The sequence below is a fragment of the Vicugna pacos genome, chromosome 16 (assembly GCF_048564905.1).
Source record: "Vicugna pacos chromosome 16, VicPac4, whole genome shotgun sequence".
Taxonomy (NCBI): domain Eukaryota; kingdom Metazoa; phylum Chordata; class Mammalia; order Artiodactyla; family Camelidae; genus Vicugna; species Vicugna pacos.
Window position 1 is genome coordinate 40,821,291 of NC_133002.1, and position 58,770 is coordinate 40,880,060.

The window sequence follows — 58,770 nt, forward strand, 5'->3', positions numbered from 1 at the left end:
TGTATGACCCTGATACTAAATTCAGACATTACGAGAAAAACAGCAACAACAAAAACAAAAAACTAGATACCCACATCCCTCGTGGCAAATATCCCTCTCAACAAAATTTTAGCAGCATGGTCATGGGTATGATGACAGCAATTCTAAGAGGTAAGTTCTCTCCCAAATTAATCTAAAAATGTTTGTAATTCCATTAAAAATTCCAGAAGGATTTTTTTAAGTAAAATTAATTGAAGTGTAACATATATACAGAAAACCGCACCGATCATAAGTATATAACACAATGAATTTTTGCAAAGGGAATAACTATATATAACCATGACATAGATTTAAAAAGAATATGAAAAGGAATATGTGTGTGTGTGTGTGTGTGTATACATATATATATATATACATATATATATACTATTTTAAAAATAATATATATGCATAACTGAATCACTATGCTATATACCAAAAATTAACACAACTTTGTAAACCAACTATACTTCAATTAAAAAAAATTAAAAAATAAAAAACCAAAGCTTTACCAGCATCTCAGGAACACTGCTGCCCAACACCCTCCTCTCCCCGTAACTAGAGACTAGCCTAGCCTGTTTTGAACTCAATATAAAAGGACTAAGGATGGGGTATAAAAGGAAAAATATAATTGAATAAAATAAGAGCAGTTCCTTGATGATGATGTTATGCCATGAACTAAGGGATATGATTAACTCAATTCTCTCCACCTAAGGTGTCCAGAACCTACACAACAAGCTTCCAGAAAACAAAAACTTCTGTTGAGTCCAGCTTACAAAGTCCAGACATGTCTGAATTCCAGTGGAAGACACAATTCAGGGTCTGCTTCCATCTCCCCACCCCACCAGCTCCAAATAGAACCAAGTCCCTTTTGGAATTAAAAATACTCATGGCTGGGTGTTAGATCCCCAGTTTTTAGAGCTGGATTCTTCTCCTCATCTCTCAAGTTCCCTCACCTACTAAGTGGGTTTCCTTAGTTGTCCCACGGAATTCACAGGGATCTGAGGAGGAAGCTCAAAATACAGTAAGGTATGTGAAAACAACTTGTAAAGTATTATTGAACCAAAGGCCATCACAATGGTTATTTTTTTTTAATTTTTTGTTTTATTGTTTGTTTTGAGGGGACGTAATTAGGTTTGTTTGTTTGTTTGTTTTAATGGAGGTACTGGGGATTGAACCTAGGACCTCCTGCATGCTAAATATGCACTCTACCACTGAGCTCTCCCCCTCCCTCCCACAATGGGTGTTTTAAAGGAAAACATTTCCAAAAGATTCCAGCTTAGATTTAAAAAAAAAAACCTTTAAATTATTTTATTATTTTTTAATGTGGAATATTTAATAAGATGTAAGAAGTATTTTGATTTGTGGGAAAAGATGAGCCCCAAAGTGTACTGTTAAGTGCCATGGTTTGTGTCTATTACTTATTTATTTAAGTGTTAAACTTCAGATTACGTGTGATAAACCATGTGTGGTGCAGCACTATTGATTTTTCCACATTAGCTGCTGAATTAAATGTGCATTACTCCAGGGTTGGTCACCACGAGGGAAGCTTAAAAAGTTTTGAGGGGGAGTAAGGAAAGACCATTAAGACTCTGGAGGCCCCATCTCCAGTTGATCTCTATCACCCTAGGGGAGGTTTACTGCATTCGGTCGTCGCCTGTACATCCTTGTCTTAATGCTTCCTCTAATGGTACCTAATGGCAGCTTGGCTACATCATTTGCTTTATAAAGAAACAGCTGCCTTCTCCAATCGTGTGTCAGCTGTGTGTATCCCATATAAAATACAAAATTCCTTGGTGAGCCTTTTTTTGTTTGTTTCATGTTTTTATTAGCTCACTCATTTGTCTATTTAATCAGTGAATATTTATGGGGTTCTAGATATTTAGCTAGTTATAGTCTTTATCACCAAATTGTAATACTTGTCTCTGTGATCAGTACCGGGAAGTGAATTATTACCCACTTGTCCTTGGAGACTATTAAGATATTGGGAGCTCTAGTTTGAATTCCCACCTCCATTACCTTCCAGCGGGATAACCTTGGTCAAGTCATTTTTCAGAAATAATTGAGCTTTTTCAGGATTTGCAGATACTAACTACTTTATGTAAAATAGATAAAAAGCAAGGTCCCACTGTATAGCACAGGGAACTATATTCAATACCTTGCAATAGCCTATAATGAAAAATAATATGTAAAGGAATATATATGTAACTGAATCACTATGCTATACACCAGAAACTAACACAACATGGTAAACCAACTATACTTCAATTAAAAAAATTTTTAATTAATTATATGCTGATGACATGTTACTATATATAGAAAACCCTAAAAGGTCCACACAAAAGCTACTAGAGCTGATTGAAGAATTCAGCAAGGTAGCAGGTTACAAAATTAATGTTCAAAAATCAGTTGCATTTCTTTACACTAACAATAAATCAACAGAAAAAGAAAGTAAAGAAACAATCCCCTTTAAAATAGCACCCAAAGTAATAAAATATCTGGGAATAAATCTAATCAAGGAGGTGAAAGAATTATACACAGAAAACTATAAACCATTGATGAAGGAAATTAAAGAAGACTTTAAAAAATGGAAAGATATTCCATGCTCTTGGATTGGAAGAATCAATATTGTTAAAATGGTCACACTGCCCAAGGCAATCTACAGATTTAATGCAATCCCTATCCAATTACCCAGGACATATTTCACAGAACTAGAACAAATCATAATAAAATTTATATGGAACCATCAAAGACCTAGAATTGCTAAAGCATTACTGAAGAGAAAGAAAGAGGCTGGAGGAATAACTCTCCCAAACTTCAGACAATACTATAGAGCTACAGTCATCAAGACAGCATGGTATTGGTACCAAAACAGACATAGGGACCAATGGAACAGAATAGAGAGCCCAGAAATGAACCCACAAACCTTTGGTCAACTCATCTTCGACAAAGGAGGCAAGAATATACAATGGAATAAAGACAGTCTCTTCAGCAAATGGTGTTGGGAAAACTGGACAGCAGCATGTAAAACAATGAAGCTAGAACACACCCTTACACCATATACAAAAATCAACTCAAAATGGATTAAAGACTTAAACATAAGACAAGATACAATAAACCTCTTAGAGGAAAACATAGGCAAAACATTATCTGACATACATTTCAAAAATTTTCTCCTAGAAGAAATAAAAGCAAGAATAAACAAATGGGACCTAATGAAACTTACAAGCTTCTGCACAGCAAAGGAAACCAGAAATAAAACAAGAAGAAAACCTACGGAATGGGAGAAAATTTTTGCAAGTGAAACCGACAAAGGCTTGATCTCCAAAATATATAAGCAGCTCATACGACTCAATAAGAAAAAAATAAACAACCCAACCCAAAAATGGGCAGAAGACCTAAACAAGCAATTCTCCAAGGAAGACATACAAATGATCAAAAAGCACATGAAAAAATGCTCAATATCACTAATTATCAGAGAAATGCAAATCAAAACTACAATGAGGTATCACCTCACACCAGTCAGAATGGCCGTCATTCAAAAATCCAAAAATGACAAATGCTGGAGAGGCTGTGGAGAAAGGGGAACCCTCCTACACTGCTGGTGGGAATGCAGTTTGGTGCAGCCACTATGGAAAACAGTGTGAAGATTCCTCAAAAGACTAGGAATAGAATTACCATATGACCCAGGAATCCCACTCCTGGGCTTGTATCCAGAAGGAAATCTACTTCAGGATGACACCTGCACTCCAATGTTCATAGCAGCACTATTTACAGTAGCCAAAACATGGAAACAGCCTAAATGTCCATCAACAGGTGACTGGATAAAGAAGATGTGGTATATTTATACAATGGAATACTACTCAGCCATAAAAACCGACAACATAATGCCATTTGCAGCAACATGGATGCTCCTAGAGAATGTCATTCTAAGTGAAGTAAGCCAGAAAGAGAAAGAAAAATACCATATGAGATCGCTCATATGTGGAATCTAAAGACTCATGGACAGAGAATACAGACTTGTGGTTACCAGGGGGGTAGAGGGTGGGAAGGGATAGACTGGGATTTCAAAATTGTAGAATAGATAAACAAGATTACACTGTATAGCACAGGGAAATATACACAAAATGTTATGATAAATCACAGAGAAAAAATGTGACAATGAGTGTGTATATGTCCATGAATGACTGAAAAATTGTGCTGAACACTGGAATTTGACACAACATTGTAAAATGATTATAAATCAATAAAAAATGTTAAAAAAAATTTTTTAATTAAAAAAAGAAATAACTGAACTTTTGTTATAGCCCAGTAGATGATCAATATGTATAAACATAATATGAAGCAAATGATATTTAATGTGTAGAGAGTTAAAAATTTGGTATGGAGAATTATTAAATCAATGCAACAAATTATTTATTAGAATTTTCTATATATTCTCATAGATTTTTTCCTTTGTCTTTCAAATTCAAAATATGACCCAGAGTGCATTTAGGTCTTGTTTAAATTAATTTTACCTCACACTCTGTGATCTTTTGAGCTTCAAAGTTTCACTATCATCAGCTCTTGAATGTTTTCCACCCTTGATTCTTTGACTGTTTCTCCTATTTTATCAGTTCTTTGCTCTCCTTTTGGGATTCCTATTACAGGTCCCTTGAGCCACAATTCCAAAATCCTGAAAGAAAAAACTCTTTGAGAACCAAACATTTTTTCATGAGCTACAAGGCTTCTTTGGCAGTAAACCCTGACCTGACATGAGACTGTTCGTCGCCCTTACTTCCTCAGTGTTTTACTGCAGAGATGTATTATTTCTGATTACTGAGTGCTGATCTAGACCCCTCGAGTGGTGTATGCAATATCGGTATATGCACCACGTCCTCTCTTTAAAATCCCCCAAATGCTGAATCCAGAAGCAGATCTGACTCCAAGGGTTTTAAATAAAGGACTGTTGGCCTGTGTGTCTATCTGGAACCTCCTGAATCGGTCCTCCATGCCACTATTGATTTTGTAATTTTCATGTCAATCCTCTGAGTTCTAGGTGAATTTCTTCAGTTTGTCTTCACTAAATTTTTGGCCAGCTCTGCCTCCATGAGGTTTTTCATTTGGCGTTTGTAGTTCCTTCTCCGTGAAAATATTTCCTGATCTCAAAGGGATCCCTCCTTAGGATTTCTTGCTCTGTGTTGGCCAATGTTCCCTTCAGTTTGGCTGGAAAAGGACGTGAAGCAGAAACTCTGTGAGCCAGAGCCTTTTCACATGCTGGAAACAGAAACCCAGCTGGAAGTGTCTTCAGGGAAAGGGGGACTTTTTGGAAAGGCACTGGGGAAGCTGACAGACTGAAGGCAGAGTCTCACAAACCAGGAAGTCTCTGGGGACCTGGGAGAGAGACTGGAACCAGGGGCTTCATGCTGCCAGGTCATTCTCAATCTCTCTCCTTCCTTAACCTCACTGGTTTCATTTTCTCCTACTGCAGTTGGATTTTTGCCCCATGGTTACAAACATGAACACTAGTAACACCAAATTCATACCCTTTCATCTCTGTAACCCAAGAGGCAATACAATTCCTCTTTTCTGGCTACAGGAAACATTTTAGGGATAGGCTTATTGGTCTAGCCTGGGTCTCATTCCCAGACCTGTGTCTATCGGATGAGGCTAATTATTAAGAGAGGTGGGGGAGGGATGCTGAACAGATTAAACAATAACACCCACTTCATAGGTTAAATTTACTTCAAATTGGAGAATTTCCCCAGATTCTCCAGGGTGGTCCTCTTCTTTGAATTTGCAGCATCTTTTCATAGATACAGTGATGTCTCTCCCTTTCGTCGTTTGAGAAAGCCCCACTGCCCTGCCGGGTGCAGCTGTCTGCTCAGAGAGAAGCCCTGCTGTGCAGGCTTCCTGCCTGTCATGTCTGCCTGTCCTCACCCTCCGTGGCAGGAGAGGAGAGGGATTCTGTCAGAGTTAGCCTAGCCCCAATTCCAGAGGCATTTCAACGGCACCTTTCATGAAGTGTCTGTTAGGTTTCTGTTTGTTACAAGCAACCCAAACCCTACTCAAACTGGCTTACAAAATAAAAAGGATTTATTGAGCTCCATAACTGGGAAAGTCCACCACTAGGGGGTGGCTGGATGTGATACCACCAGGGCTTCAGCTTTGGTTCTCGGGATTTTCCTGAGTTGGATTCATCTTACTCCCGTAGCAAGAAGGCTGCACAATTCTAAGCCTCACCTGACCCCATCCAGAGACAGACAGGTGGTCTCTTCTGGTAGGTACCTCTCAAGCAGGAGGATACAGCTTCCAGCAAACTTCTCTTTACATCTAATTGGCTCCAGTTGGTTACCAACTCCTTTGTGAGCCGATCTCCATGTCCAGGGAATTGGTGTGTGTTAATTGACAGGGGAATACAAATCCCCTTAGGCCAGACAGGTTAATGCCTGGCACTGGGCATGAGATCAGTTCTTCTCGAAGCACATGGCTACGTAAGGGAAGATGGGAAATTGAATAAAAGCAGGGCTGCTGCTAGGAAGGAGGAAATGGGTGCTGGGTAGGAAACACATAAAAAGCACACTACCTGGTTTCCATGTCCCGGATGCATGTCCTCGCCATTTTAAACTGTTGGAAATTCCCCGTGAGAATCTGGGAAGGGATAAATTCAACATACCAAATGGTTAATGTTTCTGATTGCAGGGGCTTAGGAGAGCCGGGTTAATTCTGATTTCTTACAAAAGCATGTATTACTTTTGTAATTAAAAATTCCAATAAAAGTGCAAAACAAACAAACAAAACCCCCAAATACCTGCAGCAGAAGCAGACTGTCTACACACGTTCCTATTTTATCCCCAAACACTTAGAGACCACCCAACTCAAAACTCTAATCTTACAGATAAAGAAACTGAAACCCAAAGGGGAACGTGGCTGCCCAAGGTCACACCGTGGCTACAGCTGGTTGTAAAGTCATTTAAACCTTCCCAGCTCTTTTTTTGAGATCCATGTGGGATGGTCTATTTCGTGTGTCAACTTGGCTAGGTCGTGGTACCCAGATATTGCTCAAACATTATTCCAGATGTTTCTGTGAAGGTATTTTTTAGATGAGATTAACATTTACAGTAGTAGACTTTGAGTAGAGCAGATTACCATGACGTGGGTGGGTCTCATCCAATCAGCAAAAGCGCTTGATTGAAAAAAGACCAACTTCCCCAGAAGAGGAGGGACCACACTGGGCTCAAGCTGCAACCCTTTCCTGGGTCTCTAGCCTCCTATCCTGCAGATTTTGGACTCACCAGCCTCCACAATCTTGTGTGTCAATTCCTTAAAATAAATCCCTCTCTCGATGTACAATCATACCTCATTTTATTGCATTTTGCTTTACGGTGCCTTGTAGATATTATTATTATTATTATTATTATTATTATTATTATTATTACTACTACTACTACTACTACTACTACTTTACAAATTGAAGGTTTGTAGCAATATGTTTCATGAGGAATAATGAGTGTGCTGTTCTGCAGCTGAGTGTGAGAAAAGTGGTTTCTTGCAACGGAGTCAACTTCTGGTGAAGACACTGTGAAGGTTGTTGAAATGACAACAAAGAATTTAGAATATTACATAAACTTCATTAACAAAGCAACAGCAGGGTTGAAGAGGATTGACTCCAATTTTGAAAGAAGTTCTATGGAGGTAAAATGCTGTCAAACAGCGTAGCATGTTACAGAGAAATTGTTCATGAAAGGAAGAGTCAATCGATAAAGCAAACTTCATCGTTGTCTGATTTCAAATTACTACCGACACCCTAACACTCAACAACCACCATGCTGATCAGTCAGCAGCCAAGAACATCAAGGCAAGACCCTCCACCAGCAAAAATATTACTGAAGTCTCAGATGATGGTTAGCATTTTTTAGCAATAAAGTATTTTTTCAGTTTTTTTAAATTGATGTATAGTTGATTTACAATGTTGTATTACTTTCTGGTGTACAGCATAGTGATTCAGTCATATATATATACACACATATAAATATTCTTTTTCTTCACAGGTTACTACAAGTCACTGAATACAATTCTTTGTGCTATACAGTAGGACCTTGTTGTTTATCTATTCTGTACATAGGAATAGCAATAAAGCATTTTTAAATTAAGGTATCTACATTGCTTTTTGAAGACATAATGCTATTGCACACTTAAAAGACTACAGTACAGTGCAAACATAACTTGTATACGCACTGGGAAACCAAAAAATCCATATGACATGCTTCATCACGATATTCACTTTATTGCGGTGGTCTGGAACCAAATCTGAAATATCTCTGAGGTCTGCCTGTATATACACATCCTATTGGCTTTGTTTAGCTGGAGAATCTGACAGATATACCATCCTAACTTCCCCAAAGTCCCAACCAGCTCTTTATCCTAAACTTGAACCCAAATTTTTAAGAACTTTAAGAAATAATATTCTAAGAGAGCCATTGCTCGGCAATGGGTATCGAATCAATAATAACCAGTTTCAAGTTGGTGATGAGTTGGTGGAGTGCACAGAGGTAATGCTGTTAGGGGTTTTCCCAACTGTATCGAGGATGTAACACCAGGAAACAGACTTACCCTGAGAAGGTCAGGGTCAGGTTAACCGTCAACAAGGACACTTTCCTCCCTGCTGTGTCCCATCCAGCTTGGGATAATTTACCCATGTGGTCAGGATATGTATCTGCCTGTGCCACCAGGCTCCCTGTTGTTACCCCATGGGCTGCCTAGATCCATTCCCCCTAAGCAGTCACCAAATTTCCTTTGGGGGGCATTATCCCTTCCTGATTGTGGCTGGGTAATTGTGGTGACGCTCTCACATGGGAGCTCAAGGGGCCGGATCTGCCTCTCCCGACTCCAATTCAGCCGCAGCAAGAGCATGTGACTTTAGCTCAGCCAACTGGGGACTCTGAATCTTGAGCAAATGACACAAGACTAAGAAAGGAAGGTTGTTGTCCTCCATCGTAGCCAAGGCGGAAGAGGCATCACTATTTTGAACCAGCTCCTCTGGTTATGAGACAGTTTCTGGACTTTCTGTGAACCCCGTCCAGCTTCTTGGCCCTCCAGAGGGCTCTTGGTCCCTGATATTTCCGAGTCCGACTCTCAGACTCCCATGAATTCTGACAGCCCCTGTGAGCCTTTACTTGAGTTATCCTAAACTGGCTTCTATGATGGACAACCAAGACCCCTGACCAGTATAGATACTTGGGTACTGTTTTTGGCTCTTCATCTAACTTAGTGATAAGTCATTTCACTCCTGGGAGCCTGTTTTCTCATGCATAAAATTAGGGAGGAAGACTAGATCTGTGTTCGGCAAATATTTTTCAGCCACAGAAAACTTTGTGCAAACAAACTTGTCCTGATAGGAGCAAATAAATCATAAAACTGATCAAAGCAGCACTGCTCTGGCTAAAGAGTTTCAAAACTCCAGAACTCTGTCCTCTTGGCTCTTTCTCAAAAGCACCCTACTGTGACTTCTGCTCTAATATCGTAATGGGAAAGGATTACACTTCCCTTCTCTCACTGCAACAAAACACAGCCTGGGTTGACTTCATTAACCCAGGGAGGGGTCGTACCCTCAGCTTCTCATTGACAAAGATTTGTTTCCTCTTGAAGAAATGTGCTAAGCACATGCTCGTGAAATGTTTAAACACACACACACATGCACGCACACACAGAGTCAATCAATTCAGCTGCCAAGATTTAAGAGCACTATTGTGGAGAAGGCACAACAAAAACACAAAAGCAAACAACTAAAAGTATTGGAGCAGGGATGTCATGCCACTCTTTCGAAAGCATTTGTGAACATATGTCTTGTCCACTTTAGATGATCTTATTAGGTCTTTGAGGGATAGAATTGAGACGTCGTTTGTGATAAATACATAAATTAGTAGTTTTTGTGGGTAAAACAAAAGTAGTGTAACTTCCACCATTAAGATCTGGTATATCTAATATCATGTGAGAAACTCAGCACTCTCCCTCCCCTTGGTCTGTTGTACCAGGTACTATGCTAAGGATTTGCACACCCAGTCTTGTTTTATTCTCAAACAACTCTCTGAGGAGGTATCATTTATGAATCTTGTTTTACAGCTGAGGCCACTGGGGCTCAGAGAGGTTAAGTAACTTACCTAAGCTCACACAGCTAGTAAGTAGCCACTAACTGCATGGCTTCAACGCTCATGTTTTTTTAAATGATACTCTACTCATCTAGGTAATGCTACGCATCTGGGTCTTTTAACACGTGGAATAAGTTGACTCTGTGTTTGTGGTCATTCAGCTTTCTGATCTAGATATGCCTCAAAGGGGAGACCTGAAAGTCATTGCTGAAGAAGCACCAGAAACCTCCAGAAACGTCTCTTGGGTCCCAAATGCTTTTGCGGGGACACCAGCCAAGTCAGTTCTTAAAAGGAGCAATCTGTTTAACCCTGGGCTGTCTTCTTACCTACAGTCAGTTGAAATTTCCTCTGGTAATGCAAACTAATTTTAACAAGCCATAATCAGGAAATGCAATTTGCAGCTAAAAAAGAGCTTTTGTGAAAATGAATCTTCCGAATCTCTTTGTTACTTCACATATGTCATCAGTGACTGAAGGGAATCGTGGGAATCTGGAATATAGGACATGAAGATACTATGACCTTGTTCAAACACTTCTAATTTTTATTCTTTCTTATCGGCCACTTGGTCTGTGCTCACTGTTACTGTTTCTAATACTGACGGTTCTCTGTAGGTAATCCAAAGAGTATTCATCCCAGTGGAGCTCAGCAATGTTTGCATATCTGTGTTTTATCATTAAATAAGACACATCTAGGTGCTGGTCCTGAATATGCCATTATGTAACTGAATGACCTTGGATAAGTCACATAAACCCATTGGGCCTTACTTTCTGTATCTCAAAAATGAGGGCTTTAGATGAAACCCTGTGCACTTCAACTCTAATTCTAATTTTGCTGGTTGCTTAAAAGCACCCAAGGGCCATGCAATCCCAAACATATCCAGCAGAGGTCAGAAGAAGTCACTGAAAGCTCTGAGGTCTCCATTAATCCCAGTTACCGGTGTAAATACAGTTTTAAGGGAGTCGCTATTCTCTATGTTACTTGTCTAATTTTTAAGTTTGGGCCAGGGATAAAGGCACGTATTTTTTTTTGAAAGATTAAAGCAGAGCTATATTGTCTTCTTTGGGCGTCTTTGTCAAATGTAAACCACTTCCAAGCTAGGGAGCAAAGGTAAATTGCCTGACAGAAGGTGATAGAAAGTGACAGGGACAGGTGTAGACTTAGACTCCATGTAAACAGTAAACGTGCTACAGATAATTCCATTCCATTCGAAATCTTTCCTTATAACAAAAGATTCCCAATCTACTTAATGACCTGTTTACTTTGAAAAATATTTACTTTAGCAAGACTTTCTTTTCCCCTCCAGCTTTATTGAGATACAATTGACAGATAACATTGTGTAAGTTTAAGACGTACAACTTAATGAACTGATATATGCATATTGTGTGAAATGACTACCACAAAAAGGTTAGTTAACACATCCACCGCCTCTCATAGTTAGAATTTGAAAAACTCTTGCCACAATGGGGTTGGACCAATATTTCTCTCTCTCTTCTGACTCCATCAGAAAAATTATTTGGGAAATACACCGTTACAGAGATGGAGACTTCCCATAAATATTGAAATATGGTAAGCATTGTTTTTTAGGCAGAAACCGAAGACTGGTTTAAATGTGGATTGAAGTGAAGGAACTGGGAATTAAAGAAAGCCCCACGGCCAGGTCAAACCCATCCTAGGGTTTTAAAGAAAAGGTAGAATTTGGTGGTTAAAGATTTGAGCTCTGGGTAAAACAGTCCTACCTTTGAACCTTGGTAAAATTACTTAATCTCCCTAGAGATAAACTCCTCAGTTGACTCATCTGTAAAGTGAAGATAGTGAGAAAGGCTCCTAGGATTGTTGTGAAGATTAAATGAGATTAATACTTGTAAAGAGTTTTAGCAAAGCACCTGCCACATACCAAAGGCCGAGGTTTGAGGTTTGCAGTGGGCCTCCAGTTCCTAAGCTCAGCCATAAGCTGTTCCTCCCAGGGCTCTACCTTTGGCCTCTGGGCCTTTATTTTTTATCTGATACAGCACTTAATTTTTCTCTAATGCAGCACTCAATTTGCTGATTGTCATAGTTATTTTTCCCCTGCTAGGACAAGCTCTGCCAGATCAAGGCCTGTGCCCATCCCTTACCTGCACAGACCCACGGGCTAGCCAGGGAGGGTGAACTGCGTTATGAGAGCCAAGAGCACGTGGACCAAGAAGAGCAGGGAGACCGGGATCTGTCCTGCAGGAGGGAGAAGCTTGTCATGCGGTGCTTCTAGGATAAGGCGGCCTATGAGCAGGGCAGCCAGAGGTGGGCTCCTGAGGTCAGAGGGGGACGAGCACGGAGCGTGATGGATCAGAACACTCCAGATCAGATATGATGTGCATCGCCTGGCAGAGACAGGGGTCAAGCAGGGAAGGGCAGAGACAGGACCTGCTACAATCTGCCTGCCTTCCAGAGACCATTCCAAAGACCCAAGCCAGATGCTGAGGGACCTCCCAATCACTCATCTTCAAAACTGAAGATTAAAAGGAGGACACTTGTAAAGATAACCCCCACCCCCCGCAAAAAAAAAAATCAATTAAAAAAAGGAAAAAAATAGAAAAAAAATAGCAGGACGGTTGTTTTCTTATGCTGACCATAGCTCAGAACTCCCTGCAAAAGGTTTAAACTCTTAGGGTTTCTGTTACAATGAAACAAAAGTGGAAGGAAGTACTGATTCAAAGAGAAACTTTCTACTTCCGTCTGAAGATGACTGGATCCTGATTCTGACTCGATCTGGCCTAGACCCAGCCAAGCTCTGGGCTCCTCTGGCCTCAATTTTGGTGCCTGTGACAGAGCTCTGGGGTGATGGCAGCAAGCCCCCACCTCGCGTGAGTGTAGTTTGTGACTGCTGGTCTGTGATGCATAAGAGACACGCTGCTGTCAGTGTGATTTAAGATTTTATTTTTAACTTTTATTGGGGGTGGGTATTTGGTTTATTTATTTATTTTTAGAGGAAGTACTGGGGATTGAAACCAGGACCTTGTGCATGCTAAGCATGAACTCTACCACTTGAGCTATATACTCCCCCCCGGATGTTTTTATAAAACCAAAAAAAGACACCTCACACCTGGTAGGATGAAAAATATCCAAAAAAAAAAAAAAACCCAAAAAACAAGCCCAAAAAACAGAAAATAAAAAGTGTTGGTAAGGATGTGGAGAAAATGGAATTCTTGTGCACTGTTGGTGGGAATGTAAAACAGTGCAGACATTGTGGAAAACAGTATGGAGGGTCCTTAAAAAATTAAAAACAACTACCACATGATCCAGCAATTCCACTTGAGGGTGTATATCTGGAAGAACTGAAAGCAGGGTCTTGAAGAGATATTTGTGCACCCATGTTCATAGCAGCATTATTTACAGTAGCCAAAAGGTGTCCATCTATGGATGAATGGAAAAACAAAATATGGTAGATGCACACAATGAAGTATTATTCAGCCCTGAAAAGGCAGGAAATTCTGACATACAAGAGGGATGAAATTTGAGGACATTATGCTAAATGAAATAAGCCAGTTACAAAAGGACAAATATCATATAATTATATGAAGTACTTAGGATGGTTTAACTCATAGAAACTGAAAGTAGAATGGTGGTGGCCAGGGGCGGGGGGGCTGGAGTGATGAGGAGTTACTACTGAAAGGATGGAGTTTCAATCTTACAAGATAAAAGGAGTTGTGTGGATGGATGGTGGTGATGGTGGCCCAACAATACATGAATATACTTAACACCACTAAACTTAGAACTGAAAAGTGGTTAAGATGGTCAATTTTATGTTATGTATATTTTTTTACAATGAAAAAAAATTGGAAAAAATAATCAAAAAGAAAATACCTAGAATATATCATTGGAAAATCTTTTGGGGAAAGTGTTAATAGTAAACATTGAACATGTGCAGATTGTACTTATAATACCCCTAGTCATAGCTGCCACTTATTTAGGGAAAACATATGGAGTGAAACTGAGCAGGACCCTTCCTAGGGACAGACACACTCCCTCCATGTCCCCAACCTCTTGTTTGTAGAAAAGATTTAGCCTCCCAGGCCTTCACCAGAGTTCCAAATAGCAAATCTAATCAGGGAAGTGAGAAACCGCAGAAACAAAGGAAAACAGTCAAGCAAGACAAAATCATAATAGTTTAGCCATAAAAGGCCATGGACTTTTAGTTTCTCCTCAAGGGCTACAAATAATACCCTGAGCCGTATCCTTGGAGTCGTTTTGCGGATACTGAAACCCCCACCAGGTGGAGGAAGTTCACTGCATGCCGACCACCAGTACCCAGACCCCAGACTCATTTGGAACCAGAAAGATGATTGAGATTCCCCCAAACATTACCTTGTTACCACACCATCAACCAGTCAAAGAGCTGTCCTGCGAGCTGATCACATACTCTGTGACCCTTTCCCTCACACTGTCTTTAAAAACTCTCCCCTGAAAGTCATTGGGGACCTTGGGTCTTTTGAGCATCATTCTCCTTGCTTGGTACCCTGCAATAAACGCTGTACTTTCTTTCACCCCAACCCAGTGTCAGTAGATTGGCCTTTGCTACGCTTCAGGCAAGCAGACCCAAGTGTGGTTCTGTAACAGGAGCACCATAAGGGCAATAATTTTGTCCCTCCCATTTTACAGACAAGAAGAATGAGCCATTAGGAGAATGAAGCAATTTGCCTAAATACAGACCGCTAGTAAGTAATGGGTCCCACATGGGCCTGACTGCAAAGCTAGTGCTCTTAAACTCCTTCTGGGTCTCTTCTCTCAAAGGAATTCCTTGTTGCTCATCCTGTTCCAGCAGCCTCAGTTTCCTCCGGCAGTCTTGTCTCAGGACATTTGCAGGGGCTGCTCTTGTCACTGAATGCCATTCTGCCAATGCTCCTCACTCCATCACTTCCTTCAGGTCTCTGCTCACCTGTCACCTTATTACTGAGGCGTCCCCCAATGTAGGGAACTGGTACACCCCCTCTCCCTGCACCCTTCCCTCTCTCTTTCTTGTTCCTCTTTACCCCTTACTAGTTTGATTGTTTTTTGCTTGTCTCCCCTATGGGGACAGAAATCATGTGGTCAGAGGATTTTTTTGTCCATGGCTGTATCTCCTGCATCAATGAATGAACAAATGAATGAGTGACGGGCGGAGCAGAGCCAGGGTAATCTAGATGCCAAGACTGGAGGGAAAGCCACCTCCAAACCCGAATTCTTCTTAACCACTGATTTAACTGCACAGCAGAGCCTGCTTCTAGAAGCAGTTCAACAGTCCGGCATGATTCCACCCTCCCTCCCTCTTCCCCATTCCACTCTTTATCAGAAGGTTGACTTTCTCTCCTCCCTCCTTCCCCCTCCCACAGTAAACACCTCCCCGTTGGACCTTTTCTGTCATTGTCTGGATCCAAAGTACTAAAGATTAGTCTAACTGGGGATGGAAGTGAGGTTTTCTAGGGTTGTGGGGTTGAGTGGTAAGGAAAGAAATCTGCAAACACTCCCTGTTTTATCCCTGAAATCCTACCGCGATGTCTTCCCTCCGGCTAATTGATTCTAGCAAGAATAAACTTCCTTTTGGCTGGTTGACCAGAGTTGGCTTTTTAAGACTGGCTCAGCTCTCCTTGCCTGCACCCCCACCCTGCACCCCATCCTACTCCAGATGAGCGCTAGTGTGGTCAAAGCTCTTTGCTTACTTATCACACCTTTGATATCTCCTCTACTCCAGACTGGAGGGCTTGCCTTTCTTCTTGGTGGGACAGTTGGGAAGGGGACAGGGCACAGCCACTCAAGGAACGAGAGCAATTTAACACCAAAATGGTGGAAGATTCAACTCCTAGTTGGCCTTAAAAATTAAGAGGTTTGACTTCTAGTAAACCTTGAGCTTCATTATATGCTCATTGTAACAGCGTGATAAATAACATGCCTGCAGGCGCCATGACAGTCCCAAGGCTAACTGCAAAAGGCCAAAGAGTGGGCAGTGGCCCAATTCCTGGGAATCCCAGCCCCTTCCCCAGGGTAGCTGGAATGGTCCCACCTGTAGGCGTGTGAAGCTACTGAGCCCATAAAAACTGGCAACACCATGCCTAGCGGCCCTTTTCGCTCCCTCCCTCCTCTTCAAAGACTCTGTCTGCCCGCACTTTGTCTATGGAGTGTGTACCTACTTTTACTTTCACTTGAGCACCCAGTTCCCAAACCTTTTCCTTGCCTTTCTCTTGTCTTACACTCTATGCAGTATGTATCTCTCTAAATAAATCTACCTTTACTCAACTGTGGCTTGCACTTGATTTCTTTCCTGCGGGAAGCCAAGGACCCACACCTGGAGGGGCACGTCCCAGGGGCTCAACTGAGACCTGGGAAATGGCCCTCCTCACGCCCCACATCCATTTTCCTGCATCACTGGGACCCCAGAGCCATCACAGCTTCAGGCAGATGGCAGGTTCTCAAAGGAATGTTTGTAGCAGAAATAAAAGGGGAGATGGAAAGGTAACCAAAGTGAAAGGTGAGACCTCACATTTGGAGAGCCACATTGTAAATTAGCACTGTGGGTGTTTTCCTCTGTCTTCTATAGCTACCAAGGCCACTGCTGGCCCAGAGTCCCAGAGGTTACTGAGGTTTATTTAGGATAAATATCTGACGCAAGACAAATGGTGCTTTACCTGCGAAACCACTGTTGCTGATAGCAGGTGGCCCTGGTTAGTTCCAAACTAGCCCATGGGGCAAAGACACAGCATCCGGGGCCTCTCCCTTCTTCCTTCCTGCAGCCCAGTAGCTGACCATTTTCCCCAGGCTAACTAGGCAGTGGGCCAGTGGGGTGGGGAGTTAGAGTTAATAGAGGCAGGGATGGCAGGGAAGCCCCGAGGGTGGGTGAGCCCAAGCCCTGAGGGTGCATGAGCCCTGGAGGTCCCAATTGGAGATTGACGGCTCATCTTGCCCTCTGGCCCCCTGGGAGGGATAGGGCCCTGGCTGGGAATTTTCCGGAATGGCCAAAAGGCTGAGAATGTGCAGCCTCAGTCACTCCTGCAAAGAACTAGGGTAACTCTGTTGCTATTCTCCCACTTTTTGTTTTCACCCCACCTGCAGAACTGGTCCACCTTCATTCTGGGCCCCACCAAACTGAGCGGCTAGCAGTGACCCAGTGACCGTTCCCTCCTCGAGCAGCTCCCTCCGCGGGTGGACTTCTACTCTGATGCCTGGTCTGGGTGGGGCCCCTGGGGGCAGCTTTAGGCACTACCTACACTTTGAGAACCAACTTTCCCAAACTTGCCAGGCATCCCCAGAGGTTCTGGTGAGGTAGATCTGGGGACACCCTGAAACCTACTTCGGAAGCGCCCCAGAGGATTCATAAAATAGCCAATGAAAACCAAACTTGTTAGTGCCAGGTCCCTTTCTACCTGTTGGGCCCAATTTCCTGAGCCTGAGCCCTGTGAGCTCTGCCTACAGTGCCCTTTCTCACTCTCAGCATCCATTTGGGAGCTCTCCATCCACTGAGTCATCCAAGGTTGCGTTTCCAGCCCGGGAAGCCCTTTTTCACCACCCCCATCCCCCCTGCATAGTTAGGTGTGTCCTCTTCTGCAACCACAGCTCTGTGTGTTTCCCACTTGGAGCCTGGGGCAGATGCTCTGTAGGTTGCAACCAAAGCCCTTCGGACCCTCTCTTCCCTTTGTTTACTCCCTCATTGAAAAGGAGCCTTCTCACCTCTCTTGCGGCTGGGGGATATGGGACACAGTTCTGGTCAATGCTGAATGAACATAAGCCCACAGAGGATTTCTGGAAAGCCTCAGCTTTCCCCACCCCAGACCACACCTTTTCTTCTTGCCTGGCTGCAGTGTCTGGATCTGACATTTTAGCACTGGAGGGATAAGACCAAGGGAATTGGAACCTTCAACTCTTGCATACAGGGGCAGCTGGGCCACCAGCAACAACCCACTTCCAGACTGCTTATGGGGGGTAGGGCATGGTCAACCCTTGTTATGAATAAACCAACCTTTATTTATGGATAAACTAATAGTTGGTCTTTCTTTTATTCTAAGTAGAATTGCCCTAGAATCTTACCCCGGCCCCTCCCTTGAATGGAAAACAATTACTCTTATCTAAATTTCAGGAGGAAGCTGCAAAGAGAAAAAACAAAAACCAACTAAGCCTAAGAAGATGGAAAGCTCTGACATCCAGTAGACCCTGAACCTCATTATTTGCTCCTTATAATATATAGGTTAAATGACACTCCCACCAGCGCCATGAAAGTTGACAATCGCCATGACAACTGGAAAAGCCCATTCAAGGACTGAAAAGGACTGTTGCATCAGTTCTGGATCCAAACCACACCCCTGTTCTTGGATAGGTCATGAATATTCCTCCTCCTCTTTCCAACTCCCTCCCTTTTCCCTCAACCCTTCTATAGATTTGGTGTCTCCATCCTAATTGGGTTGGGAAGTTGATTTGAGAACTAGGTTCCTGCTTCTCTATTCTTTCTGCCATTGAATAAAGCTGATGCTGTTCCGGTCTCAGCATTGGTTTCTTTATTGGCTGTGTGAATCCGATCAGAAAAAGAACCTCCCTGGTGGAGACAAGGGGTCCTGGCACAGGCTAGGATGCTGGCGCGAGTCCAGTCAACCAATATGGTAACAGAATGAGTTCCCTGCATGATACACAGCTTAAGGTGCTGGTTAAGCCCTGCTTTCCCTGGGACAGCCTTAGCTCATACCTGTTTTCTGGGTGAAATTACTAAATTGAACCCCTTTGACTCTCATAAGGGTTCTGGTTTGAGTAAATTACCTTTGCGTTTTTCTTTTAATTTAGTTTTTTTATTTTAGTATAGTCAGTTACAATGGGCCCATTTCTAGTGTACAGCATAAGGTCCCAGTTATACACACATATATACCTACATTCATTTTCGTATTGCACTTTTCTTTTTGTATTAGATGTATTTTATTCCAACTTTTATTGAACTTTAATGCGAAGCTTTATAAGTTTTAATTAATCTACCCTACATCCCTCAAATGAAAATAAGAACCTGGTCATTGTATGGCAGCTAAATCTTGGGAAAATGATATTCGACTGAGAGCTCATGAAATGTTGACCACTGGTAAGATCAGTGTCCCAGAGAAAAAAGGTGAACTACCTGATAGATATTTAAAACTCTTGGCTTGAACTTGAAGATTCACAAATGTTTTCTTATCTGATCTCACTTTAATATCAGAGTTCAACAGTAAAACTTCCTGTTTTAAATGATCACTCTTATCTCATATCCTCCTGTATTTTGCTAGACTGACCTCATAGAGGGCAGGGACCTTTGCATGTCAAGTGTCATGCTGCCACAGACTCAGTGCTCAGAGAACCTTGGTAGGACGAACCGAATTCCTCTGATGATTTCTTAGGGATTCTGAGCCTCTAAGATTACATCGATGTCTTCAATCTATTGCAAGGCACTTAGGATCAGAAAAAGGTTTTCTTGGTAAGCATGTCTGCAGAAGCCCAAGTGCTCCCCACAAATACTTGGATTTGTAACTGAACTGGATTCCCAAGTTTTCCCCATCACCAAAAATCTGATTCCGTGAAACCCCCATGAACATCACCCCAAATACCACCAAGGGCAGTAGCACTGATCTTCTAAAGACCACCTGCTTTTAAGTAGCAGAGACACTGACTGTCCCACAAAAAGTAGAATAACCTGATGGTCTGGTAGGGGGTCTCACGATCACACCACAGTAGGGGGGTTCTAGGAGATGACAATCCAGTTATCTTATCAACAAGTCATGAGAAGCTATTCATTGTCTGGGAGTTGCTGATTGGTACAGTTAATCAGTATTACTCACCAACCTAAATTCCTTTCAATGGCTTCCTGTTGTGTCTAGGATAAAGTCCCAGGATTCAAGTTTCTAGCATGCTGCAGGAGCCCTTAATGACCTATCCCATCCCTTCAGGCTGATCCTCACCAAGTCCACCCTCCTTGTGTTTTCTCGTAAGGCCCACACTCTCATACCTTCACGATGGTCTCTCTGCTTGGATACCTTTCCTTCACCTAATTCCTACTCACCCATCAGAAGCCACCTCCTCTGGGAGGCCATCCCAGGTTGAAGAGAGGTGAGCAACAACCCCTAACCAGATAGAGAAATCAGAATGCCCCCAAATAAGAGGTTGGACAAACACACTATTGTACTATCATAAAATGAAAAAAAAAATGAAGATGTGAGTTTTCTTATTTCTCTATTAAGTAGTTTAAAATAATCACATTACATTCATGGCCAAATATTCAGGAGTGTACAGTAAGGAAAAGCCTTCCTCTTCCTCCTGGCTCCAGTCCTCCCTGGGTGGTCTTCCAGAGATGTTCCATGTATACATGGGTATATAAAAGTCGAAGGAAGAGGGGTAGGAGGGTGGACATGAAATCTATTTAAGACACGGATCCTGCTCCTGAGAAACTCACATCTTCCTTGGGAAGATAAGCCAGCCCCAACTCGTTAGCTAGTAGCATGAAGCGGCGTGTGGGAACCTGATGGTCCTCGCTCAAGGCCACTTAGAGTCAGGATTCAAGCCCCAATCCTGGGCTGATTTGATAAGCCCTCCCCTGTCCATAGGTAAAGAAGATTGCACCCATAAGTAGAAGACATACTTCCTAGATCCAGTCCTTGTGAATAGCTTGAATACACATGTATCAAGCCTTGTTTTGTGGAGTTCCAGCTCTTGGGTTTTTAAAGCTGGGATATATCTGAGCCTGGGGTTGGAAACCAGGAGTGGCATGGAGCGATAAAACTAACCATACATTAAGCTTTCTTGCTTGAGCTATAGTTACAAGTTACTACAGGAAAAACAAACAAAAATACTCCACTAAACTGAAGCACTGTGATGAAACTCAGGCTCAGAGAACAGGAATGATGTAGAAATGAGGCGTCTTCTGATCGGCATCTCCATCTAGACCACCTGACAGATGAGGAAACCCAGGGAGGTGAAGTGACTTGCCTAAGGTCACTGGGTTAGTTTTGATAAAATGAAGATTAAAGCATGTGGTTCTCAGTCTGAGTTAAGGGCACTTTCCACAGCTCAGTCTCCCTGACACAGAAGAACAATGTGACTAGGTTAATATCCTTCCCTGAGATGGAATGTGGGTCCCCTTCTCTTACATCAAGTGGGAACTGATAAGAAAGTCAGACTTGGAAGGACAGGTCAGGGACTCAATTACTGTGTGACTGTCATAGTTCCCAGCTAGAAATCATAGGCACAGAATGACTGAATTAAGCAGCAAGTGTCTCAGAAGGTTAATGGGCAGCTCACACAACCAGCCCAAGAACTAGGCTCAAAACTACACAGGTAGGGACATGTCCCCAGATGGAACTTCCACGTGTGCCAGGGTAAGTTCTGTCACCCCACAGTGCCAGGAATCCAGACCAGCCTCATTCTCTATCACTAAAGGTGGACGTTCTCTGGGGTCCCTGCTTGCCCAGGCCACACCAGCTCCCCATCAAAGTCCAGCACAGGCCCTCTGATTTGTGAGCCTGGACCATATGCCCAGGCTCTATTTGCAAAGGGGACGCTGGAAAAGAGAAAATCTAGCATTTTCCATTTCTGTAGCCAGAGGTGGGTGATTCCTCTTAATAAAACCATAAAGAAGAGAGTCCTCCAAACATAAGAAATGCTGCTGGGTGTCAGAGAGAGAGAAATGTCTTCTAGCTACTGGAACTAGAGCCCAAGGAAGACAGGATGGGGTCTGGAGCTGGCTGGGGAGAGCAGAGCCCTCAGCAGGGAGAGGGGACAGGCGGGTCTAGGCAATATGTACAGTTTGACTTCATGGTGCAGGAACGTGGTATTCGAGGCATAACTTCACTGTCCCCACTGCCCCAGGACAAGGGTTGCCAAATGCAAGTCACATGCCTGGGGAAATTGCAAACACAGGAAGGGAAATTGAGCAATCCCAAGGAGAAATGAAGTTGAAATATGTTCCACGAGGAAGGGAAGGTTCATTTCTCCCCACCTTGCTTGAGAGATCATCCGAGGTGGGAGGAGGAGGAAAAGAGGCTGAAGCGTGTTAAACGCGTACTGTCTTTGAATGCCAGGCAGGCACTGGACTGTAGTTGACATAATCTCCTGTAATAATGCAGAAAAGAATCAACCTGGAGGAAGAAAGGGAAAAGGTACAATCTTGATAAATTGGGGTGGGGGTCAGGGAAAGACCCCTTTCCACTTGTCACACCCTCCTGGCCACTCTCCCTGCTGGAAAGTCTCTCTTGGGAGGAGGAGGTGGGTTTGCGGGCTGAGGAGGGCTGCCTAAACCCTGCCTCCTGCTCTCCTTCGGGTGGGGTATCCCACCAGCTGGCCAGCTGCAAGCACAGCTGGAAAGGAGCCAGCCCTGCAGCAAGGCTCAGGGCTTTCAGAACTTCTTATGGCAAGGCGGTGGGGGGGGGTTGTAATTAGGACATTGGTCATTGTCCAGCTCACCTAAATCTGTAGCCTCCATCCTGGCTTCTTCAGCAATGAAGGTGACATTGCAATCAACACCTGCTTGACTCCTTCACGTCTCAGTAGTTCAGAACTCAGCCCTAGACAAGGGATGCTCTTTACTAGCCTGCCTCCCTAAAGCCCACCAGTAATTTCTGATAGCATTAATACACATTTTTGTCAACTATTAAAGGATTCACTTTTGAATCATCCTAGGAAGCAGGGTTCTTCACTTGAGGTCTGGAGATGGGCTTCAGAGCATTTATCATTTACATATTCATTCAATAAATGTTTATTAAGCATCCTCTAGGCATCGAGGTACAGTGAGAAAGTGAAAGTCCCTGCCCTTGTGGAGTTCATATTTTAGTAGGCACAGACAGACAATAAACAAATAAACAAGATACATCAATTTCAGACTTGGTCAGTTCTCTGGAATTCAATTTATACACAGAGTCACAGAAATTCACTGATAGTATTGAAAGAAGTCTTTCAACTTGGTTCTCATTACTAGACCAAACTGCCAGCAGAAGGCGCTTCAAATTAAAATTCTGAACTATATATTTCTAATTGCCTTTCAAGTGGCACAACTATAGCTCATTTTCTGTATATCAGTGTCAGTATAGAGTGTTAAAATAATTTGGTAGATGGTAACATTAAGTATAGGCTGCCATTTTTGTAAGCCAGGGCACCAGACCCTGCAGATTGACTAATCTAATACCAATTCCCAACTCCCTTCTCCTTGGCCTCCTCCACTATAGAGTCAGGGAAGGGGGAGGGAATACTCACTCTCCCAGACTTTCCTGCAGCTAAGAGTACCACGTGACATAGTTCTGGCCAATACAGAAGCTGAAGGATTCTGGGAGCTTCTGGGAAAACTGCTTCCTTGAGAAATGGAACCACAGCTGCTGGCCCTACTCCCATTCATCCTCATTCCTGCCTTGAATGAGGCCACAATGCTTAGAATGGTGGTGGCCATCTTGGGGGTAGGAGGCAGTACATAGGTCCCAAAGCTAGTTTGTCAAAGAGGGTGGAGGAAAATGACAGAAATTCGCCTGGGGTCTGGTTGACGAATACCAGCAACATCTCCAGTTCTTATTTTGCCAGGAAACACATTCATTTCTTTAACAATAAATCAGGTTTTAAGTGACTGGTAGCCTGAAGCATTTCTGCCTGATGCTCTCCATTTTGGAACTTCTGTATTCTTGAACGTAGAAGAGCTGTCAAAAAGTGGAAAGGGCTTAGGTCTCTCTCAAGCCCTGAGAGTCCCTGGGGTAGGTGTCTTGGTTACACAGGATTTTTCCATTGCCCGGGATGCTTCCTGTTTCTAAGCAGTAGGAGGAATCCTGATTACACCTCAAATGACCATGTGCACCTGTTTTTCAGCCTCACTCTGGGCGGCTCCGTTTCCTACTTCTGAGCACTCTTCCTGATACTTTTGAATGACTTAAAGCACTTGGTGTTCCATGGGTAGGACCCCACATCACTCATTTCATTGAAAACACTTTTGCTGGAGACCAGTATTACTAGATGGTACTAAAATGATTTCAACTAGGACCACTCAGGATGCCTTGTGAATACTCTAATATTCCTAGGTATTTTCATCTTTCCTGCTTAACATCAAGGAAGGTGCTTATCTACAAAGAATTCGTATTACTGTACTTACCAATTTCCCACTCAAGAAATATTCTTAATGATAAGAGAAAGAACATTGATATACCCAGTTAAATATTTGCCTAATTAGACAAGAAGCTAAAAAAACCTGACAGTCCAGGTCAGTATCACACACCAGATAATCCTAATTAGATTGCAGTTGCCAAATAAACTTATCTGAATTAAATGTTCAATTGCTGATCCATTTAGTGTGGTTTTGCTCTATCTCAGTATCTCCCCAAATTCTTGGGCTCTGCCTCCCGATCAGGCAAACTCTTTGGTTGGCAGCTAGCTTTGACCCAAGATACCACACTGGTAGTATCTTGGTTGAAACTGGTGATCCATGGCCTGAATCTCACACACAGGTGTGTTTTGTTGAGGCTGTGCTGTGTTTTAGGAAAGCTAGCACACAATTCTGGTTAAACAGAGCAGATGGATTACAAGAGATTTTATCTTCCTCCAGAGATACAACTAAAACATTAGTAAAGGAATAAAAACAAAAACAAAACAGAAACCTTTAGGACAAAGAGGAGAGAAGACAGATAAGAAATTTCAAGATGTTTTGGAGAAGCAAGTTGAGTGAAGAAGGGTCTAACAGGGCAGAGGAAACTAGAAACCAAAGGGGATATTGCAGAGGGGACATTGGTGAAAATCAGGTGATTTCTCCCACTACCACAAATTATGCAGTCCAGTTTCCCACATTTGGGGAAATCGCAGGGGTCAGCATATCCAGAGTGCAATGGATGAGCCTCGCCCTGGGAAAACCACACTTGTGATCATGGTATTTCCCCTACCAGGTAAGAATCCAATGAAACCTTTAATGCCTCATTCTTAAATATAAGCAGGGAAACAGTGCACACCAGACATTTATGAGATACTTCAAACATAAAGGAGAAAAAGCAAACAAACTGAGAAAAAATAGGAAAAAAGAACTCTGAGAAAATGAACACAATATAGAAAAGAGGAAAACAACTTAAATTTTTAATTAAAATCTCAGCTAGTTAAGGGAAGACTTTACAATGGTACAATGAGATTAGGAAGCACCAAAAAAGGAATGATTGGAGAACAAGTAAAAGTTCTTGAAAATTAACTGTATGATGAAAGAAAGAAAAGAGTCCAAAAATAAGTGGAAGTAAAACCAAGAAAATCTTCCAGAAAGAAAAATAGATGACAAAGAGGAAAGAAAAGATGCTTAAGAGACCAGTCCAAATATCCCAAAGCTCCTTCTGTCCCCTGAAGGACACTGGGACACACGGACCTTTCCAGCCCTCCTGAAAACTGGACCATTTAGACCCATGGTGGCCATGTGTTACAGTGGTAAGAGGGCAGCAGCAGTGACCAGAGGCCCTAGAAGCCAGTTCCAATTACAGAGATCACATTCTAAGCCTCATTTTAAGAATTATTAAATAATAATTTAATATTATCAGTTTATTTTTTCATAGAGGTACTATATTAATATTCAAAAGACTCAAAGTGAAAAGTCTCCTTCCCATCCCCTAGCTTTCCAGCTCCTACCTGGATCCCATTCCCCCAGTTTCCAGTAGTATTTTCTTATAAGTCACATTCTCTCCAAACGCCATCAGGCTTGTGTGAACGGTCTATTCAAGGTAACTTGAGCTTTCACACAATCTCCTCAAAGTCCCAGCTCTTCCCGCTGCCTTGTTCCAAATCCACTTCCCCAGGTTTAGATAGTTGTTCTAGCAGCACCCTCCCCCAACCAAAATCTGTATTTGTGAGCTACTGTTGCATAATAAATTAACCCCAAACTTTGCAGCTTAAAAAAATAGTAAATATTCATTAGTTCACAAACTTGCAGTGAGTCAGGAATTTGGGCACATCTTAGCTGGCGGTTCTGTCTCTGGGTCTCTCAAAAAGCTGCGGTCCAATGTCAGTTGGGCCACAGTAATCTGAAAGCTTGACTTGGGGCTGGGGATCCTCTTCCAAGATGAGTCTCTCTCATGGCTGTTGGCGGGAGGCCTCAGTTCCTCTCCACCTGGATTTCTCCATAGGGCAGCTTACATGTTCTCATGCCATATTTAAGAGTGAACAAGACAAAATCCACAAGGTCTTATGCCCTAGCCTTGGCAGTCACAGACCATCATTTCAGCGATGTCCTGTTGGTATCACTGAGGAGTCAGCCCAAAGTAGCCCGTGCAGGATGTGACTACCAGGAGGCAAGAATCTGGGGGGTCTTGGAGCCTGACGACCGCATCTTCCCCAGAAGCAAACAATGTCACTAGTCTCTTAGGTGCCCTTTCAGAGAGATTTTATTCAGAAACAAGCAATTACACATTTATGTATTCTTTGCTTCCCTCTTGTACACAAATGGTGGAATGCTACATACACCGTTCTGAACCTTGCTTTTTTCACTTAAAAATACATAGTGGTGATCATTCCAGAAGGTTTTAGTGCATGCTTAATTCTTTTTAGCATCTGCAGTGTCCCGCTATATGAATGAAGGACAATTAATTAAACCAGTCCACCACTGTGGGGTGGATAGGCTGTTTGGAATCTTTCTTTTTTTGAGTAGAATCTGGCTCACATATTTCTAGCCATACAGCTTTAGGCAAGTTACTTAACCTCTTTGAACTTGAGTTCCATCATTTGTAAAACTGATTTAAAAAGTCCCTCCTTCACACCTCACAGGCTCTCTTGGGAAGAATTAAATGAGATCAGGATGTAAAGCAAGTAGCACAGTCCCCACTGGGCAGTGCTTGTTTGGTGTTTGTTCTCTTTTCACTGTTAATGACTCCCCAGAGCCTGTCCCCTCCTGGGGGAAGGGCTTTCCTACATCCAGTCTCACTGGTATCTGGCTTCACCTCCCGGTTCAGCAACGGGAGGCTTCAACCCGAGAAAGGATGGCAGGTTCCTCCCCAAAGGAGCCTGCGGAGGGGCTCTGACTGCTTCTCATGCCCTCCTGTTGTCACACATCCGCCACAGGGCCAGTCCGGGCTGTTTGCCTTCCCTGACACTGACCTAGTTGGCAAGGACTGCAGAGCAAAGTTAGGCCCCAGGCCTGGCACATCCTAGGGAGATTACCACAGAGCAAACATGAGTTTGCTGGCTGGGTGGATTCCAGTCAACAGGGAGATAAACGGATTAAAGGCAAACAGGAGAGAAATCCCTGCTGTGGAAACAGGAAGAAGGCTGACTGCTACCTGTTTGCCGTTTATCGGTTTATCTATCTATTTATCCATCCATCATCTATCTATCTATCCATCTAATATAAAGTAGCTTTACTGACATATAATTCATATGCCATGCAATTCACTCATTTAAAGTGTACAATTCAGGGGGAGGGTAGAGCTCAAGTGGTAGAGAGTGTGCTTAGCATGCATGAGGTCCTGGGTTCAATCCCCAGTACCTCCATTAAAAGTATATATAAAAAAAAACCTACTTACCACTCCCCTAAAAATAAAAATAAATAAAATGGATTCTCAAGTTCGTTCAAAAAGAAAAAAGAAAAAAAGAAAGTATACCATTCAACGGTTTTACTATATGCAGGAGTTGTGCAACCATCATCACCATAACTGTTAGATTATTGTCATCACCCAAAAAAGAAACACCTTGCCCATTAGCAGTCACTCTCCCCTTCCCACCCCAACCCCTTCAGTCCTAGGCAACCACTACTCTACTTCCTCTCTCTATGGATGTATCTGTTCTGGACATGTCATATAAATGGATCCTATAATATGTAGTTCCATGTTGTTTTCAACATGTGGCATGAATGGGTATTTCATTCCTTGTTATTGCCAAATAAATATGCCATTATATGCATATACTACCTTTTGTTTATCTGTTCATCAGTTGAAGGATATTTGGGCTGTTTTCCACTTTTCGGCTGTTATGAATAATGCTGCTATAAATATTCATGTACAAGTTTTTTGTGTGGACATGTTTTCCTTTCTCTGTGGTATATATCTAGGAGTGAAATTGCTGGCATTCGTATGGTAACTCTAAGTTTAATCCTTGGAGGAATGCCAAACCTTTTGCCAAAGTGGCTGTATCATTTTACATTCCCACCAACAGTATAAAATTCCAATTTCTCTACATCCTCACCAACACTTGTCTTTATCTGTCTCTTCTATTACTGCCATCCTAGTGAGTGTGAAGTACTATCTCACTGTAGTTTTGACTTGCATTTCCCTGATGGTTAATGGTGTTGGGCACCTTTACATATGCTTATTAGCTATTTGTATATCTCTTTTGGAGAAATGTCAGTTCAGATCCTTTGCCCATTTTTAACTGGGTATTTGGGTTTTTTTAATTGTTGATTCCAAGAGTTCTTTATATTTTCTAGTGTAGGGGGGTCTTTTTGAATCTTTGAAATTACTGTTTTATCAGTCACATGCATACTCACATTTGAGCAGCAATGTGTTTCAGTCCAAAGAACACAGATAGTTGGATCTATCAGGAGGTAAATGTGTTTGCAAGCTTGTGCAGCATCATGAGAGCCCTAGAGGGGCTGGAATCCAGGAGATCCAACTAACAACTTTAAAAGAATCTGTTCAATCTCAGTAAAGATATTTCCTTGGCATGTTTCTACTGTTCTACTACCTCGAGTCCACACAGCCAGGGGAAGTGGCTCTACAGACAACAGCAGAGTAGAGACTAGGGGACACTCCACTGTACAGTGCACGTCATGGTCCCAGAACAGGTTTCATTATTTCAAGCCTTCTCATTTGATTTTAATAAACATTTAATGAGGACTTGCCATATGTCACGTATAAAGATACAAAGATGAGTAAGTCACGGAGGGAGAAATAGACATACAAACAAAAGATCTTCAATACCAAGTGAATGGAGATGAGCTGGGAGTGGGGAGAAATGGACAACCTCCTTTGTTAAGAAAGGGTACTGGTGAGAAGGGAGATTGGGAATTATGGTAGCTTCCTGGGGGAGACGATGTTTAAGCCGGTCTAGAAGAGTGAGTACGAGCTTGTCAAATGAGGAAGGACAGTAAATAGCATGTGAAAGATCACAGAGATTTAAATAGAGCATGGTGAACTCCTCTTGTAACTTTATAGTAAACGGCTTTCAAATGAACCTGTGAATTCTTGTAGAGGACTCTGATCCCGACCCACCTTTAGGTTCAGAACAGGGGTGTTGACCAGAAGGAGAGGGCTAGGAAAGAGTTCACCCCAAAGCAGAATGGGGCTGAGAGTCAGTCTGACTTCTTAGTTTTCCAGGCCCACAACAGGTGGGATAAAGCCCATACACAAACTCTCAGATGGTACATCATTCTACCTCCTGTGAAAGAGTCAGTGAGGAGGACCAGTAACTGCAGAGGGAGGGTGGGTATGGCACCAAAAAGGGGATTGGTGACTATGGGAGGGAGGGGACGCAGAAGACACTCTGTGTTTGTTCTACTCTTCTGTTTGTCCTTATATCTTACCTCGTGTCTACAGACTTGTAATGAGTAACTAAATCAATGACGTCAAAAGCTGAACTCTTGGTGTAAAACAGGTACTCTTCTTCAGTCCTAAGTGCCAAAACACATCCCATTGCCCCTGGACCCTTGTCCTCTGAAAGCTGGGGGGAGGCCAATCAGTTTTCCTAGAAGCTCCAGGCGAGCTGCCAGCTGGTTGTGAATTTAGTCCCTGCTACCCTTGTCTGGGTTTGCAGTGTGAGAGCGAGGTGTGTCAGTCGAGAAGCTTCCTTATGCAAGTCACTGAAAGCTCAACTCAAAATGGATTAAATGTGGGGGAGGAGTATAGCTCAGTGGTACAGTGTATACTTAGCATGCATGAGGTCCTGGGTTCAATCCCCCCTACCTCCATTAAAAATAAATAAACAAATAAATAAACCTAATTACTAGCCCCCCAAACCTAATAATAATACATATATTATTAATGTTAAATAATTAATATTAATAATATGTATGTATATATATATATATATATATATATATATATATATATATATATACACACACCTAATTACCTCCCTCCCCCAAGAAAAGAGTTTTTTTTAATGGCTTAAACAGTAGTGAAAGGTATACCTCACGTAACAAGAATTCTGAGGTCAGGCAGTATCATAGTGGGTTAATTTACCAGCAAAATTGAGTCATTGGGGACTTAAGTTCTTGGCATTTCATCTTCAGTGTACTGGCCTGTCATTGTAGGCCAGCTCCCCTCATGGCCCTAAGATGGCTCCTATGTCTCCGTGTTTCACACTGCAGACAGCAGTGACTAGTGTGAGAAAAGGACTGTTTCTCACCACTCACCTCTTTTTAGGAGCAAAGATTTTCCCACAAGTCCCCAGCAGGCTTCCTCTGACGTCTTAATGCCTAGAATGGCTTCACATATCCTTGCCTATCCATTGCAGGCAAAGGGACCAGACCTCTGTGATTGGCTTAGAGTTTGACCAATCAGGATTCAGCCCCTGGGGCTGGAGAGGAGGCCAGCCTCCCCTGAAGCTATGACCACCTGATACCCAATTAAAGCTTCAGTCTGTTGTGTAAGCCGCTAACAATGCTTGCCACTTACAGGTTTCTTGTAGGCACTTCACATGCTTTAGAGGCTTTTTAACCAGGACAAACTCTTCCACTGGAGTGGATATATGCATAAAGTAAATCTATTTTCCTTCTACGAGATCTGTTTGTTTCTTTTTCAACAACTCTCACTCTCAACTTGGAGTTTTAACAGCCTCTTTAATTTCTAGAATGTCCTACCTCTGACAATGTCAATACTGGGTGTCTTTGCAAGTCTGATTCTGCATTTGTATTCCATGGGCTCCCATTTGCAATGCCTTGTTTCCTTATGTGTTTATTGATTTTCTCAATTTTCTTCTAATTTATCTGTAGAAATTGTTTGAGTCCACAGGTAGAGGTGTGTTCTTTCAGAAAGGATTTGTGCTTGTTTCTGTCAGGCATTGGAGAATACTGTCGGCCAAGGACCACTGTACATCATCAACTTGAGGTTTTTTTTAAGTACAGGCTGCAACCCTGTGTGAGAACTGGCTTGGATTTAAGATTTCCTGGGAGTGGGATTAGGGAAGGGGTTCCCTACTGCTCTCAGCACTAAGATTTAAGATAGGTTATTTCCTTGTAGTCTGTTGGAAGTGCGGGTGGTATTTTTAATTCATCTTCACCCCAAGGGTGTGCACCTTTGGGACCTCACATTTGTGAGGGGCTCTCCACTAAAATCCTTACATTTTGCAGGTCTGAGATTGTCCCTAGGCCACAAAATCAACCAAGTTCACCAGGGCCAAACCCTCAGGGCCAAAGCTGCCTTCAGTGCTCTTCTCTGCTCCTAGTTTTAGGATTTCCTGCTTCCTCGGCAGCTCACAGATACATTCAAGATGACACTTTTAATATCTGTGATAATTAGCAATTCTCAGTGGGAAAGTCCGTGGCTGCCACGTTACCAGACACAGAAGCCATTTTTCTAATTCTAAACTCATATTCATTGGTTAACAAAATTGTGAAAAAAAGATTTAAGGTGAGGGAGCCCTTTGGAAAACTTAATTTTCTCTTTTTTAAAATATGTATTTTAATAGACAATTGGTCCACATGGTACAACACTCAAATGGTACCCCAAGACATTTAAACTCTCCTCCCCACCCTCACCTCCTAGGAGCTCCTCATTTCTCTTCCTTTCTGGAGATATCCTCTACACATGTAAGTATTATACATATTCTTCCCCTACTCCATCCGCCCTTTTAAAAAAATGCAAATGATAATGGTAGGTTTCTTTCACCTAACAATACATCTTGGAAATCTTTCCCAACTACTACATAAAGAGTTTTCCATCCTTTTGTATGGCTTCATCGTATTCTGTTACATGGATGATATAACTTATTTAAGCAGGGCCTCTACTTACAGACATTTAGGTTGTTCCCAAGCTTCTAAACACTGTGGCAATGGATAACCTGGCACGTATGTCATTTTATGCTGCAGAGGTATATTTGTAGGATAAATTCGTGAAGGGGAATTGCTGAGTCAAAGGGCAGATGTAATTTTGACAGAAATTATCATACCACTCTCCTTTAGAGGTTGTAACAATCTATATTTACTTCCAACATCAACATACAAGGGATAAAATGTGCTATTAAGCATTTGAGCTTTGTCAAACTGATCGATTAAACACAGTATCTAATCTAAGAAACAAGTATCTATCTAAGAAACCAGCTTCTTGGCACCCTGAAAAAGTAACTAGTAAGCAGACAGCCTGAGAAAATACTGTGACCCCTGTTGACCCAGAAAACAAAACCACCAAATCAATTCCTGGGATCTCCAAATAAACTGGATTGAAAATTGGAAGTAAAAAAGAAAAAATTGAAAGTAGCAGAGAATCTTGGCACATAATCCTCTCTGACTTAGTCCATTAGAAATTTTTTTTTTAAAGTTCCTGTCTTCCTTCCTAAAACGAATTCTGATAAAGATCCCTAAGCATCCAAAGTCAACTGAATGCAAAAAGTTTAAGGGAAAGGAATTTCCCTGTATCCCGCCAGGAAGAGGAATGTTTACAATCTCTGCACATGGCTAACATAGTTACCCTAAGAACTATCTTCCTTTGTTTTAATTTCTATTGGGTGGGAGAGCTTAAGGGATTTTCTAGACCACTGCTGTCCCAGTAGAATTTTCTGTGATGCTGGAAATGTTTTATATCTAAGCTGTCCAATATGGAAGCCACTAGGCACATGTGGCTATTGAGCCCTTGAAATGTGGCTAGTGTGGCTGAGGCACTAAATTTCTATTTTTATTTAATTTAAATGTAAATAGCCATGCATCTGGTTAGCGGCTACCATACTGGACAGTGCAGTTCTAGGGAGACTAGTTCAGAGTTTTCTGTTGCTAAGAGAGACGCCCATTCCTTACTGGGTCAGGAAGCCCATGCTTCTCAGCTCACGGCCTACATTCCCCTCAAGGGTGTTGAACTTCCAGCCCTTCTCTTAGGCTCTCCCCACATCATGCCCCTTCTGATCTGCTCCAACCCCTCCCAATTCTGGTTCATTTTCTTATCTCTTGATCTTTTTTGTTCACCAGACCATCTTGGCTCTGTCTAGAAGGCTTACTCTTCAAAGCCTGTCATGCTCTGCAAGCTATGTTCTTAAAGACATTTCACTCTGGGAGAAATTATATATTCAGCTCATCAAGTATGAATTTTTTCTCCTCAGTACACTACAGTTCACCTTAGACAACATCATGGTTTTCCTCTTGAGCGTGATGTCCCCTTTCCTTTCTGATACAAGATGTCTTCATGGTTCCCATGTTTTTTTCTTCCCTTTCAACATTTGAAAGTTGAGAGATTTATCTACACATCCTAAAAGGCCCTGCAACAGGGTACAATGATTTTCTTGGGATCCCATGACTGTCTCCCCCTCCTCCTGTCCCCTCCCAGATGCAGCTTTGAGGCTCTTCTTAATTTGAAAGCCTCTTTGATCCTCAGCCTGAGGGTAGAAGGAAGAGCTCCAAGGCTCCAGGGCTCTAAATTGATGGGCAGAAACCGTGATTCTAGATGTCTGATGATGTACCTGGGCCAGCTTGCTTTGATGGCCTTGCGACTAGCCTGGGGGCTCCAGATCTCAGGTATAGTCTAACCCAGGAAGGAGCAAGTGGATTGATGACCTAGGGCCAAGTTTTATCTTTCATTTTCTGTTCTTTCTAGTTAGGAGAATTGGTGGGATCCAGATCTCCATTAATTATTCCAGCACTCTGCTTTCTGTGGGGGAAGCAGGGTCAAGGTGTCCTAGAGCTCTTCCTTCAATGTAGGCTATCTGCTGTAGTCCAGGAGAAATTCTTCAATGATATCCTTTTCTAGTTGTATTAGTGATGCTCTCTTACTTTGTTTTTTTCCTTTCTTTTGGGAACTGGGGCTGTGGAATTAGGTGTTATCCTTAAGTCACTACCTTAGGGGTGTGGAATTAGATGTTACCCTTAAGTCACTATCTTATTCAGAAGTACTAATAACTTCTTTCTTCTTTCCCCTAATTTATAGGAAAGCTCTTTAAATTTAAATCAGATACTCATAACATTTAGAATTTTGAACCTGTCTAGAGAAAGGGCCTACTTAAGTAAATATACTATCATAACCTAACCACTTTAGCTCATGGGGAGACAGGGTAGCACTGCCTCTATTTTTAAGATCATCTTTGGATTTCTTTACTCCTGTTCTGTTAGGGGGAAAAATCAGCTCAGAGAAATCTGAACACTTCCCAAAAACAATACCCAGCTGAAAATTCCTTTTGCTATAGTTTTCTCAGGAAGCAGAGCAAGCCTTTCCATTTCCTAGCAGGTCCCTCGAAGGTCAAAAGAACAGGGAATGTTTGTAAAGGCATCTTGTTTGCTTTTGTTCCCACCAGCACTTAGATCCCCTGGGAACTCCAGACTCTCACAGGCAAAATAATCTAATAAACACCAGGCACCTTTTAGTTGGGATGCACTGTCCTGGGCTCTTAGTGTTTCAAACTTGGGAAAGTTCCATCTGTTCGGTAACTAAAGTCCAGGGGAAAAAAAAAAAAAGAAAAAAGAAAAACTTCTTCTAGTAAATTCAAATGGAGTGACACTGGTAGATGGCATTGGTAGACAGATTAGGTAACATGAGGTTCTATTTGGTAAGCCAAATGGAAAAGTCCACGATGGATTTGTTACCAAACAAGAGTTCCTGTGCCCGATGCACAGTGAGGCTAAACAGACTGAAACATTGGAGTTTGGAGCAGAGATAGGTTTACTGCAGGGCCAAGGAAGAGGACGGGCACTTCACACTCGAAGAACCAAAAAACTCCCTGATGGTTTTGGGGGAAAAGTTTTTATAGGCCAAATCTTGGGGTGAGGGCTGCAGGGTGTGTGACATTTTTCTGATTCCTTGGTGCTGAGGTAACAGAACGCCTTTCCCATACTTCAATATGTGCATATTTTCCCATCATTTCCCCTTCTGATTGCAAATATTTCAGTAGAAAGCATTGATGATCAAAATATCTGTCCCTTGGTGTCAGTGTGTTTTAGCTGCTTGTCCCAGGTCCAGATCGTGTTGCTAGGCCTCCTATATATTTGCCTAGTTATCCATGTTGGGGGAAAACTAATCAGATATCATGAACAGGCTCAGAGGTAGGGTAATTTTGTAGGTTATGCATTTTATCGATTATACCCAATGGTCACAAGTATTGTACACGTGCTTTTAGCAGCAGACTTAAAGCAAGCAGGGATATGTTATGAATAGTTACACTCTGTGATAACTCCACTAGATAATTTTCTTTTCCTCCTGAACATCTGGGCAAAGTGTGGCTAACCCAATAACTGTCATAAACACAAACATCAATTAAAGGAACTAGAATTTAATATCTACTGAAACATAATACTTCTCTCTAAAACTAACCTCATCTCCAAACACAACCAAATCAAGACTAATTCGTTTAAAATAAGTCTGGTCAATTGACTGTATAGGCACCTCCAAACTGGCTGCGGTGGAATTCTCAGACTGAACTCCCAAAAGGCCCCCTCAAGGCCAGGAAATCCATGCCAAATGCCTACTATCAGATATTGCCCCAGTAGCTTTCTCTCTTCTAGAGGCCCCCAAAATATCAAGATTCCTGCACATGCCAGGAGACAGTCTTTCCCATTCATCTGGTAAGGCTGCTCAGAACCCAAGAGTCTCCAGTTTCTGGAGGGACCAGGCAGAGAGAAAAGAAAAATGTCTCAATTCTACCCACAGAGATGTAATTTACCAAATTAGTCTAAGTCATGAGTAGCTTTAGGGGAAAACACAGATGAAAAGCCAGTAATATTTCAGACAGAACTAAACATAATAACCATATTCGTCAGTTTACTCAGTCCCATGTAACTATCCCTTTTTTTGTTAACAGTTTTATGAAATCTGAGTTTCCGTTAGACTTTTAAAATTTCTTATTGAGTTCAGGAGTATGATTTAAAAGTTGTCAGAAAGTTGTACTTGTCAAAAAGTCCTTTCATAAATCTTCATGAAGATTTTCAAAGGCATCAGAGTAAAACCATAACTGTCTATGAATGACAAAAGACTTAAGGCACACTTAAAAATCTGATTACAAAGCAATTGACATGAAACTTTGTTATCTGTTGTAGCATACAACATTTTAAGATAATAATTAGAATTACAACTGACAGCATTTTACCAGGACATAATCAGATTTTTAGGAGTATCACATAATTTCTAGAATATCTATATTAATAACATTTTCCCATACAACATAACCTAAGAAGATTTATTACTCATTTTACACTATTTCCCATGTAATTTAACAAACCAACTGAAACTCATTAGTTTAAAATCTCTCTTTTGGATGTTCCAGTGGCCCTCTGAGGCATCCCAAAGTTAACTGGAGTTCCAGAAAATCTTTAATTAAAATGTGATATTTGGGAAGCTTGTCAAAAACGTTCAAAACACTTGGTCAGATAAGACCATAGGTCACTGCGAAACAATACATATTCACCAAACCAAAGTAACAGAAGATTTTCAAAGGCAGATACAGAACAGACCACTTAAGAAATAAAAGAAACATCTTTATCCATTCATCTATTGATGTGCACTTAGGATGCTTCCATATCTTGGCAATTATAAAGAATGTTGCTGTTAATAGCAGGATATATGTATCTTTTTGAATTAATTCTTATTTTGTGGTTGGCCTTATTCCTTTGATAACTATGTAAGTTTAAAAAGCTAAAGCTCTAAACCTTCTTAGAAATAATGAACTGTACATATATGTAAATCTTAAAATATGTGCAGTATATTGTGTATATGTATTTACAGGCAATATATTGTATATGTGCAGTCAAACTGTAACAATTCTACCGAATAAAACTGAAAAATGAAAAAAAAAAAAAGCACAGTGAGGCCAAACAAACCAGAACAACAGATTTTGGAGAAGATAAAGTTTTATTGCAGGACCAAGCAAGGAGGATGGGTCATTTCTGCTCCGTATTATTGCTCAGTTTGGAGAACTGGGGGTACAGGGTATGCCTGATAATACCAATAAGCGGATTTTAAACATTTGAAGCTACAACTGAAACATGAAAATATAAGTGAAATCAATTCTGTCCATACAAAAAAGTTTAGGCAGTCTTATAATAATCTTCATCATGATTTCCTTCGTAAAATCATCAGTAAGTTTTGCAGCAGTTGTTTGAACCACGATGTTGAGGGCACTCTTGTTAAATTATCATTGCCCTTCCTTATCAGTCTCCCCAGGCTTCCCTGAGAATGGGAACCAGCTGAAGAACACAAAGGTCAGGGGTGATTCTAACTGGAGGTTCCCCAGGGCCATGGTCTGGTCTCCTTTTGGAGTTCTAGAATTCTAAGAAATATAATTTCCTCCACCCCCTTACATCTAAAGAACAGTTTATTTCAAGTCTCTTGAACCTCAAGTTCCAGCTGTCACATAATTTGCATGTTCAGCATGATGCTCCTACTGTGCCAGGGCTGGGGCCTCCCAAACCACAAATGAAGAACAAAACCCAGTTAGACCTACAGAGCTGGAAACAGGCTGAGTTCTATACAAGGAGATGCCTTGCTACTCCAAGTGAGGTCCTCGGAGCAGAAGTTTTGGTGCTCCATGGAAGCTTGTCAGAAATGCAAAATCTCAGGTCCCACCCTAGACTGACTGACAATAAGAATATGCATTTTAACAAAATCCCCAGTTCATGAATATGTCCATTAGCAGGTGAGAAGCACTTCTCTAACTCTGGACTAAGACAATTGAAGGAATAAAGGTGAGGAAGAGGAGGAGGATGGTGACTCAGGATCAGGTGGATGCTTGGGGAGGGACACCATGGAGTACTTTGTCCTGGGTTTCATGGCTAGCAAGGACACTGGGGTAGCAGCATAGGAACCAAATAGTTATGACTGGGCCCCTGGGTTCCAGAGTGGAAAGGATGTACTAAAAGACATTTTAGGGTATCAGCTCATCCACTCCCTCTTGTTGGGGACTGTTGTCTCTAGATCCAGTGGGACTGGAGTGATCACATCATAAACTTTGTGACCGTGAGCCCCCTGGTTCTAACCTCTGTAATCAGAGACAGACTTCAGGTCCTAAGGTAGCTAATTCATGGTCTGGTCAGTGACCTGACTTGTGTCCTGGCTTGAATATAGGAGCTGGCCCATCAGATTCTTCTCTGGGGAGTTTAGGATGGTTAAAGAGGGGGAGGTAGGACTTCTGGCAAGTTATAAAGAACGCAGGTTGGGGGGCCCTAGTGAGCCACATGCACGTCTAAGATATGAGGCAGTGAAGACACTGACTAAGCAGAGGAGGCTGGCGAGAAAAGTGAGAGAGGAATGGAGGAGATGCAGAACACACACACACACACACACAAGGGGGTGGTGTTGAGAAAGAGAAGAGGAGAGAGCAGACTTGATCCTTGTTCTTCCTCTAACCCAGGATTAGTTGTTTCAAAGGTATAAGTCTTTGGTTCTAGCAACCAACAGAGCCTCGACTAGAAGAGTAGGTGAATTAATTCCTAATAACCTAAACCTAAATAATCTAAAACTATTGAATTATAATCCTTCTATTAGTGCTGGCTGAGAAATTGGAAAACGTTGAGTACAGTGAACTTGGGTGGGAAGAGAGACACGACCTCTGAGGACCGGCATCTGGGTGTCTCGGCACTCAGTCTAGTGCTCGTATGTAGCCTAGAGACTGGAACGGCATGACTTGTTTGTCTTTACTTAGCTTGTCTGTTTTTCAAAATTGGAGGAAAATGTTCAAAAGCCCAACAGAAAGCTCAGATTAGGGGTATTGCTGGTTAAGTATTTATTTCGAGCTTAGATTATCCAAGTCAGTTTTGCTAATAAGGTCCTAATATTTTGACGTGTTAGGGGAGATTAACTAGGGAGATTTAAAATACCACTGCTGCAGCCGTCTTGGCTTGAACCCAGCCATGTCCGTCACTGGGCTGTTTAGGTATGTGTGGCCCTGGGGGTGGGGTAGTACAAGTAGGGGCTCTACAGGAGTCAGTCCTGGGGCTCCACTTGTATAAGAGCTGGTTCCAGAAGGAGCGTGAACGTTTGCCCGAGCCAGGGGAAGGGGCTCTCAGAAGGGAAGTGTTGATCTGAGTGCTCAGGACAGAGGGGCTTCTAAAGATGCTAAAAGAGCTGTAGTCCCTAAGAAGTTGAAACATCAGGGCACAAGCCTCATGTTTTGATGTCCAGGTGACATTGAAATGTGACCAAAAGTGGAGGAGGGGTTCTCCCACTTCAGCAGCAGAGCCTCAGGTGGGCCCCTGGGCACTGAGGGCAGTCATATGACCCAGTCCCCTCAAGCCTATGGAGCAATCTAGCTTTTGTTTTTAGTTGGCTCTTATGTCATGTGACCTTGCTTTGTTCATAGTCTACACTTTCTGGGGGGAGGGTTGGGGGAAAGGTAATTAGGTTTATTTATTTACTTATTATTTTTTATTTAACGGAGGTCCTGGGGATTGAACCCATGACCTGGTGCATGCTAAGCATATGCTCTACTACTGAGCGCTACCCTCCCCATAGTCTACACATTTAAACTCTCACCCAACACCAGTTTTTTTTATTTTGTTCAACTGCTGATGTCATGCATAACCCAAATTTTCACTTGTCTCCTTGTCTCCAACAGGACTCACTACTGTGATCTCTTACACGGTCTCCCTGCCGCCACTGTTTTGCTCTCCTACATTCATGTTCAGCATTACAGCCGGCAGAACTTTCACAAATAGAAACCTCCTCTTCATATCCCAATGCCTTCCCGTCATCCTTAGCGCAAACCAAACCCCTCACCCTGGTCTAGAAGCCCGATGTGGTCTGGCCCCTCCCCATCAGACATCACCTGCTTCAGGTGTCCTTGCTGGTTTCACTCCATCCACGTGGACTTTCTCAAATACCTGGAGCTCCTCAGAGCATTTGTGGACCACTAGGGTCCACTCCTGAGTCTTGGGGCGATTTCTGGAGAAGGGAGGCTTGTTGTGAATTGGGAATCTACCCCAGTCTGTGTCTCCTAGAGTGGCTCCAGCCTTGGTTGATAGGACTCAGAGTGGCTATCTGACACAAACTGAGCCAGTAAGAATTCCCCTCAAAATTTTGGACAATAAATTAGTGCGGGGCAAATGAACTTTCTTGAGGCATAATTTACATGCAATTAAACACATCCAGTTTAAGTTCAATGAGTTTTGACAAATAACTCATTGACAAATGTACGCACCCATGAAACTACCATCTAATTCTAAAATTAGAATATTTTAATGACTACCCCCTCCTTAGAATTCCCTCATACCCCTTTGTAGTCAACTCCTTCACCCTATATGTAGGCAAACACTCCTTTATTTCCTGCCACTCTAGATGAGTTACACCTTTTCTAGAATTTTGTATAAATAGGATAATATAGCATGTCTTCCTCCGTGTCTGGCTTCTATCATTTGGTGCTACTCCTGTGAGATTTCTGCATGTTGTTGCATCTACCAGTAATTTGTAGAACACCTAGTTTGGGTCACAAAGTAACAGCCAATCAGTAGAGAAGAATGAAGCCAAGATTCAGAGGGAAGTAGAAATGGAAGAGCACATTATCTAGGATGGATAGAGAGTGACCTTACAGCCTGATTCTAAAACAAAAGCTTTAAAAACAACCATCACTACCAGGGAAAATACAGTACCATCCCATTTATCAAAACAAAGGGGAGAAAAACAAGCCCATATATGAGTGTATTTATCTAGGCAGAGGCTGGAAAGATACATACAAAGGGGTTAACTGTGGTTATCTCTGAGTGGTGGGATTACGAGTCTTCAAAAATATTATTTTTGCTTATCTAAATTTTTAATTTTCTACCATCAACAAGGGTTATTTTTACTTTAAGAAAAAAAAGAGTATTTTAATTTTCAAATGTGCAGCTTTAAAAATCAGGCTGGGAAACTTCTCAAATGCTTGACATTTTTAAATGATGCGAAATGTTCCTAGCTACATTTCAAACCTCTGATGTGGCAGTTACAGCTCTGCTCCAGTTGTTTAAAATCAAAACTTGTGAAACAGGCTCATTTCTGACTGATTATTCACTAAGCTCAGCTATGCTGAAGGCCCTCTTAAGTCCTCTCGAATTCTCCCCATTCTATTTGTGGGCTAAAACCTTAACCCAGTTGTCCTTGTGATCCTTGAGCCTGCGGTCAAGTGGAAAGGAATGGGCTTCCCATCAGTCTCAGACTGCGGGCCAGCAGAATCACTTGGGGTGGTTGTAGGAATGCAGATTCCTGAGCTGCACCCCCGACGTGCTGACCCAGAGTCTGTGGGGGTGGAGTCCAGAGAGTGACTTTTCACAACCCAATTAGGTAATTCTGAGACACTCGGCTCTGAGAGTCAGTGTGTTCACTTCTGACCCAATAAGCTTAGTTCCTCCCCTTGAGCAGGCTTGCTAGGACCCCCACGTCTACCCAGCTGATCTCCACCTCGCCTCTGCCTCTGCTCCCAGGAGCAGTCAGAACGTTAGGCAGAAGAGAACATAGCTGGTATTTAACTGGTATTAATCCCGTTTTGTTTCAAATAACTGTGTCCTTGGCTTTTGCATGTTTACTCTGGGGAATCAGAACACCCCCACCTCCACCCAGAATCTTGGGCCTTCATGGCATTCTTGCTGTCGGGGACCCCTTAATGTCTAACTAGACGGAACTTTCTCTATTTGTGTTTATATCTGAATCTTCTCCCTCCTCCCGACCTGTCCACTCCTGCTCCTGGCCTTGGTTCTGTGCTGGTGACTGAGCTTATTTCTAGATGTAAGTCCCATTCTGATGACTGGATCCCAAAAGATGATGTGAAGAAGACTGGCTATAATGACTTAGGTTCCTCCCAGTTTAACAATGGAGGATGAACTCACTGAGTCTTCTTAAGTCTCAGTGAAGTTGTCTCTATTTAGTCTTAGAGGATTTTTTGGGTGCTGCTTTATCTGTACTTGTCCTCATTTCTTTTTTAAGTTTTGACATTCACTGAATTTATCCTCAAGAATAGAATATGAAAACAAATAAATGTATATATATGTGTGACTGGAACATTATGCTCTACACCAGAAATTGACACATTGTAATTGACTGTACTTCAATTAAAAAAAAATAAGAACAGAAATAGTCAGTGGGACACCAACAACTTATTACTATAATGTCTATATCACATTTAAAATCCAAATAGTTTTTTTAAGTCAACTCAATCAAAGCACACTACTTCAGAATTAATCACTTCTTTGAAATCATAGTAACACTTAAATATGGTTAAAACTCAAATGCATAAATTTGGTTGGTTGAAAAGCTTAATAAATTTCCACTTTGCCCAAATAGAACTACCAACAGCAAAACTTAGGGGTTTTCCTACAGAAATACAGTGCACTAGAATTACCAGTACTAGAAAGTTGTTAGAAAATGTGGAATCCTGAGATACAGATGTATGTGTTTTTCAAAGATGGCCACACAACATCTCCTAATTCATGTGCTCCTCTCCCCACAGGGGGCATCATTGAAGTCCCCTCCCATTAAATCGGGCTGGTCATCATGACTTCTTGAACATTAGAATTTGGCAGAAGTGAAGTTCTGGGACTTTTAAGAACAGGTCATAAGAAGCTTCGCATTTCCACCCAGGCCTTTTGAAATGCTTGCTGCGGGGCAAGTCAGCCACCATGTAAGAAATCCAACTCCCCTGCAATAGCTATGTTGTGAGGAAGCCCAAGCGAGGCACATAGAAAGAGACAGCAGTGCTGCCCCACCCCTAGCTGTTCCAGCCATCCCAGCCCAGGTGCCAGACATGTGAGTAAAGTCACCATCTTGAGCACGCACTAACAAGGAATCAGCATATTTCGGACAGTTTTTCTGTTGTTCTTCTGCCTAGTTAGAGGTTTGGGTCAAATTATACCATCTTGGCCATTGTGGCCTTAATGAGAGCCCTGAGTCTCCATGCATGGCAGAGTTCTCCAGTTTAAGTATTTTGATACGTGATTCCTGCCCCTTCAAAAACCTCTCTGCTGAGGGATTCCCGATTGACTTAGCAGCTGCTCCCACACATCCCTGGCTGGTTGTCAGGGAGTTTCAGATGTTGATGCACATAATGGACTGGAAACTGCTAGTCAGCTTTCTGCAACAGGAATCCACCTTTGCCTTGGCCCTCCGATTCTTCTCTGCTCTACCATCAGTCTTCTGAAATTCTGCTGAAGGTCAAACCACAAAGCAAGGAAAGGGCCAGCTGCACCCAGAAGAGATCGAGTTGCACTAAGATTTCTGATAGTCTCACTGAGATCATGGAGAAGCTGTCCCACAAAATGTAGCTAAGCCGGGGCTACTTCATGAAGGACAGCTTTTAGAGGCATTGCTTTCAGCCCTATCTGGCTTTAACCTTTGATGCTACAGCTTGAGGGTTCACTAGGACCACAAAATGGACAAAGAATACTTATTTCCTAATTCAGACATAACTACAGAGGGATCACTTGGTATCTCTAGACCCATTGGTCTAACACAGACAACTCTGCAAAATAATACAACCAACTTTGCTGTTGGCTGAGGAGGTTGGGTTGTCAAATTTGCAGAGGAGAGGGTGCTGTGACTCCTGTTAGTAACTTTATCCTTCTTTATTTCTTTAGTTATATTCTTTAGTAACTTTTTGAGGCAGTAGATGAGGGTAAGGGATTAGCTCAGGGTTACTTTTTGCCTCACTGCAGGCTGTTGTTGAAAAGACCATCCACACCCATTTAATGCTATGCCAGGGCAGCAGAGAACATACAAGAAAGCGCTCATTAAACTTTGTTCCCAGCTCCCACCAGTGTTTACTGGGAAGACAGTGGCAACAGAGGCAATCTCCAGCTAAGTTTCTCTTGACTTGAGGACTCACATGCTTGGAAAATAATGCAATAATGGAGGAGAAAAAAAGGGTCTCTTCCTAAAACTACCTAAGACCAAGTAATTTATGTGAAATTGACACCCAAATTTGCTCACCTTTGTGGCTACTCCTTACTCTACACATTGAAACTTTTGTTCACCACAAGGGAACCCTAGTGAGTGAGAATAATGATGGTGTCGTCTTGGTTTTCCAAGCCTTCACCAACACAGCATCACATTTTAAAGGTGCCAGTGTAAATATTTACACATAATTACACAGCATGCTCTCCTTGAGAAGCATATCTAGCATTTGAAAAGAAAAATCAGCTCAGTAAGTCCAAAGCTTCAGAGCAGAGAAAGAAATCGCTTGTATCATGGTGAAATGTGGCTGGTGTGTAAGGCACTGCTTATGCCAAAGCAACTGAGTAATAACACAAATGAAAAAATTTTTTTTTGCTGAGTCATTGTATCCTGGATAAGACCTGTAAACCAAGTTCGTTTTCCTGAGCACAATGAATAAATAGAAATACATGGAGAAAGTTTTTGCTAATTTTTTTGTCTTTTTTTTTTTTTTTCCAAGTAGGGATAATTCTGGCTCTGGTAGAATTTGTAGGTTTTCCTTGAGTGCTTCCCAACTCTTTCTCCCTCCTCCCATCCCCAAATAAATACATTATCATTTTGTCTCTTACTGCCTAAAGAAAGCATGGCAGGCCTGCTAGCCTAGGAGTCCAGCTCTGGGTGTTAAACCCACGGCGACTTTGGCATCTTTCTACTGAGGCCTCACCTGCAAACTGCTCTGACCTTGGAGAGTCTGCATATCATGGAGAGGCATGCTAAGTAAGCTTCTGTAGAATATGTGTAAGATTATATATTAATATTTGTGGAATATTCAGAAATTTTATTGGTAATATATTTTCCAGTTCACAGTGAAATTATAACTACATTTGCTACTTAATAATACAACTATGCTCAATATCACTAATTATCAGAGAAATGTAAATCAAAACTACAATGAGGTGTCACCTCAACCAGTCAGAATGGTCATCATTAAAAAGTCCACAAATGTTAAATGCTGGAGAGGGTGTGGAGAAAAGGGAACCTTCCTACACTGTTGGTGGGCATGTAATTTGATGCAGCCACTATGGAGTTTCCTTAAAAAACGAAAAATAGACTTACCCTATAATCCAGCAATCCCATTCCTGGGCATATATCTAGAGGAAACTAATTCAAAAAGATACATGTACCCCAATGTTCATAGCAGCACTATTTACAATAGTCAAGACATGGAAACAACCTAAATGTCCACTCACAGATGACTGTATAAAAAAGATGTGGTATATTTATACAAAGGAATACTACGCAGCCATAACAAAGAACAAAATAATGTCATTTGCAGCAACATGGATGGACCTGGAGATGATCATTCTAAGTGAAATAAGCCAGAAAGAGAAAGAAAAAATACCATATGATGTCACTTATATGTGGAATCTAAAAAAAAAAAAGACACAAATGAACTTATTTATAAAACTTTTAGAAAAAGACTCACAGACATAGAAAATAAACTTTTGGTTATCAGGGGGGAAAGAGGGTGGGAAGGGATAAATTGAGAGTTCAAGATTTGCGGATACACACTACTATATATAAAATAGACAACCAACAAGTTTCTCCTGTATAGCACAGGGAACTATATTCAATAACTTGAAGTAACCTATAATGAAAAGGAATATATGTGTGTATATGTATGACTAAAACATTATGCTGTACACCAGAAATTGACACACTGTAAACTGACTATACTTCAATTTAAAAAACGGAAAAAATAATACAACTAATTTGCCTATTAAATTCAGCTTTTTTATTCATAAACACTCTTTCAGGCATTGCAAATTGAAAAAATCACAGAAAGATGTCTAACTTTCAGTGACTTTTAATGTAACAAATGGGGGCACAAACAGTGCCTTTGGAAGGTGAGCTCATTAAATCTGAGACTATAGAAGTCTTTGCAGTTCATGGTTCTTATACTCCATAAGGTGTATAGGAAATGGATAAATGAAGATGTTGGTATTATGGACGATCTTGCTCAATCTAGAAAACCTATATAGTGAAGAAATAGTGGGGGGAATTTCCACCCCACCCCCCAACCAAACAAAGATGAATGCCCTGTGGAATTCATTGTAAAAAGTAGAAATGGTCTTCAGAGATGTGGGGTCTGCAGAAGCAGATCTCACAGGCACAGAGCGATTGACGCAATACCCACAACGTGGAAAGAAGAACGCACTGAAAAATTGAGTCAGGTGGATGAGCTCTGCCAGAACCCCCCAAAAATTCAGAAGGCAAGAAAAATGGGGGCATATCTTAGGATCCAGGGAAAAGAGGTCTGTGAAGGGGGTTTGATAATTCCTGTTTTTCCACAGAAGAAAATTTTAAAAATTATTTTTAAAACTCCCAGTAATTTAAATATCTTACTTCTGCCTTTCTGACAGAATTACTGTAATTCTTTAAGTTTTCCAATTTTTATACCAAGTATTGGACTGGGAGAATACCATTTTATAAGTTAGACTGATTTCCTTTATACAGTTTACGTCTTTGCTTGCTGTTTGTGTTTGATATGATCAACTCCTACTAAGTTCATTTTTACAAAGACATCATTTTAATTTTGATGAGTTTTTCTCTAGAGGAGATTTTTATGGCTGTCTCTTGTTTTCTAACTTCTGCTAAGGTGGAGAGGGCTGGGGAGAAACAGATACAGTGGGTTTTGTTTTTGCTTTTGTTTTTGTTTTTTTTAGGTCCTTTGCTTATATGCCACGTCATGCAGTGGAAAGAATGATAAACTTCATCTATGGATAGCTTAGGAGAAAAAAGGGAGACCTATACTTAATTTACAATTAAAATTTAAAATTTAGGTATAGTCCTTTCTTTTATATGACTTCCCCTGAAACAAAAAAAGAGAGAGTTACACTAAATGGAAACAATTTGTTCATCTAAAAACATTAACTTATTTGGCTCGATCACACCACTTTCCTTTTTCTTTCTTTCTTTCTTTTTTTTTTTCCTGTAAACAATTAGTAACATTCTTTACTCTTCAAAATCTTAATGATATAAAGTCAATGTTAACACATCTATGGGCAAACAGCTATAACCATACATTGCTGATAGTTATGTGTGATTCACAAAATATTTCTAAAAAGCAATCTACTTATAAATACATACAGAAACCATAAAAATTATTTTATTTTGAGCAAGTAGCTCTTATGAGAGTACAACCCAAGATAAATAACCCAAAAAAGTTTATAAAACTAGGAGATAACCTAATGTCCAATAAGGTGGAAATGGTCAAGCTACATAACATGACAGGATGCCTAAAAGCCATTAAAAGTACATAGATATGAATGTATGCATATAATTTTGGGACATAAAAAAAACAAGACTTTCCTTAATACTCAGAATTTAATATATGTCCAGCTTCACCCACCCTCTACTGAACAGCATGCATTGTTCTTGCTTGTTAAACAATGTAAACCACAATTCTTAGATACCACTGCGGTGATGAGAGAGAAACTTAAGCCTACCTACTTAAAAAAAAAGAAAGAAAGAAAGAAAAAAGAACAAAGAAAAGAGTAAACCCAAAATTTACCTAAATGCCAAGAGGTAAAAATATACAGATTACTCTGAAGTAAAAGCCTAGCTCTGCTGCATTTTATTAAAAACTTAGGGGACACAATTTCAGAAACCTCGGTTTATCCAGCCATTATCTTAATTTGGGCAGTTGGGAAAAGGAGTTGAGCAAATATCCCTGATGATGGACTTCTAGGCAGTTTCCAAGGATTAAACACCACTGTGCTTCTTTTTTCCCTTTTACGAATAATTTTTCCCAAAGCACACATGGTCCCAGGATTGTTAGATGACTCTTCTATTGTTCTCTTGGTGAGGGGCAGGCTGGGTACTTGAATTCTGGTCTGTTTATTTATAAAAAGATAGATACATAGATAGATAGATAGATAGATAGATAGATAGATAGATAGATAGATAGATGATAGATAGGAGACAGACAGACAGACAGATACCAAGTTCAGGAAGGGTGGGCTGTGTGGCTTTGTAATGCAAAGTGTCAACTTGGGTAGGCTGAGCTTCATTTCCCAGATTCCCTCCCTATGTGTTTCTGGCCAGCGTGAACCTCAAGAGACATTCTTACATAGATTTGGGGTTGGGAAGTGAGGAAGCAACCACTTTGTAGCTCCCACTGTTGCTTATCTGCTGGCTTACTTTGTTGGCATGGGACAGCAGCTGGACCTACAACTGCCCCACCTTCCCCTGAATCATTCTCAGCTTTTCCAATTCCTGGGCTAGATATATAATGAAGGGGACTGGATATCTCCCACAGAATACCTATACCATCAAGGCAGAGGCAGTGAGAACTGATATGGTTTCAGTCTGTCCTTGTAGGATTTTAGCTCATGAGTATAGGTTCCAGGTTGTACTTGCTTTTCCCTGCTTTACATCTATCTTCCCCTCCAGGCGGCCTTCCGTGAAGTCTTCAAGCTTTGGGATTAGGTGCAATGATAACAGCTTTAGAAAGTCTGCTTAAATAGGTCCCAGATTTGTGTAAGATTAGATATGACATATATGATATATACATAGCACACACAGAGCTCCTTGTGGGTTCTGATTCTATGACTGAATCCTGGATGATTGTATTATATTGACTTTATAGTTGGGTTATCTTCTTTGGGCTTGCACTTCCAAAAGCTTTACCATTCCGAATAGTGTATTGTAGGTTGGTTACGTACATTTTGTACTTTGAAGACTGACCAAATTAAATTCAACACCTGAATTTTGAAGAACAATAAACTTGATCAAATAAATAGCTTGCTCACACCTTTAAGCTTTTCACAATTGCCTAACTTATAAAAATTCCTCTGTGACAAAATAAAAATAGGTAATATACACATTCTTCTTAGAAATATGGAGGGAAACATCAGATGAGATCAATTAACCAGTTGAGTGGTTGCCTCTGGTGGCAGGAAGTGATGATGGAGTGGAACTGAGGGCATAGAGGAGATGTTGCTTTTAGTAGAAACCTTTTTTATTAAAAAGTATCATTTGACTCCCTAACTAGTTACATGGAATATTTTGATAAAAATAAACACTGGTTACATGAAAGTTTTCATAAAAAGCCCAGTCCTTGTCACTTATTTGTAACAGAGCAGGCAAGAAGAAAGGATAGGAAAGCTTGTCATTTGAGTTGAACAATAGAAGTTAGTTCTGGACAGGTTCCAATACAAGTTGAAAGGACGGTCAAGTTTGGGGAGGAATATGAAACAGTAAGATGTAAAAGGATAAGAGAATGAGCTCTTCCTTCTTTAAGAGTCATTTGCTACAAAAAGAAAATCTTGGCAACATATTCTCAAGTCTCTCTCCTCCCTAGCTCTCTGCCTTTTCTTATCTGTATCTAGTGAACTGAATGAATAACACCTAAGAAATTTTTGAAACAAGATAACACATTGAAGCCGCTCCTGTCAGAGCTCTGTTTCATGGATTTGAGGAGCCCTGAGTTCTGGGACTGGTGTAATAATGGCCATAAACAGTAATTTTCGCTTAAGCAAAAACTTAGATTCCTTACCTAGCTTGATTATATTTTAGCCTCATTCATTTCCCTTTTGTGACTCAAGCCCTTAGAGTTCAACATCTTGCCAATACTTCCACATCCCCAATTTGACCTTTCCCTTAGAATTTATTATTTTCCACTCAAATTCATAAACAGAAACATAATTTAGGGATATCAGGACTAATTTAAGTCAAGGCATTGGTGAGAAGTTAGGTAGTTAATCCTTTATCAATGCCCCCCAAAGATGTAAACAGATGAGAGCTTTTTAAAAAGAGAAAATAGGATTGGGAGGAAAACAACAAGAAAGGCCTAAGGAAAAGTTCTGGGAAAATAGTTTTATCTTGGCAGAAGAAAAACAAATGGAATATTCAGCAGCTTTACTAGTCCTATTTCAAGGCAATAAAATAATTAGATATTACCTTACTGATTCACTTACATCCATTTTATTTAATTTATCGGGGGGGGGCGGTGATAATTAGGTTTTTATTTATTCATTTATTTATTTTTAGAGGAGGTACCAGGGATTGAACCCAGGACCTCATGCATGCTAAGCATGTGCTCTAGCACTTGAGCTGTATCCTCCTCTCACATCCATTTTAGAACTTCCATTCCTCCATCGTTCCCGGTATAATTCTCAAATCATTTGGTTCATTCTAGCTGCATCGATTTCTAATGAATCCACTGAAGCCTGAGAGCTGAATGAAAAGTATTATATCACTATCCTGCCTTTATACACAGTTTTTCCTTCTAAAGACATAAAGCATTTTGCACATACTTTCTCTTTTATTCAGTAAGCATTTCCAAGACTGGGACAGAAGGCTGTATATTCTAAGTCATGTGAATTGTCCAGAAGAGAGATTCAAATCCCAGACTTCAAGTTCTGGAATTTTTCCACTGAACTCTCTGCCACCTCTCTAGATCCAAATGATGTACTTTCCAGACTATGGTTCCTTCTGTGGGTGATTGTCATCTTCCTGATTCCTAATTCCCCAACAGATCCCTCCTAGAGAGCTTTCTCTAGGTTGGTTTCTTTCTGTTATCAACCCTTTTGTGTACAATTCCTCCACTAGTTACAAATTCAGTTAATGCCTGTTCTTCCTGACTTCTCATCAGAGAGTTTCTATCCTGGCTTCAAGGTCACATTTGCAGAGTTTTTCCTGGGATGGAAATTGTCTGGGCTTGAAGACAAGCTCCTTCATCAGGCTCCATACTCTCTTAAGTCTTTCCTCACCTACCTTGAGTTTTAATTCCCTTTTAGAGACGTTTGAAACACTTTTGGCTTGAAATCACTTTTTCCAAGCAAGCAAGTCAACAGCTTGGCAAACAATGAGAGGTTTTGTCTGTTGGCTTAGTCACTGACTCAAGAACTTTCACTGTTCCTTGCTCTATGACTCTGAAAATAATTTCTTTGTGCTTTCAAACTGCATATCAATAAAATTGGGATCTCTCCAGTAGCAGGATAATAACTAGTTTAAAGATATTTTAAGACATTGATGTCAGAGAGGGATCCCAGCTTCTTAAATGCTATTTACTACCCACAATCCTTACACTTATTGACCAAAAAAAAAAAAAGATAAGAATTTGTGTGTGTGTGTCTGTCTCTGTGTGTGTGTGTGTGTGTGTGTGTATGCATGCATGCATGCGTGTAATAGGCAGTGCTGGGGATGAAATGAATGGTAGATGAATTATCCAAAATCAGTGATGGCATCAGACAAGCCACTGAGAAGTAAGAGGGAGGTGTCACTGGCTGGCTCCTCGTGTGATATGGGTCCATTAACTTCTGGCTATATTTTAATAAATAAAATTGAAAAACAGAATTTATTTGCCCTGTTTGAAGGTATTCCCTAGATGCTTTGCAGAACTTATGTATTAAAATATATGATACAGTGGGCCCTGGATATGGCTTAGGCAGTGTCAGAACTGTAGGGCAGGGTGAGGCGTCCATGGAGGGTAAAGGAGGAAGTGTTTATGAATGACCTGTTGAAATGTGAAAAGATGATATTCTCCAAGGCATCAGGCTGCTGGAGGAGCTGCTGCCCAAAGGGAGCAAAGAGGAGCACTAAGTCTATATTTTCTACTTGGCTGAGGGCACTGTAGGTTAAGGAATGCATAAAGACGCTGGGATACATACAGGGGCTTCTCCAGGCAGAGCAACCAGGCTAAGGAGCTGAAGGAAAGAGAAAACTGTCTCTGTCCTTCCTCCCTCATCATCTTCTGTTTCCCCCACTTCCCACCATCCCCCTCCCTATCCCCCCAAACTCTGGTCCTCATGTCAAGTCCCTCTGAACTCCTGGTTATTAAGATCCCACCCCAACACACATCATTTTAGGCCCTTTCAATCTCCCCATTAATGCCTTCCACCCAAGCAGGTCCCCCTCCCTCAGCATCCTCACAGTCCCTCACCAAAGGCTTTCCTGATGTGATTTAGGGGACAGCCAAGTCACACGATGTATAAATGAGCTCTTAGGGTGGATTATTTCCACATGTGAAAAAAACTGGTCACGTTTATGTTGATTCTTAACAGTATTAATTGGGAATTTTCTTTTTCTTTTTCCTTTTAGGTTTTTGTTTGTTTTGGTGGGGGCAGTAATTAAGTTTGGTTTGGTTTGTTTGTTTGTTTGTTTGAAGTGGTACTGAGGATTGAACCCAGGACCCTGTGCATGCTAAGCATGCACTCTACCACTTGAGCTATACCCTCCCCCTCTTGGAAATTTCCATTTTTTAAATCAATTTCTCAAATTTTGCCATTGCTTTAATAAGGTAACAGTATGAGGCAAAATAAAGATAAGGACCAAATGGTACTTACACAGGGAAGACAGAGACAGCAAGAGGCCCACCATGTGACTCCACCTGTGCCCCTGTGTGAGGGGATAAGAAAACTAAGGAAGCCCATGATGGGCAAAGGGGTAGAGATGATAGTGGTTCAGGGTCTTTTGATCTGTATTATATTTCAATCTGGTAGCAAACAGCCTAGAACCAGGTCTTCAAATGTCTAAATTCATGGTATCAATGAAGCATAGAAACTTAAGAAGTCAGGAAGAGAAGTTCAAATCCTGGCTCTGCCTCTTACTATAAGTGTGTAAGTTTGCCAAAGTTACTTAGCTTCTTTGAAACTGTTTCCCTGTCTGTGAAGTGGGATAAGTTTGCTGGGAGGATTACAGGAGCCAACCTGGCAAGGGCCAGAGGGGTTTAATGAAGGTTGTTAGCCTTTGCCCCACCCTTCTTAGTCCTTTGCTTGACTGCTGGAGCAAACCCAAGGATTGCAAAACTCCTAGATTCCCAGATCACATCAAGGGGAGGAAGGTGGCCAAATCCTTATCAGGAATTTAAGCTCCTAGCTTATTTGCCCCTGGCTGAGTCATACTGATCACTGTGCTGGAATAATTCTCCAGACCTCTCTGGAACACAGTTCATTCCTCTGTGGGATGAAGAAATAACAATCTACCCTTTAAGACACAGGTTAGATAAGAGTCAATCAATGTTTATAAAATACAGTGTTACCCAAGGATGAAAGTGCAGGGTCAAAATGTGTTTTCAATATATGCTATTATTGGTCAAGGCAGCATTTTCCAAAATGTGGGGTATGAACTGCTGGTGGCACACAAAACAATTTTAGGGATTTTAGGTGGGAATTGGCTGCCATTTAAATGACTAAAAATACAAGAGAGAAAGTTATTCCCTTTTCAATGATCTTTGATTACATCAAGAAGTAATTCTCATTTCAGGTCTCTAACATTTGCTAGTTTCTCTCTTTAAAAAGAGAGTAAGGGGTGAGGGTATAGCTCAAGTGATAGAATGCATGCTTAGCATGGACGAGGTCCTGGGTTTGATTTTTAATGGGTACCTCCATTTAAAAAAATTATTAAATAAATAAACCTAATTACCTCCCCTTGTGGGGGGGAAAAAAGAGTAAACCTCAGGAGTCATACCCTCAGCAAGAGGAGTCATTAAGTGGAATTTAAAAATATTTCCAAATTTTGTCTTCTAATTATAGCAAACAACATTGATTTTCCATTTATGATAAAGGCAAAATTTTTTTCTCCTTAAAAGCTAATTAAAGTTTTATAATACATTACATATTAAAATTTTTAATTTAAAAAATAATTTGATTCAAATAAAAACAATAAGTGCTAGCTAATACAGAAGATATATGGATTTGGACAAACTGAAAAGGTAGTTTGCAAATGACTTAAGTTTAGGAAACACTGGCCTCGTGGATGGGGAGTCTGGGTACCTGGGTTCTAGTCCTACTTCTGGTAATAACTTACTGTGTGACTTTGATGAAGTCATTTTAACTTCTCTGAACCTCAGCATCTTCATCTGGAGACTAACAAGGCTTGTTCAGGTGGTCTCAAAGGAACTTCTGGCTCTAATATCCTATCATTTGAAGCAGGTGACTAGGACATTTTCTGTTCTTTGGTTAAGAATCGATTGTTTTGTCTTCTTAATCTACATTCTCTCCATACCCTCCTTTAGGCATTTGATATCTAATCCAAAAGAAATAGGAATCTCCATTTTATTAACATTCATAAATTTAACCAATGCAAATGTTGTTCCAAAAATGTAAAAGAAAGGAAGAAATTCATTCTAATGGAAAGAACACTGAATTTAAAGGGAGATGACATTCATTCTGGTCTTCAACTTTGCCATTTACTGAAAATCTGATCTTATGTAACCTTAAATTCCCATTTAGCACTAAAATTCTATGAAATGCAAATAAGTCTGTAAAAAGGAAACAGATCAGCTCTGAATTCACTTCCTTTCCTTTCTGAGATATTTAACATCCCACAGTAATTTTAATATAAACTCAAAACTGAAAGATGTTGATTTTAACTCTCATTTTCATAATAGCATGGTACTTGCTTAGTATAGGAGATAGTCAATAAATACGTAAGGAATAAATAAACAGTGGCTTCTCATGAACATGAGGCCTAGAAAAATCACACTTCATCAGGTAAGAACTCAATTAATTCAAAGAGAGTTCATTGGGCACCTACTAGTTCTGCTTGGCAGCCATGTTTGCCAAGCATTATTCCTTTGATCTTCCATAAATGGCAAGATGAAAAAGACGTGGCTTCTGTCTTCTATTAACCAATGACACTTTGAAGGGAGATGGCATGTGTTACAAGTATTAGTACATCATACTAAAAGGACTACAGTGCAATAGGAAAAGGGCCAGGCTTCTTGTGAGCAGAACTGTGCCTCATCCTCATTCTTTTACTAACTAGTTGTATGAATGTGAGAAAATCATCTGTACAATCGAACATTAGTTTCATCATCAGCAAATTACACTATACAATCTCTAAGGTCCCTTCCAGCTATAAGTCTGAAAATGATTCTATGCCTCTGAGAAAGTAGTTTCAATGCTAGTCTCAAAGAAGCCTAACTATACACTGGAGACGCTCTGTCTTCAATACACTTATTTTTCCAGGTAAAACTAATAAGCAAAGTTACACAGTAAGTTTTTTGATTGGTTTCGAGCACAGTTGCCTCAATCTTTGAACTCTCCTGTTAGGAAACTTTCTAATTTGATTTCTGCTGATTTTTGTAAAAACAGTAGTAGGAATGCTTGTTTTCTAAATTACCGTCAAACACCCTAGTAGCAAGTTAGATGAAAGACGTAATTCAATTCCATTCAACAAGCATTTTATTGAGTACCAATTACACGCACAGTCCCAAAAATGATTCCAAGATAAAGAAAGGTCATGGTCCTTAAGGAACCTACAGCCAAGTAGAGAAAATGAAACATTTTCATTATACCAAGAGTATTTATTTCAGAGCAAGGAAAAAAAAAATTCAGAAAGTAAAACAATACAGAAGATAGAAAAATAACTTAAAAAGAAGTGATGTGGAGGAGGGCTAGAAATCAGTCAGAAATTCCTCAGCCTAAAAGAAATAATGACACATATATTAGCAAGGGAAGGCATCAGCTAGAAGATCTTGCATTCAAATCCATTCCAGCAGGGTGAGACCGGCAGGCAGGGGCCAGCAGCCCGAGTGGAGATAGTGGAGACAGTCAGAGAGCTGTACGCAGGACTCTCTGGGGTCCCTGGGAAAAAACTGAAATTCTATCCAATGCCGGCACCTTCTACAGAAGAGAGAGGGAAACAGCTGACTTAAAAAGTTGCCCCCAAAGTCAGGCAACTGGAGATAGGAAGACTCAGGAAGCATTTCCTAAACAACAAAGAGAGGGAAGGAAAAGCAAGAGCAACCCTTGCGTTTCATGCAGTCAGTGAAAGAGAATTTTCTTCCTCCTCATAAGCTCTACAGAATGGTCACAGGCAGAAACATTCAAAAAAGGGAAAATGCCAAGCTCTCTGAGAGGAAGAGAAAAATGATTGATGAGAGGAAAATCTCCAACACAGCATGGAATATTCCATTTTGTACAGATTTCTCCTGAAGGTCCAGGACTGAGCTAAAGGACACAGCCCTGAGTCTGGGGATAAGGAGAGGAGGGGATGGAGCTGGAATCTTACACAACACTGGAGACCAATGCGGGGATGAGGGGGTTTGAAGGGGGGTGTTCCTGACTCACCCTTTTAGATATAATACGGTAATTTCCTATAAGCTGCCAGTAGCATTCTTGTTCAAACACAGATGTACAAACATCTAGATTGGCTGCACCATTTCCCACACTTTGAGCCATTTTGGGTACAGTTGTAAACTAAGATCAAATTATACATCTTTGAAAACCTGATATTAACATTCTGCTCATACCACAATGTCAAACATCCCCACCAAAAAATGTGAAGTGAGGAAGAAAAGTGAAAAATAAGACAGGAGGGTAAAAGCGAGGAGCATTTCGAGACTTTTCATCTCAGCAAGGGCAAAAGGGGTTGCCTCCAGTATTTTCCTCTGGGCCCTATTATTTTTCCTGTATGTTCCACAATTATGGGAGTATCTATTACTGTTTAACTTTTTTTTAAATTTTTTGTTTGGGGGGTAGGTAGTTAGGTTTACTTATTTATTTTTTTTAATGGGGGTACTAAGGATTGAACCCAGAACCTCACGCATGCTAGGCACACATTTCTACCCGAGCTACAGCCTCCCCCCTGTATTACTGTTTTTTAATGCACACTTTTATATGTATAAATTATGCTTGTCCAGCTATATTCTGAGCATATTCCACACTCTTCAATCCAGAATCCCAAACTGAACTCTACAAGCTCCAAGATTTGAAAGTCCCGCCCGAGCACCCATGCACTGAATAGCTTTGGATGAGTTCTTAGGCTTAGCCTGGGAGAGCTGTAGCAACACCACAGCAAGAAGGTCCAAAAAGCAAAACAAATAGGCACACAAACAACTCTCCTATTGCTTAAATAATGCAGGCTGTTCTTAACTTTGTTTGTTTGGTCTCCGTCAATAGAGTCAGAGGACTATGGCAGTCTTTTTCACCTTTAAGATTTAAGCACACTAGGAAACAATAAAATATTTAGCGTTTTGGATGTTGGTTGGTTGGTTGGTTGGTTTTGTTTTGTTTTTCTGGTGGTGGTGGTAGGCTTCAAACTCCTATTGCACAATTATTAGAGCTTTAAAAAAAAAAGAGTCATGTTTGATTGTCCTTCCTTCCTTCCTCCCTCCGTCCCTCCCTCCCTTTCTTTCTTTTAATGGAGGTACTGGGGATTGAATCCAGGACCTCAATTCAAGTTAAGTATGCATTCTACCCCTAAGCTATTCCCATCCCCTGGGGACATTTACTTCCTACTCTCACTAAGATAAACATTCGGAAATAAGATCCTGCAAGAATCCTTCCCAATTTAAAGCTTACTTAGAGGTTTGTCTGTAACTTCAGAGACCTTTGTGCATGCTGAGCTTAACAGCAAGCCACTTGAATTGCTCTAATTTTTGGTGAATACGGATTCTCCCAGAACAGGTCACAATTCTGAACTGGATACATTCATGACAACAGGGAATTACACCTACAGTGTCCACATAAGTCATGAAGAGTTAATTACAGGAGAAACCCACCTTTCTGCACTATTAAGTATTATGTATTCTGAAGGAGGACAGGAAGAAAACTCACCTTCAAATGAAGGTAAATTACCTACAATGATGTAGTGAAAGCTTCTTAAAAAAAATCTATATAGGAAAATATTTTTTTAAAATAGGAAAAAAAAAGGCAAGACATATTTTATATTGTAGTCTACTCCTAAATTCTAATTATTTTCACATAAAATGGTTATATTTACTCTCCTTGAACAAAAAATGTAATAATTTTTGCTTCCCCTATGCTTATGTACTTCCCTGTTAATATAAGAAAATAGTGTAGTAACCTAATTACTTCCCCTCACAAAAAAGAAAATAGTGTAGAAAAACACGTCCTTATGAGATACAACTACATGAAAAATGCCAGACTGTTAATGTAACATTTTTCTGAGATGTGAGAAAATGGAATAAAAGATACACATTTTTTTAAAATTCATAATTGAAGATAGTAAATGGTTTAAAAATTTCAAAAGAAATGATATTCACATAAAAAATTATGAGTAAGTCAGTCCTAGTATATAAACAACAATGTTTTCTGAGTAAGTCAAGAAAGAGATTCAGGAGAATGAGTTTTTTGGGGTTGGGTCAGTTTTGTTTTGGAAGTGAATTCTTTCCAGAACTTATGATTTTGATTATACATATACTTGATGTTATTTTTATGGCTCTTTGCCAATCCCTTATTGTTTATGAGACTTTGATCTTTCAGTTTTGCAGTTAGCTGGGATTATTGTGCACAATAGTATCAAACACTTACATCTTACACTTAATATCTGACACTGTTGTCAGACCCTGTTCTAAATGCTTTTCTTATATTAACTCACTTGATTCTCAACACTATTAAGTAGATATTATTACTACTATTATTATAGACAAGAAGACTGAAGTACAGGGAGGCTAACGAATTTGCCCAAGGACACACAGCTAGTAAATTTTTAAAAGACTAGAAGGAAATACATCACGGTATTGATGGCGGTTTCGTAGAGTGTGGGGTTACAAAGGATTTAGAGAGATGATATGACAAGCTCTTATACAAGCTCTTAAACTAACACAGTGGCAGCGGAGCTGGAACAGAGAGGACAGACTCCAGAACAATTTAAGGAAAAATACTAGCTGGCCTTGTGGACTGATTGATTCCACCTGGGGTTGAGGGCGAGTGGGCAGAGTCTAAATACACTCCAGCCTCTGGCTTAGGTAACTGTATGGACCT

General features: G+C 41.0%; 1 long non-coding RNA gene and 1 other non-coding gene across 2 annotated transcripts; both read right to left on the reverse strand.

Moving 5' to 3' along the window:
* Positions 1-21,787: 21,787 nt before the first annotated feature.
* On the reverse strand, positions 21,788-23,420 carry LOC140686318 (uncharacterized). Its single transcript, XR_012060048.1, has 3 exons — positions 23,340-23,420; positions 22,554-22,654; positions 21,788-22,228 (listed from the first exon to the last, which is right to left on the reverse strand). It is a non-coding gene; the product is annotated as an uncharacterized lncRNA (long non-coding RNA).
* Positions 23,421-24,845: 1,425 nt separating this feature from the next.
* LOC116283768 (U1 spliceosomal RNA) lies at positions 24,846-25,008 on the reverse strand. The gene has a single exon (XR_004193476.1). It is a non-coding gene; the product is annotated as a U1 spliceosomal RNA (small nuclear RNA).
* Positions 25,009-58,770: the final 33,762 nt, after the last annotated feature.